The following is a 71,547-nucleotide window of genomic DNA, read 5'->3' as shown; positions in this document are numbered from 1 at the left end:
TTATCTCTCTCGAGACCAGTTATGTGTTCTCTCTCGAGACCAGTTCTCTCTCTCTCTAGAGACCAGTTATGTGTTCTCTCTCTCGAGACCAGTTCTCTCTCTAGAGACTGCAGTTAGTTATGTGTTATCTCTCTCTAGACCAGTTATGTGTCTCTCTCGAGACTAGAGACCAGTTATGTGTTCTCTCTAGAGACCAGTTATGTGTTATCTCTCTCTAGAGACCAGTTATGTGTTCTCTCTCTCGAGACCAGTTATGTGTTATCTCTCTCTCTAGAGACCAGTTATGTGTTCTCTCTCTCTCGAGACCAGTTATGTGTTCTCTCTCTCGAGACCAGTTCTCTCTCTCTCGAGACCAGTTCTCTCTCTCTAGAGACCAGTTATGTGTTCTCTCTCTCGAGACCAGTTCTCTCTCTCTCAAGACCAGTTCTCTCTCTAGAGACCAGTTATGTGTTATCTCTCTCTCTAGAGACCAGTTATGTGTTCTCTCTCTCTAGAGACCAGTTCTCTCTCTCTAGAGACCAGTTATGTGTTATCTCTCTAGAGACCAGTTATGTGTTATCTCTCTCTTATCTATCTCTCTAGAGACCAGTTATGTGTTATCTCTCTAGAGACCAGTTCTCTCTCTAGAGACCAGTTATGTTATCTCTCTCTCGAGACCAGTTAGTTCTCTCTCTCTCGAGACCAGTTCTGTTATCTCTCGAGACCAGTTCTCTATCTCTAGAGACCAGTTATCTCTCTCTCTCTCTCTAGAGACCAGTTATCTCTCTCTCTCTCTCTCTCTAGAGACCAGTTATGTGTTATCTCTCTCTCTAGAGACCAGTTATGTGTTATCTCTCTCTCTAGAGACCAGTTATGTGTTATCTCTCTCTCTAGAGACCAGTTATGTGTTCTCTCTCTAGAGACCAGTTATGTGTTCTCTCTCTAGAGACCAGTTATGTGTTATCTCTCTCTCTAGAGACCAGTTCTCTCTCTCTCGAGACCAGTTATGTTATCTCTCTAGAGACCAGTTATGTGTTATCTCTCTCTCTAGAGACCAGTTATGTGTTATCTCTCTAGAGACCAGTTATGTGTTATCTCTCTAGAGACCAGTTATGTGTTATCTCTCTCTCTCTAGAGACCAGTTATGTGTTATCTCTCTCTCTAGAGACCAGTTCTCTCTCTCTCGAGACCAGTTATGTTATCTCTCTAGAGACCAGTTATGTTATCTCTCTAGAGACCAGTTATGTGTTATCTCTCTAGAGACCAGTTATGTGTTCTCTCTCTAGAGACCAGTTATGTGTTCTCTCTCTAGAGACCAGTTATGTGTTCTCTCTCTAGAGACCAGTTATGTGTTCTCTCTCTAGAGACCAGTTATGTGTTCTCTCTCTAGAGACCAGTTATGTGTTCTCTCTCTAGAGACCAGTTATGTGTTCTCTCTCTAGAGACCAGTTATGTGTTATCTCTCTCTCTAGAGACCAGTTATGTGTTATCTCTCTCTCTAGAGACCAGTTATGTGTTATCTCTCTCTCTAGAGACCAGTTATGTGTTATCTCTCTCTCTAGAGACCAGTTATCTCTCTCTCTCTAGAGACCAGTTATGTGTTCTCTCTCTAGAGACCAGTTATGTGTTCTCTCTCTAGAGACCAGTTATGTGTTATCTCTCTAGAGACCAGTTATGTGTTATCTCTCTCTCTAGAGACCAGTTATGTGTTATCTCTCTCTCTAGAGACCAGTTATGTGTTATCTCTCTCTCTAGAGACCAGTTATGTGTTATCTCTCTCTAGAGACCAGTTATCTCTCTCTCTCTAGAGACCAGTTATGTGTTATCTCTCTCTAGAGACCAGTTATGTGTTATCTCTCTCTCTAGAGACCAGTTATCTCTCTCTCTCTAGAGACCAGTTATGTGTTCTCTCTCTAGAGACCAGTTATGTGTTATCTCTCTCTCTAGAGACCAGTTATGTGTTCTCTCTCTCTAGAGACCAGTTATGTGTTATCTCTCTCTAGAGACCAGTTCTCTCTCTCTCGAGACCAGTTATGTTATCTCTCTAGAGACCAGTTATGTGTTATCTCTCTAGAGACCAGTTATGTTATCTCTCTAGAGACCAGTTATGTGTTATCTCTCTCTCTAGAGACCAGTTATGTGTTATCTCTCTCTCTAGAGACCAGTTATGTGTTATCTCTCTCTCTAGAGACCAGTTATGTTTATCTCTCTCTAGAGACCAGTTATGTGTTATCTCTCTAGAGACCAGTTATGTTATCTCTCTAGAGACCAGTTATGTGCAGCGCCAACTGAATACGTTACAAATGGTTAAGAAAATGCCGAGGTCAAGCAGGTGGACTGTGTTGAACCAGACTCTGAGACCAGAAAAGCGTGGCTGCACGTTGTAATGGTTAGCAACTTTGAAACTCTCTGTCGAAGAAGACTACACAGGAACATCCAGTCTGCAGATGTTTTTAAGTACTTTGGTCTCGACAGAGAACCATGGGGTGGAACTTTGAAAATTCAAACGAACAGAACGACTGTTCCAGTCATACCTAACAGACACTCCGAGACCAACCTACAACAACTACAAAGGACACGGTGATCTCTGGTGGACAACCAGAGACTTTCTGTCGAATTACTCTCCGTAGATGGATCGAGTGTTTTCAACAGAGAGACAGCAAAGACATGTAAAATGTACATTGCATTGTACATCTCTTGTTCGAGGCATGGTTCAGATCAGGCAATGCTTCTTGTGGAAGCAGACTCAAGTTTTTAGTGTTTTTTTTTTAATAGGGAAAAGCACCTCTAACCAACATCTCCAATCTCGTCTCATTGATTGGACTCCAGGTTAGCGGTCTCCTGACTCCAATTAGGTTTTGGAGAAGTCAACCTAGAATGCAATAATTAGTGTTATAAGTTCAAGGACACTGTCTATTGTCTATTGTTGTGATTTAGATGGAGATCGGATCAAATTTTACCAATTTATGCTGAAATCCAGGTAATTCCAAAGGGTTCACAATTTTTATTGACACTGTATATAACTGCCTTAATGTTGCTGGACCTCAGCAAGGGTAGCTGCTGCCTTGGCAGGAACTAAGGGGATCCATAATAAACCCCGGGAAGAGTAGCTGCTGCCTTGACAGGAACTAATGGGGATCCATAATAAACCCCAGGAAGAGTAGCTGCTGCCTTGGCAGGAACTAATGGGGATTGGTAATAAATGCAAATACAATACACACGGTTGTCCATATGTTACAGCTCTTGTTTTTATATCATACCTTATCGGCTCATCACGTGATCCTGACATAGGCACAACTAAAAACCTTTCTCCATTGGTTATGACCACTGTATAGATCATTGGTTGTGATGTGTGAATTTCACCGGAACATGGCTGACCGCCCATGTGGTTGTATTGTCTAAGCTCATAGGCACTGAGGCTTGTGTCTATCGGTGGCATGTTATAAAGCCTATCCACCACAATGATGTAGGCTTCAGGTTAGTCATTAAGGTTGTACAAGTTGTGGAAGTGACTGTCATCTATGGAACGTGCAACATTTTCCCATAATTATTTTCAAAATTCTTCAAGCTCTGTCAAATGTTGATCATCACTAGACAACTATTTTCAAGTCTTGCCACAGATTTTCAAGTAGATTTAAGTCAAAACTGTAACTCGGGCCACTCAAGAACATTCACTGTCTTCTTGGTAAGCCACTTCAGTGTAGATTTGGCCTGGTGTTTTAGGTTATTGTCCTGCTGGAAGGTCAATGTCTCCCAGTGTTTGGTGGAAAGCAGACTGAACCAGGTTTATTCTAGTATGTTTCTCCATTATGTTTCTTTTTATCCTGGAATACCCATAGGGAATACCCATAGGGTGGAAGGTAACCTGGCAGGTAGAAGAGTTATGCCAGTGTCCGAAAAAGTTGCTGAATTGAATCCCTGAGCCAACAAGGTAAAAATGTGTTATTCTGCCCTTGAGCAAGGCATTTAACCCCCAACAACAACTGCTTTCTGGGTGCCGATGTTGATTTAAGACCACTCTGAATAGTATTTATTAAGGATCCCCATTCCTCTTCCTGGAGTCCAGCAACATTAAGGCAGTTGATTCAGATGAGTTGTGTTAAATGTGGAAGACACATTTAAGTTGAATGCATTCAGTTCAGAGGAGGAAGGTGAGGACCATCCTCCTCTGTGAATTTTTCCTTCCATAGACTTACACAGTAATTATGACAACTTCCAGAGGACGTCCTCCAACCTATCAGAGCTCTTGCCGTATGAACTGACATGTTGTCCACCCAATCAAAGGATCAGAGAATGGTCGCGTCTAACCCTGATCTCTCTCTCCCTCTCTCTCTCTGCTGTTGATTAGTCGCGTCTAACCCGGATTTCTCTCTCTCTCTGCTGTTGATTGGTCGCGTCTAACCCTGATCTCTCTCTCTCTCTCTGCTGTTGATTGGTCGCGTCTAACCCTGATCTCTCTCTCTCTCTCTCTGCTGTTGATTAGTCTCTAACCCTGATCTGCTGTTGATTGGTCGCGTCTAACCCTGATCTCTCTCTCTCTCTCTGCTGTTGATTAGTCGCGTCTAACCCGGATTTCTCTCTCTCTCTGCTGTTGATTGGTCGTGTCTAACCCTGATCTCTCTCTCTCTCTCTGCTGTTGATTAGTCGCGTCTAACCCTGATCTCTCTCTCTCTCTCTCTGCTGTTGATTAGTCGTGTCTAACCCTGATCTCTCTCTCTCTTTGCTGTTGATTAGTCGTGTCTAACCCTGATCTCTCTCTCTCTCTGCTGTTGATTAGTCGCGTCTAACCCTGATCTCTCTCTCTCTCTCTCTCTCTCTCTCTCTCTGTCTCTGCTGTTGATTAGTCGTGTCTAACCCTGATCTCTCTCTCTCTTTGCTGTTGATTGGTCGCGTCTAACCCTGATCTCTCTCTCTGTCTCTGCTGTTGATTAGTCACGTCTAACCCTGATCTCTCTCTCTCTCTGCTGTTGATTAGTCACGTCTAACCCTGATCTCTCTCTCTCTCTCTGCTGTTGATTAGTCGTGTCTAACCCTGATCTCTCTCTCTCTTTGCTGTTGATTGGTCGCGTCTAACCCTGATCTCTCTCTCTCTGCTGTTGATTAGTCGCGTCTAACCCTGATCTCTCTCTCTCTCTCTCTGCTGTTGATTAGTCGTGTCTAACCCTGATCTCTCTCTCTCTTTGCTGTTGATTGGTCGCGTCTAACCCTGATCTCTCTCTCTTTGCTGTTGATTGGTCGCGTCTAACCCTGATCTCTCTCTCTCTGCTGTTGATTAGTCGCGTCTAACCCTGATCTCTCTCTCTCTCTCTCTTTGCTGTTGATTGGTCGCGTCTTACCCTGATCAGAGAATGAATCTAGTACTGAAAGTGTAAGTTACAGCTAGCTAGCACTGCAAGTGCATAACATGTGGTGAGTAGTTGACTCAGAGAAAGACAACAGTTTAACAAATTAATGTCTTCAAAAATGAAGGAGAAGCAAGAGCGAGAGAAAGCTAACTGGCTAGCTATTTCATTGTGTATTTGTTTTTCACTTGCAGCTAGCTAGTTTAGTCTCCTCAAACACCTGGCTCAAACAGAGAGGGATGCTATGTTAGCTAGCTGTCTATGGCTATCCAACAGAGGGATGCTATGTTAGCTAGCTGTCTATGGCTATCCAACAGAGAGGGATGCTATGTTAGCTAGCTGGCTATGGCTATGGCTATCCAACAGAGAGGGATGCTATGTTAGCTAGCTGGCTATGGCTATGACTATCCAACAGAGGGATGCTATGTTAGCTAGCTGTCTATGGCTATCCAACAGAGAGGGATGCTATGTTAGCTAGCTGGCTATGGCTATGGCTATCCAACAGAGAGGGATGCTATGTTAGCTAGCTGGCTATGGCTATCCAACAGAGAGGGATGCTATGTTAGCTAGCTGGCTATGGTTATGGCTATCCAACAGAGAGGGATGCTATGTTAGCTAGCTGTCTATGGCTATCCAACAGAGAGGGATGCTATGTTAGCTAGCTGGCTATGGCTATGGCTATCCAACAGAGAGGGATGCTATGTTAGCTAGCTGGCTATGGTTATGGCTATCCAACAGAGAGGGATGCTATGTTAGCTAGCTGGCTATGGTTATGGCTATCCAACAGAGAGGGATGCTATGTTAGCTAGCTGGCTATGGCTATGACTATCCAACAGAGAGGGATGCTATGTTAGCTAGCTGGCTATGGCTATCCAACAGAGAGGGATGCTATGTTAGCTAGCTGGCTATGGCTATCCAACAGAGAGGGATGTTATGTTAGCTAGCTGTCTAGGGCTGTCCAACACTGGAACTCAAGTCAAGGTAAGCTTTTTGTTTTATTAATTTATTGCCACCAAGGCCCACCGGTGTAACTGCTTGCCATACACCGTACTGCATGTTCTAGTAGCTATGTTGACTATGATGTTAGCTAATATGGTGACAATGATGTAGACTGTGTGTAACGGTTAGCAGTTATGGTATGAACGTTTGGCTTGGGACCTTCTTTTTCGGGGGGTGAAATTGGTCCACGGGCCTACAAAAGCCAGTTGCCCATCCCTGAGCTAGAAGCTCAAGAGTGTCCAAGGTGGTATTGAATGTGTCACTGTCTGTCACCTTGATTACTCTAATCTTTCTCTTGTCCTTTTGTGCACCTACGTTGTAATCTTTCATTCATAGTCTAGGTACCTCGTGATGGTAGAGGGAAAATTTCAGTACCATGTAGTAACCTAAACCTATCGCTATTACATTGAGCTGGGTGAATATGAATGACAGTAACCTAAACCTATCACTGTTACATTGAACTGGGTGAATATGAATGCCAGTAACCTAAACCTATCACTGTTACATTGAACTGGGTGAATGGAATATGAATGACAGTAACCTAAACCCATCACTGTTACATTGAACTGGGTGAATATGAATGACAGTAACCTAAACCTATCGATGTTACATTGAACTGGGTGAATGGAATATGAATGCCAGTCATCCAACATGCTGTAATAGAAATAAGGCCAAGTTCATAAAATAACATCTTAAATGGCACCGACCCAAACTGATTCTGTTGTACAACTTTTTTTCTTCTTTAACCCGTATACCAATAGGTTAGGAAAACCTCCCTGGTATTTGTGGTTGAATCTGTGTATGAAATTCACTGCTCAACTGAGGGGCCTTACAGATAATTGTATGTGTGGGTACAGAGAGTCATTCAAAAATCATGTTAAACACTATTATTGCACACAGTCCATGCAACTTATAATGTAACGTGTTAAAACTTCTTATGGCTGCAGGGGCAGTATTGAGTAGCTTGGATGAAAGGTGCCTAGAGTAAACGGCCTGCTCCTCAGTTCCAGTTGCTAATATATGCATATTATTATATGCATTATTAGTATTGGATAGAAAACACACTGAAGTTTCTAAAACTGTTTGAATGATGTCTGTGAGTATAACAGAACTCATATGGCAGGCAAAAACCTGAGAAGAAATCCAAACAGGAAGTGGGAAATCTGAGGTTGGTCGATTTTCAACCCAGCCCCTATTCAATACACAGTGGGATATGGATGAAGTTGCACTTCCTAGGGCTTCCACTAGATGTCAACCATCTTTAGAAACTTGAATGAGGCTTCTACTGTGTTGTGGGGCCAGGTGTCTGGTCATGGGCTGGTCATGCACAATTCACATGATAGCGACCTGCGTTCCATTGCTTCTCTTCTCAAAGGAATTCTCTGGTTGGAACGTTATTGAAGATTTATGATAAAAACATCCTAAAGATTGATTCTATACTTAGTTTGAAATGTTTCTAAAACCTGTAATATTACTTTTTGAAGTTTTTGTCCGACGCTATGCTGGACCTGCACGAGCGTTTGGATTTGTGTACCTAAGCCCTGACAAAAGTAGCTACTTGGACATAAATAATGGACATTATCAAACAAATCAAGCATTTACTGTGGAACTAGGATTCCTGGGAGTGCATTCTGATGAAGATCATCAAAGGTAAGGGAATATTTATAATGTTATTTCTGATTTCTGTTGACTCCAACGTGGTTGATAATTTTTTTCTTCTTCTGAGCGCTGTCTCAGATTATTGCATGGTTTGCTTTTTTTGTAAAGAAAAAAAAACATCTGACACAGCAGTTGCATTAAGGAGAGGTATATCTATAATTCCATGTGTATAACTTGTATTTTCATCTACATTTATGATGAGTATTTCTGTTGAATTGATGTGGCTATGCAAAATCACTGGATGATTTTGGAACTAGTGAACGTAATGCGCCAATGTAAACTCGGATATAAATATGAGTTTGATATAAATATGAACTTTATCAAACAAAACATGTATTGTGTAACATGAAGTCCTATGAGTGTCATCTGATGAAGATCATCAAAGGTTAGTGATACATTTTATCTCTTTCTGCTTTTTGTGACTCCTCTCTTTGGCAGGAAATATGGCAGTGTTTTTCTGTGAGTTGGTGGTGACCTAACATAATCGTTTGTGGTGCTTTCGCTGTAAAGCCTATTTGAAATCAGACACTGTGGTGGGATTAACAACAAGATTACCTTTAAAACGGTATAAGATACATGTATATTTGAGGAATTTTAACTATGAGATTTCTGTTGTTTTGAATTTGGCGCCCTGCACTTTCAATGGATGTTGTCATATCGATCCTGTTCACGGGATTGCAGCCATAAGAAGTTTTAAGCACATTTTGTTTTCTCCTGAAATGATTTAGACTTGCTCTAACAAAGGGGTTGAATACTTATTGACTGAAGACATTTCAGCTTTTCATTTACATTTTTGTTTTTGTTGTTGAATTTTTCAAAAAACAATTAACTTGTGGGAAAAGTCAAGGGGTGTGAATACTTTCTGAAGATCAGTTCTCTAATGTTACATTATCTAGTGTTGTAGGGGATTCTGGACAGAGCTTCTATGTTGAAGTATGTAGCCTCATGAACATGACACCTGTGTCTGGGTGCCTGCCTGCAATAGTCTAAGGTTGCAGCTGGCAGCGGTCACTTGATCCCTGCAGAAGGTGAGGAGTCAGACCACATACCCCGATCCCTGCAGAAGGTGAGGAGTCAGACCACGTACCCCGATCCCTGCAGAAGGTGAGGAGTCAGACCACGTACCCCGATCCCTGCAGAAGGTGAGTAGTCAGACCACGTACCCCGATCCCTGCAGAAGGTGAGGAGTCAGACCACATACCCCGATCCCTGCAGAAGGTGAGGAGTCAGACCACATACCCCGATCCCTGCAGAAGGTGAGGAGTCAGACCACATACCCCGATCCCTGCAGAAGGTGAGGAGTCAGACCACGTACCCTGATCCCTGCAGAAGGTGAGGAGTCAGACCACGTACCCTGATCCCTGCAGAAGGTGAGTAGTCAGACCACGTACCCTGATCCCTGCAGAAGGTGAGGAGTCAGACCACATACCCTGATCCCTGCAGAAGGTGAGGAGTCAGACCACATACCCTGATCCCTGCAGAAGGTGAGGAGTCAGACCACGTACCCCGATCCCTGCAGAAGGTGAGTAGTCAGACCACGTACCCTGATCCCTGCAGAAGGTGAGTAGTCAGACCACGTACCCTGATCCCTGCAGAAGGTGAGGAGTCAGACCACATACCCTGATCCCTGCAGAAGGTGAGGAGTCAGACCACATACCCTGATCCCTGCAGAAGGTGAGGAGTCAGACCACGTACCCCGATCCCTGCAGAAGGTGAGTAGTCAGACCACATACCCTGATCCCTGCAGAAGGTGAGGAGTCAGACCACGTACCCTGATCCCTGCAGAAGGTGAGGAGTCAGACCACATACCCCGATCCCTGCAGAAGGTGAGGAATCAGACCACATACCCTGATCCCTGCAGAAGGTGAGGAGTCAGACCACATACCCTGATCCCTGCAGAAGGTGAGGAGTCAGACCACACCCTGATCCCTGCAGAAGGTGAGGAGTCAGACCACATACCCTGATCCCTGCAGAAGGTGAGGAGTCAGACCACATACCCTGATCCCTGCAGAAGGTGAGGAGTCAGACCACATACTAACATACTAGAGAGAAGCACCAGTTAACTCTGACTGCAGTGAAAGTACTAAAGAGGAAATGTATTGTTACCTAAAGTATATTACAGAAATAACATGTGTTTTTCTCCACTGTGGTGTATATTATCAACCCAGTCTCAAACATCAGATCATATTTTGGTAAAATCACTTTAATATTATTCATAAAGAAATAAGACATAGTTTTGTTATAAAACACAAGTCACAAATTAATAAATATGGACAATGTCATTTACACAAGTAATTCAGGATATAAAATAAGTTAGAAAGAAATACATTATTTTAAAAAGTGAGTTTTTTTTTCTCTTTGGTGCAAGCAATAGTTTTATACTCTATGCCTCTATATGCATAGTGCTGCATCCATTGAGATTTGAAACACATAGAAACCCACAGAGAAGCATGCCACAGGCTCACCTAGTCACATGACTTCCTGGTTCCCATGGTAACCACGGTCAAGGCTACAGGCTACTGTCTGTACAATAGGGTCAAGAGCAAAAGGTGGCATTAGTGAATTGGCATTGTAGTGCTAACCAGTGTCTTTGGCAATAGCTATCCTTCTTGGAAGATCTGACTTAGTAGCTGTCCGCAGCAAACAAGATTAGGGACTGTACACAGATCGAGAGGGTTGAGAAAACGCTGTTGTAGAGTAGAGCAGTCTCACTAGCAGTAAGATAGGCCTAGATATATAAATATATGGATATGCGTACACACTGATGGTTCTCTCTTGGTTTATAAAGCCATTGGCAGTGTAGCCTACTGTTGAATCACCAGCAGACCAGAACACTGCATGGTCAATGTCTAAACCTGACACAGAGCACAGGACTGGCCTCAGCATCTCTGACTGATGCTTCTGGTAGGCAGGCTGCAGTGGTTATAATAGACATGCCCTCTAGGTCATGGGATGGTTGAGGGAGGGACAGATATGTGGTGGACCGATCGTTCCCCAATCACCACTACTAGAAGAACAACACAGTCCAGTGATTTTGCTGGTTTGTAATGTAATATTGGTAGGGAAAAAAACACATGAATTAGGCTCACTGCCTGAATACTGCATGTCTGTCAAGTCTTCTGTCAAGTCTTCTGTCAAGTCTTATAATCCACATTTGCTGCTGCAGGATTCATTTATTTTCTGTAGCAAACTGGCTCAAATGAAGCTCCTCCATCTGTCAATGTTGTGGACCATATTCTGCCAGTAAACAGAACCCATGTGGTTCTGCCAGGGGAGTAAACAGAACCCATGTGGTTCTGCCAGGGGAGTAAACAGAACCCATGTGGTTCTGCCAGGGGAGTAAACAGAACCCATGTGGTTCTGCCAGGGGAGTAAACAGAACCCATGTGGTTCTGCCAGGGGAGTAAACAGAACCCATGTGGTTCTGCCAGGGGAGTAAACAGAACCCATGTGGTTCTGCCAGGGGAGTAAACAGAACCCATGTGGTTCTGCCAGGGGAGTAAACAGAACCCATGTGGTTCTGCCAGGGGAGTAAACAGAACCCATGTGGTTCTGCCAGGGGAGTAAACAGAACCCATCATGACAGAAACTGTGGTGCACCTTCATGACAGAAACTGTGGTGCACCTTCATGACAGAAACTGTGGTGCACATTGCTAGAAACTGTGGTGCACATTGCTAGAAACTGTGGTGCACATGTAACAGTATAATTTTAAACTGTCCCCTCGCCCATACCCGGGCGCGAACCAGGGACCTTCTGCACACATCAACAACAGTCACCCACGAAGCATCGTTACCCATCGCTCCACAAAAGCCGCGGCCCTTGCAGAGCAAGGGGAAACACTACTTCAAGGTCTCAGAGCAAGTGACGTAACCGATTGAAACGCTATTTAGCGCACACCGCTAACTAAGCTAGCCGGTCACATCCGTTACACACATTGCTAGAAACTGTGGTGCACATTGCTAGAAACTGTGGTGCACATTGCTAGAAACTGTGGTGCACATTGCTAGAAACTGTGGTGCACATTGCTAGAAACTGTGGTGCACATTGCTAGAAACTGTGGTGCACATTGCGAGAAACTGTGGTGCACATTGCGAGAAACTGTGGTGCACATTGCTAGAAACTGTGGTGCACCTTCATGACAGAAACTGTGGTGCACATTGCTAGAAACTGTGGTGCACATTGCTAGAAACTGTGGTGCACATTGCTAGAAACTGTGGTGCACATTGCTAGAAACTGTGGTGCACATTGCGAGAAACTGTGGTGCACATTGCGAGAAACTGTGGTGCACATTGCGAGAAACTGTGGTGCACATTGCGAGAAACTGTGGTGCACATTGTTAAACTGTGGTGCACATTGTTAAACTGTGGTGCACATTGTTAAACTGTGGTGCACATTGTTAAACTGTGGTGCACATTGTTAAACTGTGGTGCACCTTCATGACAGAAACTGTGGTGCACCTTCATGACAGAAACTGTGGTGCACATTGCTAGAAACTGTGGTGCACATTCATGTTAGAGACGGATCCGTTATTATATAAATTCAAGCAATTTATGGCCATATCATCCAGCTCTGTTACAGGTCTTCAATCAGTGTTATGTGGACTTAGTTTGGGTAGGGGAGCGTTGGTCTGAAATGGCACCCTATTCCCTTGTCTTGACCAGAGCCTACCCTATTCCCTATGTAGTAAACTAGTTCTGACCAGACCCTACCCTATTCCCTATGTAGTAAACTAGTTCTGACCAGAGCCTACCCTATTCCCTATGTAGTAAACTAGTTCTGACCAGAGCCTACCCTATTCCCTATGTAGTAAACTAGTTCTGACCAGAGCCTACCCTATTCCCTATGTAGTAAACTAGTTCTGACCAGAGCCTACCCTATTCCCTATGTAGTAAACTAGTTCTGACCAGACCCTACCCTATTCCCTATGTAGTAAACTAGTTCTGACCAGACCCTACCCTATTCCCTATGTAGTAAACTAGTTCTGACCAGACCCTACCCTATTCCCTATGTAGTAAACTAGTTCTGACCAGACCCTACCCTATTCCCTATGTAGTAAACTAGTTCTGACCAGACCCTACCCTATTCCCTATGTAGTAAACTAGTTCTGACCAGAGCCTACCCTATTCCCTATGTAGTAAACTAGTTCTGACCAGAGCCTACCCTATTCCCTATGTAGTAAACTAGTTCTGACCAGAGCCTACCCTATTCCAGAGCCTACCCTATTCCCTATGTAGTAAACTAGTTCTGACCAGAGCCTACCCTATTCCCTATGTAGTAAACTAGTTCTGACCAGAGCCTACCCTATTCCCTATGTAGTAAACTAGTTCTGACCAGAGCCTACCCTATTCCCTATGTAGTAAACTAGTTCTGACCAGAGCCTACCCTATTCCCTATGTAGTAAACTAGTTCTGACCAGAGCCTACCCTATTCCCTATGTAGTAAACTAGTTCTGACCAGAGCCTACCCTATTCCCTATGTAGTAAACTAGTTCTGACCAGTAGTCGTGAACTGTATAGGAATAGGGTGTCATTTCAGATTTACCCTTGGAGTGTGGAGACTCTGTCCTCCGATCTCCCTCCCTCCCTCCCTGGGGCCAATGTGACACCTCTGCCTGCCAGCTAAGATCTCAGGTTTTGATTTAGAACGCCACAGATGCTAGCATCAAGACCATGTCTGAGGCCTGTGTTGACGCCCTGTGACTGTGTGAGAGAAGAGACCAACGTCTGTCTGTTCAGATGGTTTCCGATCCCAGCTGTGGTGTCCAATTTATAACTGCTGTGAAGGAGTAACATGACAGGTAGCTAGCTATATTAGGTTAGGAGCCGGCTAGGCTAGGAGTCCATGACAGGTAGCTAGTTAGATTAGGTTAGGAGCCGGCTAGGCTAGGAGTCCATGACAGGTAGCTAGTTAGATTAGGTTAGGAGCCGGCTAGGCTAGGAGTCCATGACAGGTAGCTAGCTAGATTAGGAGCCGGCTAGGCTAGGAGTCCATGACAGGTAGCTAGCTACTAGATTAGGCTAGGAGCCGGCTAGGCTAGGAGTCCAAGGAGTTTTGGGGATGTTGTGGGTCACTCATCAGAGAGATCATATACAGTTTGTGGACCAGCTCAAATGTGACAACGGACTGGAGGAGTGGAGGACATTGCATCTGTAATGGGGGACAGAGAGGCAGCTGTAGAAGTCAGTCCCACTGTTCACCCTACTGTTGAACTCCAGACGACCAGATGATGTTGATAAGATGTTGTGGGTCACTCAGGGGGGGTTGGGTCTGTTGGAGACACAGACCAGAGGCAGGGAGCCGTGGTCGAACAGTTTGTATGGCAGCGTCCCCTTGGAGGTCCACACGTCCGTCTTGGGGTCGTAACACTCGAAGCAGTCCGAGTCCTCGATGGTGTCGTGCCCGTTCAGGAAGCGCCCCCCCGTCACGTACAGCTTGTTGTTGATGACCGTGGCGCTGTGGTGCATTCGCCTCTCCTTCAGGTTCTCACACTTTACAAACTTGTTGGCTTTGGTGTCGTAGGCGATCATCCGTCGAGTGTACCCTACAAATGAAACATTTCAAATACACATGACTATTAAGGGAGCCGGCGTCCCAAATTGCAGCCTATTCCCTATGTAGTGCACTCCTTTTTGACCAGAGCCCAGAGGGAATAGGGTGCCATTGGGGACAAAGCCTACCCACAGATTGTTCAGAATCACAACATCAGAGTAAATCAAGTTGAAAGGAGATGACTCCATTTAAGATGAAAAAAAGACATGCTATCAAGTCATGTGGACTGTAACAGCTGTGGGTATTCTACATGATAAACGGTAAACCAGATAAACATGTTGAAAGCGGCAGCCTGTTCACCTCCAATGATGTAGATCTTATCTTCGATGACAGCAGCAGGTGCACAGACGTTCTTCACTGTCCTGGTTTCCAATCTGGACCACAGGTTCCTGGAGATGTGGTACACCTGAGAGACAGAGATACCAGAGAGAGTTTTAGTCAATCAGCCAGCCAATCAGTCAGCCAGCCAGCCAGCCAGCCAGCCAGCGAGTGAGTGATAAGGGCTGCTAGAACATGTGTGGTGAGGCAAAGTGCTGTTTTTTTTTAGACCAATTTGCCTCACGATTTGTCTCTTTGCGTATCTTGACCAATCAGATTCATGGAAATCGCAGGTCTTGTGGGGCGGGCACAAAGCTCAAGGGTCACTGCTATTGGGATGTCCCTGTTCTAAAACTCTAACATTAACCTAATCCCTACCCTGTCCCTTAACCCTTACCTAACCTAGCCTTAACCCTTACCCTACCTAACCTAGCCTTAACCACATTTACATTACATTTAAGTCATTTAGCAGACGCTCTTATCCAGAGCGACTTACAAATTGGTGCATTCACCTTATGACATCCAGTGGAACAGTCACTTTACAATAGTGCATCTAAATCGTAAAGGGGGGGGTGAGAGGGATTACTTATCCTATCCTAGGTATTCCTTAAAGAGGTGGGTTTTCAGGTGTCTCCGGAAGGTGGTGATTGACTCCGCTGTCCTGGCGTCGTGAGGGAGTTTGTTCCACCATTGGGGGGCCAGAGCAGCGAACAGTTTTGACTGGGCTGAGCGGGAGCTGTACTTCCTCAGTGGTAGGGAGGCGAGCAGGCCAGAGGTGGATGAACGCAGTGCCCTTGTTTGGGTGTAGGGCCTGATCAGAGCCTGGAGGTACTGAGGTGCCGTTCCCCTCACAGCTCCGTAGGCAAGCACCATGGTCTTGTAGCGGATGCGAGCTTCAACTGGAAGCCAGTGGAGAGAACGGAGGAGCGGGGTGACGTGAGAGAACTTGGGAAGGTTGAACACCAGACGGGCTGCGGCGTTCTGGATGAGTTGAAGGGGTTTAATGGCACAGGCAGGGAGCCCAGCCAACAGCGAGTTGCAATAATCCAGACGGGAGATGACAAGTGCCTGGATTAGGACCTGCGCCGCTTCCTGTGTGAGGCAGGGTCGTACTCTGCGGATGTTGTAGAGCATGAACCTACAGGAACGGGCCACCGCCTTGATGTTGGTTGAGAACGACAGGGTGTTGTCCAGGATCACGCCAAGGTTCTTAGCGCTCTGGGAGGAGGACCTTTACCTTACCTAACCTAGCCTTAACCCTTACCTTACCTAACCTAGCCTTAACCCTTACCTAACCTAGCCTTAACCCTTACCTTACCTAACCTAGCCTTAACCCTTACCTTACCTAACCTAGCCTTAACCCTTACATTAACCATTTTACAATGGGATAGGTTGTTCCCAAGGAAACTGGGACAGCACAGACAAAAGCTTAAGGCGTGCTCTTCCAGTATTGATTTAGCAAGCATGATAACACATCACTCCTGACAGACACAACCAGAAATGTACATAAATGTAGCAGCCTATAGACCAGTGGTCGCCGACTGGTCGATCTAAAAGACATTCCTAGGCTATCACCAAATATTACTGTAGAAAAGCCAACGAACCATAAAGGCTTACAGTCCTTTTATTTAAATCGTGTTGAGCTGTTGCCGGTGGGTGCACTTGTTTCAAAAGTCCTGCGCGCTGCCGATCAGATGGCTCAAATCACCGTGGGAACAGAGCTTCCATGACCCTGGCCACAGCCACGTTTAATAGGCTACTAGCCTACGTCAGATTTAACCTGTTAGTCCTATAGGGGCAGTATTTCATTTTTGGATAAAAACACGTGCCCGTTTTAAGTGCAATATTTTGTCACAAAAGATGCTCGACTATGCTTGGAATTGATAGTTTTGGAAAGAAGACACTCTGACGTTTCCATAACTGCAAAGATTTTCACTGTGAGTGCCATAGAACAAAATCTACAGGCAAAACCAAGATGTTTGAGTGACCAGGAAATCAACAGGATTTCTGGAGGCACGTTTTCCATGATCTCCTTATATGGCTGTGAATGCGACAGGAATGAACGGACACTTCCTATCGTTTCCCCCAGGTGTCTGTAGCATTGTGACGTATTTGTAGGCATATCATTGGAAGATTGACCATAAGAGCCTACAATTACCAAGTGTCCCGCACGGTGTCTGCGTGGAAATTGGTGCGCAAAAGTCAGGTACCAGTATTTTTCCATCCGAATCAGAGAAGAATGCACGCTTCCAGGGAAGGCATTTCAATGAAGAGATATATGACAAAACACCTTGAGGATTGATTCAAACAACGTTTTCCATGTTTCAGTCGATATTATGGAGTTAATTTGGAAAAAAGTTTGACGTTTAGGTGACTGAATTTTCGGTTAGTTTCGGTAGCCAAATGCATAGTAACAAAACGGAACGTTGTGTCCTACACAAGCATCTTTCAGGAAAAACTGGACATCTGCTATGTAACTGAGAGTCTCCTCATTGAAACATCTGAAGTTCTTCAAAGGTAAATTATTTTATTTGATCCCTTTGCTGGTTTTTGTGAATGTTGCGTGCTAAATGCTAACGCTAAATGCTAAGCTAGCTATCACCACTCTTACACAAATTATTGATTTTCTCTGGTTCTAAAGCATATTTTGAAAATCTGAGACGACAGGATTGTTAAGAAAAGGATAAGCTTGAGGACAGGCATATTTATTTCATTTAATTTGCAATTTTCAGAAATCGCTAATTTTGCGTTATGGTAATGAGCTTGAGGCTGTAGTCACGATCCCGGATCCGGGATGGGGCGGACTAAGAGGTTAATAACTTTTAAAACCATGACATCGGAGAGACTGTCAACAAATACAGTTTTTATGTCACGTTTAAGTTTATTCAACAAAACGCACTTCTCCGTACATCCGTTCGTGGCTGCGGCTGCAATGAATGAGTAGCCAAGTATCGACAGCCCTGCCTTTATTATTATTAGCAGCTCGTCGTTTCCATTTTAATATGAATGAATATTTCACTTTCTCTGGTCATAGGAACAACATGAATTTGCGCATACAGTGCGACTCGAGTTTCGCCATCAGGTGGAAGACTGTGTCCCCTCTCTCTGGTCAGTCTCACCGGAGGAAAGGACGGAGAGAGCAGGAGAGAGCAGGGACGGTGAGAGGCGGATGGGAAACATCGTTTTGAACGGTCATCCAAGTCGGAAACTCGGGCATCTTTCTAGAGCTCCCATTTTTCGACCTGAAGATCAACGACGTCGTGATTTGACCTCGATGCAGGTACCATCATCAGTCCAGTTAAATCAAATATATAATTATTTCAATTCATGCTCCACAAACCAACTGATCTATTTTGTTATCAAAGCTCGAGTTTTGAAATATAATATGGTCTGATTAACAATATTGGCAATCATATAGCCAATATGCTGTGATAATGGACTAGGTTTACTGCCCAAACCTCATTCCTACAAAACTGTTTGTGTGGGTTAATGTTAAAAAAAAAAAAATAATAATCTGAGCAGTAGATCTCGGTTTGCTTTTTGACTGGGAAAGTGATCTTGACTCAAAAGGTTGGTGACCACTGATATGGACCTAAAACATTAGCTGTATCGCATGGCAAATCCAATACGTGGCCAACGTTAGCTCGGTGGCTAACGTTAGCTAGGGGTTCAAGTTAGCGGAAGGGTTAGCTAACATGCAAAGTAGCTAAAAAAGTAGTAAGTAGTTGCAAAGTTGTTAATTAGCTAATGTACTCCTTGATGAGATTCGAACACGCAACCTTTGGGTTAGAGTAATATGCCCACCCATTCACCCCGACCATCCACCCTTATTTTGCCTTATTATGTAAAGTTCTGTCTTGTGTAACCATACCAAACGTAACATATCATACTAATTTTAGTATCCTGGATTTACTTTACTATGTTACGTTGAGTTCATGAGACCAGGCTTTAGTGTAGCTTACCATGCGTCCTGCCCCTCTGGCCAGTGTAAAGGAAGTGGTAAAGTTGTATATTTATAGCTCATTTGTTTGTGAGAAAAATATGAACGGGATCAAATTGGATTAATATTCAAACTTGGGCTGACGAGATTACCTACACAATAATTAACACAATAGCTGACAGTCTGTTAGGTAATGTGTCAATAATTAACACAATAGCTGACAGTCTGTTAGGTAATGTGTAATGAGGCCTACAGTTGCATAGGGCAGGACTACAGGATGAAAAGCTGCATAAAACAAGCTCTGTGAGATTTATTGTCCAATCACGTTGCTTTCTCTGTGTATAGGAAACGCCCCTAGTTCTTCTTTAAAACTCAACTCATATGAACAAGAACAGAGTAGCTACAGTTTGACAGAGTTTTTCATCCGCCCCAAGGCCAGGAGTTTTTCATCCGCCCCAAGGCCAGGAGTTTTTCATCCGCCCCAAGGCCAGGAGTTTTTTCCGTCCCAATCACCAGGAGTTTTTCATCCGCCCCAAGGCCAGGAGTTTTTCATCCGCCCCAAGGCCAGGAGTTTTTCATCCGCCCCAAGGCCAGGAGTTTTTCATCCGCCCCAAGGCCAGGAGTTTTTCATCCGCCCCAAGGCCAGGAGTTTTTCATCTGCCCCAAGGCCAGGAGTTTTTCAAAACCATGTGACAGGGTTTTCATCCGCCCCAAGGCCAGGAGTTTTTCATCCGCCCCAAGGCCAGGAGTTTTTCATCCGCCCCAAGGCCAGGAGTTTTTCATCCGCCCCAAGGCCAGGAGTTTTTCAAAACCATGTGACAGGGTTTTCATCCGCCCCAAGGCCAGGAGTTTTTCATCCGCCCCAAGGCCAGGAGTTTTTCATCCGCCCCAAGGCCAGGAGTTTTTCATCCGCCCCAAGGCCAGGAGTTTTTCATCCGCCCCAAGGCCAGGAGTTTTTCATCCGCCCCAAGGCCAGGAGTTTTTCAAAACCATGTGACAGGGTTTTCATCCGCCCCAAGGCCAGGAGTTTTTCAAAACCATGTGACAGGGTTTTCATCCGCCCCAAGGCCAGGAGTTTTTCAAAACCATGTGACAGGGTTTTCATCCGCCCCAAGGCCAGGAGTTTTTCAAAACCATGTGACAGGGTTTTCATCCGCCCCAAGGCCAGGAGTTTTTCAAAACCATGTGACAGGGTTTTCATCCGCCCCAAGGCCAGGAGAAAACCATGTGACAGGGTTTTCATCCGCCCCAAGGCCAGGAGTTTTTCAAAACCATGTGACAGGGTTTTCATCCGCCCCAAGGCCAGGAGTTTTTCAAAACCATGTGACAGGGTTTTCATCCGCCCCAAGGCCAGGAGTTTTTCAAAACCATGTGACAGGGTTTTCATCCGCCCCAAGGCCAGGAGTTTTTCAAAACCATGTGACAGGGTTTTCATCCGCCCCAAGGCCAGGAGTTTTTCAAAACCATGTGACAGGGTTTTCATCCGCCCCAAGGCCAGGAGTTTTTCAAAACCATGTGACAGGGTTTTCATCCGCCCCAAGGCCAGGAGTTTTTCAAAACCATGTGACAGGGTTTTCATCCGCCCCAAGGCCAGGAGTTTTTCAAAACCATGTGACAGGGTTTTCATCCGTCCCAAGGCCAGGAGTTTTTCAAAACCATGTGACAGGGTTTTCATCCGTCCCAAGGCCAGGAGTTTTTCAAAACCATGTGACAGGGTTTTCATCCGCCCCAAGGCCAGGAGTTTTTCAAAACCATGTGACAGGGTTTTCATCCGCCCCAAGGCCAGGAGTTTTTCAAAACCATGTGACAGGGTTTTCATCCGCCCCAAGGCCAGGAGTTTTTCAAAACCATGTGACAGGGTTTTCATCCGCCCCAAGGCCAGGAGTTTTTCAAAACCATGTGACAGGGTTTTCATCCGCCCCAAGGCCAGGAGTTTTTCAAAACCATGTGACAGGGTTTTCATCCGCCCCAAGGCCAGGAGTTTTTCAAAACCATGTGACAGGGTTTTCATCCGCCCCAAGGCCAGGAGTTTTTCAAAACCATGTGACAGGGTTTTCATCCGCCCCCAAGGCCAGGAGTTTTTCAAAACCATGTGACAGGGTTTTCATCCGCCCCAAGGCCAGGAGTTTTTCAAAACCATGTGACAGGGTTTTCATCCGCCCCAAGGCCAGGAGTTTTTCAAAACCATGTGACAGGGTTTTCATCCGTCCCAAGGCCAGGAGTTTTTCAAAACCATGTGACAGGGTTTTCATCCGCCCCAAGGCCAGGAGTTTTTCAAAACCATGTGACAGGGTTTTCATCCGCCCCAAGGCCAGTTTTCAAAACCATGTGACCCCAAGGCCAGGAGTTTTTCAAAACCATGTGACAGGGTTTTCATCCGCCCCAAGGCCAGGAGTTTTTCAAAACCATGTGACAGGGTTTTCATCCGCCCCAAGGCCAGGAGTTTTTCAAAACCATGTGACAGGGTTTTCATCCGCCCCAAGGCCAGGAGTTTTTCAAAACCATGTGACAGGGTTTTCATCCGCCCCAAGGCCAGGAGTTTTTCAAAACCATGTGACAGGGTTTTCATCCGCCCCAAGGCCAGGAGTTTTTCAAAACCATGTGACAGGGTTTTCATCCGCCCCAAGGCCAGGAGTTTTCAAAACCATGTGACAGGGTTTTCATCCGCCCCAAGGCCAGGAGTTTTTCAAAACCATGTGACAGGGTTTTCATCCGCCCCAAGGCCAGGAGTTTTTCAAAACCATGTGACAGGGTTTTCATCCGTCCCAAGGCCAGGAGTTTTTCAAAACCATGTGACAGGGTTTTCATCCGCCCCAAGGCCAGGAGTTTTTCAAAACCATGTGACAGGGTTTTCATCCGCCCATGTGACAAGGCCAGGAGTTTTTCAAAACCATGTGACAGGGTTTTCATCCGCCCCAAGGCCAGGAGTTTTTCAAAACCATGTGACAGGGTTTTCATCCGCCCCAAGGCCAGGAGTTTTTCAAAACCATGTGACAGGGTTTTCATCCGCCCCCAAGGCCAGGAGTTTTTCAAAACCATGTGACAGGGTTTTCATCCGCCCCAAGGCCAGGAGTTTTTCAAAACCATGTGACAGGGTTTTCATCCGCCCCAAGGCCAGGAGTTTTTCAAAACCATGTGACAGGGTTTTCATCCGCCCCAAGGCCAGGAGTTTTTCAAAACCATGTGACAGGGTTTTCATCCGCCCCAAGGCCAGGAGTTTTTCAAAACCATGTGACAGGGTTTTCATCCGCCCCAAGGCCAGGAGTTTTTCAAAACCATGTGACAGGGTTTTCATCCGCCCCAAGGCCAGGAGTTTTTCAAAACCATGTGACAGGGTTTTCATCCGCCCCAAGGCCAGGAGTTTTTCAAAACCATGTGACAGGGTTTTCATCCGCCCCAAGGCCAGGAGTTTTTCAAAACCATGTGACAGGGTTTTCATCCGCCCCAAGGCCAGGAGTTTTTCAAAACCATGTGACAGGGTTTTCATCCGTCCCAAGGCCAGGAGTTTTTCAAAACCACGTGACAGGGTTTTCATCCGTCCCAAGGCCAGGAGTTTTTCAAAACCACGTGACAGGGTTTTCATCCGCCCCAAGGCCAGGAGTTTTTCAAAACCACGTGACAGGGTTTTCATCCGCCCCAAGGCCAGGAGTTTTTCAAAACCACGTGACAGGGTTTTCATCCGCCCCAAGGCCAGGAGTTTTTCAAAACCACGTGACAGGGTTTTCATCCGCCCCAAGGCCAGGAGTTTTTCAAAACCACGTGACAGGGTTTTCATCCGCCCCAAGGCCAGGAGTTTTTCAAAACCACGTGACAGGGTTTTCATCCGCCCCAAGGCCAGGAGTTTTTCAAAACCATGTGACAGGGTTTTCATCCGCCCCAAGGCCAGGAGTTTTTCAAAACCATGTGACAGGGTTTTCATCCGCCCCAAGGCCAGGAGTTTTTCAAAACCATGTGACAGGGTTTTCATCCGCCCCAAGGCCAGGAGTTTTTCAAAACCATGTGACAGGGTTTTCATCCGCCCCAAGGCCAGGAGTTTTTCAAAACCATGTGACAGGGTTTTCATCCGCCCCAAGGCCAGGAGTTTTTCAAAACCATGTGACAGGGTTTTCATCCGCCCCAAGGCCAGGAGTTTTTCAAAACCATGTGACCCGATTTAGAAAAATGATTCTACCTTTTTTACAAACGGATTAGTCTCGTCATGCCGTATACGGTCCAGAGTTTTACCTGGTTAGGTTGCCAAATCAGGAAAAACTACGGGCCCCATTTATTTTTATTTTTATTCGCCTCACCACTCTCTCCACCTCTGGTCAATGATATCAAAGATGAATATCCATCAACCATCTGTTAGGCTATTAGCATAATACACGCTAAAGTTTAAACTGGTTCTGTTCTGGATGGATTAGTTGATTGATTGATGGGTGGATTGATTGATGGGTGGATTGATTGATGGGTTGATTGATTGATGGGTTGATTGATTGATTGGAGGGTTGATTGATTGATTGGAGGGTTGATTGATTGATTGGAGGGTTGATTGATTGATTGGAGGGTTGATTGATTGATTGATTGATTGATTGATTGGTGGGTTAGTTGGTGGGTTGGTTGGTGGGTTGATTGATTGATTGATTGATTGGTGGGTGGATTGATTGATTGATTGATTGGTGGGTGGATTGATTGATTGATTGGTGGGTGGATTGATTGATTGATTGGTGGGTGGATTGATTGATTGGTGGGTGGATTGATTGATTGATGGGTGGGTGGATTGATTGATTGGTGGGTGGATTGATTGATTGATTGGTGGATTGATTGATTGATTGATTGGTGGATTGATTGATTGATTGATTGATTGGTGGGTGGATTGATTGATTGGTGGGTGTGGATTGATTGGTGGGTGGGTGGATTGGTGGGTGGGTGGATTGATTGGTGGGTGGGTGGATTGATTGGTGGGTGGATTGATTGGTGGGTGGATTGATTGGTGGGTGGATTGATTGGTGGGTGGATTGATTGGAGGGTTGATGGGTGGATTGATTGGAGGGTTGATGGGTGGATTGATTGGAGGGTTGATGGGTGGATTGATTGGAGGGTTGATGGGTGGATTGATTGGAGGGTTGGTTGATTGGTTGGTTGACTGGAGGGTTGATTGATTGACTGATGGTTACCTGTATCTCCCTGACAGGGTTCTGCATGGCGTCCTCCCCTCCGAACACATAGACCCTCTGGTCGTTGGCGGCGACGGCGGGGTGCAGCACGGCGCTGGGGAGAGGAGCCATGGCCTCCCATTGGTTAAACATACTGTTGTACCTCTCCACGGAGTTGGAGATCTGTTTGTCAACTCCGATCCCCCCCAGGACAAAGATGAAGTGGAGATAGGAGACACTCTGATGGGCGTAGCGCGGCTCCAACATGGGCTCAGCCGTCCTCCACTGGTCACAGAGACGTGGGTTTCATTAAGGCAGCATTACATGGTATCAATGGCATGTTGAAATGTACCATTTTCATAAATACACAATACAAAATAATTATCCATCAGCACAATAAAATCTCATTTAAAAAGACCTATTTTCTGGACAAACCGTCAGTGCTGTGGGTATGCTAGCCCCTCCATACCTGGTTGGTCTTGAGGGAGAGGGTGTAGACGGTGGCAGACACAGAGCTGTCTCCTGAGGCCATGCTGAGGCTGAGCCCCCCCACCACATACAGGATGCTGTGGATACAGACGTAGGAGGCCTTGTAGAGTCGCAGGGGCAGCTTGGCCAGCCACTGCCAGCGCTGAGTCCTCTCGTCATAGAGCAGGGCTTCCCGGGATGTCTGCTCGTTATTCTTGCGCCCGCCGACCACAACGAGCGTCTCTCGGCAGGTGTAGCGGCGCGGTGTGGTCCAGAGGGGCTTCAGCTCACGACCGCACTTGGCACTGACCGATAGCATGAGGCGACGGACGGACTCAATGATCTCAGTGCAGAGCGTGGAGGACTGCACTAGCGGGTCGTTGGCGATGAACTGGAACAGATAGGTGGGGTGGATGTAGCGCAGACGCACCTTCTTGAAGAGGTCGTGGATGGCGCCGCGCCGGGAGAACGGGTCGTGGTGGATCCACGCCAGGAGGGTCTCAAACACCTGCGAAATTTGACTTTTAGTACCTCCCCATGTTAGAAACAATATTATTTTGATCTAATCCTATTTTTTCACATCTCTTCTTTACTCATATCACCTGCTCTTCCTCTGCACACAGTCGGTCGTCCTCCAGGTAACACATAAGCTCCGGTAAGGAGAGCTCACAGAAGTCTTCGGAGGCAGCTACGTCTGAGAAGCTCCTCACGGCCATCTCCTTAGCCTTCTCCTTCAGACTGTCGCAGTGGAGGATCTCTGACAACCTGATCATACTGAGACAGTTGTCTGGGCTCAGCTGCTCCTGAAATATATGATAATTTAACAAAGACCGTGTCTGTGCACATTATTATTATGTATTTAATTGAAACGTTTATTTAAGCAGGAAAGTCCCATTGAGACAAAAGTCTATTTTGCAAAGGGAGGCCTGATTCACAAACACAATCTGGAGTTAGTGGCACAATCACATCAATCAATGCTGCAGTTTCTAAATCAATCTAACAGTCCCAGAGTTAGCAACAAAGCTGATTTCCATCTGTAGTCACCTGAAGGAAGGTGGAGCAGGCCTCAAACAGCCGTCCATAGTGCAGCATAGAGGCAGCCTGCATTAGAGGCAGCACTATGTCCATGCTGATGGTGATGGCTCCTGTATACACATAGTCCACTATGCCACTGAGCACGTCAGGGGAGATACCCTTCAGATCCACACGCCCTTGTCTGCTCTCTACAAAGTTACTGCAGAACATAGCCCTGAGGAACAGACATGACAAGTTACTGCAGAACATGGCCCTGAGGAACAGACATGACAATAATAACAATAATAATGTATCATCTGTACATTAAAAAAAATAAAAAATACGAAACAAAAGACAACACACAGAGGCACACAAACATCAACAACACAAGTCCTGTCTAGACCCACCTGTTCTCACTACTGTCCTGTCTAGACCCATCTGTTCTCACTACTGTCCTGTCTAGACCCACCTGTTCTCACTACTGTCCTGTCTAGACCCACCTGTTCTCACTACTGTCCTGTCTAGACCCACCTGTTCTCACTACTGTCCTGTCTAGACCCACCTGTTCTCACTACTGTCCTGTCTAGACCCACCTGTTCTCACTACTGTCCTGTCTCACTACTGTCCTGTCTAGACCCACCTGTTCTCACTACTGTCCTGTCTAGACCCACCTGTTCTCACTACTGTCCTGTCTAGACCCACCTGTTCTCACTACTGTCCTGTCTAGACCCACCTGTTCTCACTACTGTCCTGTCTAGACCCACCTGTTCTCACTACTGTCCTGTCTAGACCCACCTGTTCTCACTACTGTCCTGTCTAGACCCATCTGTTCTCACTACTGTCCTGTCTAGACCCACCTGTTCTCACTACTGTCCTGTCTAGACCCACCTGTTCTCACTACTGTCCTGTCTAGACCCACCTGTTCTCACTACTGTCCTGTCTAGACCCATCTGTTCTCACTACTGTCCTGTCTAGACCCACCTGTTCTCACTACTGTCCTGTCTAGACCCACCTGTTCTCACGACTGTCCTGTCTCACTACTGTCCTGTCTAGACCCACCTGTTCTCACTACTGTCCTGTCTAGACCCACCTGTTCTCACTACTGTCCTGTCTAGACCCACCTGTTCTCACTAATGTCCTGGCTAGACCCACCTGTTTTCACTACTGTCCTGGCTAGACCCACCTGTTTTCACTACTGTCCTGGCTAGACCCACCTGTTCTCACTACTGTCCTGGCTAGACCCACCTGTTCTCACTACTGTCCTGGCTAGACCCACCTGTTCTCACTACTGTCCTGGCTAGACCCACCTGTTCTCACTACTGCCCTGTCTAGACCCACCTGTTCTCACTACTGTTCTGTCTAGACCCACCTGTTCTCACTACTGCCCTGTCTAGACCCACCTGTTCTCACTACTGTTCTGTCTAGACCCACCTGTTCTCACTACTGTCCTGTCTCACTACTGTCCTGTCTAGACCCACCTGTTCTCACTACTGTCCTGTCTCACTACTGTCCTGTCTAGACCCACCTGTTCTCACTACTGTCCTGTCTAGACCCACCTGTTCTCACTACTGTCCTGTCTAGACCCACCTGTTCTCACTACTGTCCTGTCTCACTACCCACCTGTTCTCACTACTGCCCTGGCTAGACCCACCTGTTCTCACTACTGTCCTGTCTAGACCCACCTGTTCTCACTACTGTCCTGTCTAGACCCACCTGTTCTCACTACTGTCCTGTCTAGACCCACCTGTTCTTACTACTGTCCTGTCTAGACCCACCTGTTCTCACTACTGTCCTGTCTAGACCCACCTGTTCTCACTACCCTCACTACTGTCCTGTCTCCCACCTGTTCTCACTACTGCCCTGGCTAGACCCACCTGTTCTCACTGTCCTGTCTAGACCCACCTGTTCTCACTACTGTCCTGTCTAGACCCACCTGTTCTCACTACTGTCCTGTCTAGACCCACCTGTTCTCACTACTGTCCTGTCTAGACCCACCTGTTCTCACTACTGTCCTGTCTAGACCCACCTGTTCTCACTACTGTCCTGTCTAGACCCACCTGTTCTCACTACTGTCCTGTCTCACTACTGTCCTGTCTAGACCCACCTGTTCTCACTACTGTCCTGTCTAGACCCACCTGTTCTCACTACTGTCCTGTCTAGACCCACCTGTTCTCACTACTGTCCTGTCTAGACCCACCTGTTCTCACTACTGTCCTGTCTAGACCCATCTGTTCTCACTACTGTCCTGTCTAGACCCACCTGTTCTCACTACTGTCCTGTCTAGACCCACCTGTTCTCACTACTGTCCTGTCTAGACCCACCTGTTCTCACTACTGTCCTGTCTCACTACTGTCCTGTCTAGACCCACCTGTTCTCACTACTGTCTAGACCCACCTGTTCTCACTACTGTCCTGTCTAGACCCACCTGTTCTCACTACTGTCCTGTCTAGACCCACCTGTTCTCACTACTGTCCTGTCTAGACCCATCTGTTCTCACTACTGTCCTGTCTCCCACCTGTTCTCACTACTGTCCTGTCTAGACCCACCTGTTCTCACTACTGTCCTGTCTAGACCCATCTGTTCTCACTACTGTCCTGTCTAGACCCACCTGTTCTCACTACTGTCCTGTCTAGACCCACCTGTTCTCCACTGTCCTGTCTCTACTGTCCTGTCTACCCACCTGTTCTCACTACTGTCCTGTCTAGACCCACCTGTTCTCACTACTACTGTCCTGTCTAGACCCACCTGTTCTCACTAATGTCTGGCTAGACCCACCTGTTTTCACTACTGTCCTGGCTAGACCCACCTGTTCTCACTACTGTCCTGGCTAGACCCACCTGTTCTCACTACTGTCCTGGCTAGACCCACCTGTTCTCACTACTGTCCTGGCTAGACCCACCTGTTCTCACTACTGCCCTGTCTAGACCCACCTGTTCTCACTACTGTTCTGTCTAGACCCACCTGTTCTCACTACTGCCCTGTCTAGACCCACCTGTTCTCACTACTGTTCTGTCTAGACCCACCTGTTCTCACTACTGTCCTGTCTCACTACTGTCCTGTCTAGACCCACCTGTTCTCACTACTGTCCTGTCTCACTACTGTCCTGTCTAGACCCACCTGTTCTCACTACTGTCCTGTCTAGACCCACCTGTTCTCACTACTGCCCTGGCTAGACCCACCTGTTCTCACTACTGTCCTGTCTAGACCCACCTGTTCTCACTACTGTCCTGTCTAGACCCACCTGTTCTCACTACTGTCCTGTCTAGACCCACCTGTTCTCACTACTGTCCTGTCTAGACCCACCTGTTCTCACTACTGTCCTGTCTAGACCCACCTGTTCTCACTACTGTCCTGTCTAGACCCACCTGTTCTCACTACTGTCCTGTCTAGACCCACCTGTTCTCACTACTGTCCTGTCTAGACCCACCTGTTCTCACTACTGTCCTGTCTAGACCCACCTGTTCTCACTACTGTCCTGTCTAGACCCACCTGTTCTGTTCTCACTACTGTCCTGACCCACCTCTCAGACCCACCTGTTCTCACTACTGTCCTGTCTGACCCATCTGTTCTCAGTCCTGTCTACCCACCTGTTCTCACTACTGTCCTGTCTAGACCCACCTGTTCTCACTACTGTCCTGTCTAGACCCATCTGTTCTCACTACTGTCCTGTCTAGACCCACCTGTTCTCACTACTGTCCTGTCTAGACCCACCTGTTCTCACTGTCCTGTCTCACTACTGTCCTGTCTAGACCCACCTGTTCTCACTACTGTCCTGTCTAGACCCACCTGTTCTCACTACTGTCCTGTCTAGACCCACCTGTTCTCACTGGCTAGACCCACCTGTTTTCACTACTGTCTAGACCCACCTGTTCTCACTACTGTCCTGGCTAGACCCACCTGTTCTCACTACTGTCCTGGCTAGACCCACCTGTTCTCACTACTGTCCTGTTGTTCTCACTACTGTCCTGGCTAGACCCACCTGTTCTCACTACTGCCCTGTCTAGACCCACCTGTTCTCACCTGTTCTCACTGTTCTCACTGCCCTGTCTAGACCCACCTGTTCTCACTACTGTTCTGTCTAGACTGTTCTCACTACTGCCTGTCTCACTACTGTCCTGTCTAGACCCACCTGTTCTCACTACTGTCCTCACTACTGTCCTGTCTAGACCCACCTGTTCTCACTACTGTCCTGTCTAGACCCACCTGTTCTCACTACTGTCCTGTCTAGACCCACCTGTTCTCACTACTGTCCTGTCTAGACCCACCTGTTCTCACTACTGCCCTGGCTAGACCCACCTGTTCTCACTACCTGTCTAGACCCACCTGTTCTCACTGTCCTGTCTAGACCCACCTGTTCTCACTACTGTCCTGTCTAGACCCACCTGTTCTCACTACTGTCCTGTCTAGACCCACCTGTTCTTACTACTGTCCTGTCTAGACCCACCTGTTCTCACTACTGTCCTGTCTAGACCCACATGTTCTCACTACTGTCCTGTCTCACTACTGTCCTGTCTAGACCCACCTGTTCTCACTACTGCCCTGGCTAGACCCACCTGTTCTCACTACTGTCCTGTCTAGACCCACCTGTTCTCACTACTGTCCTGTCTAGACCCACCTGTTCTCACTACTGTCCTGTCTAGACCCACCTGTTCTCACTACTGTCCTGTCTAGACCCACCTGTTCTCACTACTGTCCTGTCTAGACCCACCTGTTCTCACTACTGTCCTGTCTAGACCCACCTGTTCTCACTACTGTCCTGGCTAGACCCAACTGTTCTCACTACTGCCCTGGCTAGACCCACCTGTTCTCACTACTGCCCTGGCTAGACCCACCTGTTCTCACTACTGCCCTGGCTAGACCCACCTGTTCTCACTACTGTCCTGGCTAGACCCACCTGTTCTCACTACTGCCCTGGCTAGACCCACCTGTTCTCACTACTGCCCTGGCTAGACCCACCTGTTCTCACTACTGCCCTGTCTAGACCCACCTGTTCTCACTACTGCCCTGGCTAGACCCACCTGTTCTCACTACTGTCCTGAGTGTAAGCGGTGGCAGGTAGCCTAGTGGTTAGAGTGTAGGGGGGAGGCAGGTAGCCTAGTGGTTAGAATGTAGGGACGGCAGGTACCCTAGTGGTTCAATGTAGGGGCGGCAGGTACTTATTGCCTTCTTGGTTATATGCTGGGACATAAGGGAAAATGGTGTATTATACAGTATATGTAATGACGGAGGGTACCCTAGTGGTTAGAATGTAGGGACTGCAGGTACCCTAGTGGTTAGAGCATTGGGCCAGTAACTGAAGGGTTGCTTGATCGAATCCCAGAGCCGACAAGGTGAAAATCTGTCATCATTGTAAGTAAGAATTTCTTCTTAACTGACTTGCCTAGTTAAATTTTTAAAAGTTTATAAAGATAAAATAAATAAAATAAAGATTAATCAAGAATCTACACCTCTTCTATTACAAGCATTTCGTTACACTCGCAATAACATCTGGTGGTCCTTCTGTAGCTCAGTTGGTAGAGCATGGCGCTTGTAACGCCAGGGTAGTGGGTTCGATCCCCGGGACCACCCATACGTAGAATGTATGCACACATGACTGTAAGTCGCTTTGGATAAAAGCGTCTGCTAAATGGCATATATATTATTATATATATTATCTGCATGTGACCAATACAATTAGATTTGATTTGAACAGTAGGTGGCAGCATCGCCTCTCCAACCGAACTCCTCTAAATAGTCAACGTCTATTTGTTTTTAATGTAACAAAAAGCCCACATTGCACATTGGTTGACCATCTCTTTAGGTTGATGGAGCCCATATGCACAAACCATAGAGTTAGTTAGACTTCTTGATTCTGTTTTATTTAAGTTAACCTTGTCTGTTCCGTCTGTCACTGAAGAACCTGATCAAACCTTTGAATGGTAGGATCATGTGTACATGCATAGTTATTGTATACATCACATGTATAGAGCATGTGGACAGACGTTTTAACAGAGAACACACACAAAACAAAGCAGCGTACTTATTTCTTCACTTGTTTTAGGGCTTTTAAGGTCCAACTCGTCTCCTAATGTACCAAAAGCCGAGGGATTATGTATATAAATACACATAACAATACATTGGAGAAGGACTGCCACTTACTGTGCTTTAAAGACAGTATTTCACACCCCTTTGACATTTTCCAACATTAGTTGTACTACAGCCTGAATGTAAAATGGGTTAAATTGTCCCTGGCCTACACGCAATACCCCATAATGTTAAAGTGGAATTATGTTTAAAGAAATGTTTACAAATGAATTAAAAATGAAAAGCTGAAACGTCTTCAGTCAGTAAGTATTCAACCACTTTGTTAGGGCAAGTCTAAATATTTTCAGGAGTACAATTTTGCTTAACAAGTCCCATAATAAGATGGAATCACTCATAGTATTTAACATCTCTCATCTCTGTACCCCACACACATAATTATCTGGTTGGTTCCTCAATAGAGAATTACATTTCAACCACAAAGACCAGGGAGGTTTTCCAATGCCTCACAGAGAAGGGCACCTATTGGTAGATGAGTAAAAATAAAGTAAACATTGAATATCCCTTTGAGCATAGTGACGTTATTAATTACACTTTGGATGGTGTATCAATACACCCAGTCACTACAAAGATACAGGCGTCCTTCCTTAACTCAGTTGCCGGAGAAGAAGGAAACAGCTCAGGGGTTTCACCACAAGGTCAATGGTGACTTTAAAACAGTTACAGAGTTTAATGGATGTGATAGGAGAAAACTGAGGATGGATCAACAACAGTGTAGTTACTCCACAATACTAACCTAAATGACAGAGTGAAAATAAGGAAACCTGTACAGAATAAAAATATTCCAAAACATGAATACTGTTTGCAAATAATGTAGCTAAGAAATGTACTTTTCGTCGACCTGGCCAAGGCTTTCGACTCTGTCAATCACCACATCCTCTTCGGCAGACTCTACAGCCTTGGTTTCTCAAATGATTGCCTCGCCTGGTTCACCAACTACTTCTCTGATAGTGTTCAGTTCAGTTATTGCATTAACTCCCTTATCTCATTTGCACTCACTGTATATAGACTTTTTGTTTTCTTTTGTTCTACTGTATTATTGACTGTATGTTTTGTTTACTCCATGTGTAACTCTGTGTTGTTGTTTTTGTCACACTGCTTTGCTTTATCTTGGCCAGGTCGCAGTTGCAAATGAGAACTTGTTCTCAACTAGCCTACCTGGTTAAATAAAGGTGTTCTCAACTAGCCTACCTGGTTAAATAAAGGTGTTCTCAACTGGCCTACCTGGTTAAATAAAGGTGTTCTCAACTAGCCTACCTGGTTAAATAAAGGTGTTCTCAACTGCCCTACCTGGTTAAATAAAGGTGTTCTCAACTGGCCTACCTGGTTAAATAAAGGTGTTCTCAACTGGCCTACCTGGTTAAATAAAGGTGTTCTCAACTGGCCTACCTGGTTAAATAAAGGTGTTCTCAACTGGCCTACCTGGTTAAATAAAGGTGTTCTCAACTGGCCTACCTGGTTAAATATAGGTGTTCTCAACTGGCCTACTTGGTTAAATAAAGGTGTTCTCAACTGGCCTACCTGGTTACATAAAGGTGTTCTCAACTAGCCTACCTGGTTAAATAAATGCATGGTAAGTATTGTGGTTGTAATACCTTGTGATTTAATAATACTATACAGGGCATTCAGACCCTTTCCCTTTTATACATTTTGTTACGTTACAGCCGTATTCTAAAACTGATTAAAGTCTTGATTTTTATCTCATCATTATACACACAATACCCCATAATGACATCACAATACCCCATAACGACATCACAATACCCCATAATGACATCACAATACCCCATAACGACATCACAATACCCCATTATGACATCACAATACCCCATAATGACATCACAATACCCCTTAACGACATCACAATACCCCATAACGACATCACAATACCCCATAACGACATCACAATACCCCATAACGACATCATAATACCCCATAATGACATCACAACACCCCATAACGACATCACAATACCCCATAACGACATCACAATACCCCATAACGACATCACATCAATACAGAACGACATCACAATACCCCAGAACGACAAAGCGAAAAGATGTTTTTAGAAAAAAAACAGATACCTTATTTACATAAGTATTCAGACCCTTTGCTATGAGACTGTAAATTGAGCTCAGGTGCATCCTGTGTCCATTGATCATGCTTGAGATGTTTCTACAACTTGATTGAAGTCCACCTGTGGTAAATTCAATTGATTGGACATGATGTGGAAAGGCACACACCTGTCTATATAAGGTCCCACAGTTGACGGAACATGTCAGCAAAAACCAAGCCATGAGGTCGAAGGAATTGTCCGTAGAGCTCTGAGACAGAATAGTGTCGAGGCACAGATCTGTTGAAGGGTACCCCAAAATGTCTGCAACATTGAAGGTCCCCAAGAACACAGTGGCCTCCACCATTCTTAAATGGAAGAGGTTTGGAACCACCAAGACTCTTCCTGGAGCTGGCCGCCCGGCCAAACTGGGCAATCAGGGGAGAATGGCCTTGGTCAGGGAGGTGACCAAGAACCTGATAGTCACTTTGACAGAGCTACAGAGTTCCTTTGTGGAGATGGGAGAACCTTCCAGAAGGACAACCATCTCTGCAGCAGTCCACCAATCAGGCCTTTATGGTAGACATTCCTCAGCAAAAGGCACACGACAGCCCGCTTGGAAATTGCCAAAAGGCACCTAAAGACTCTCACAAGCCTGGCACCATCCCTCCGGCGAAGCATGGTGATGGCAGCATCATGCTGTGGGGATGTTTTTCAGTGGCAGGGTCTGGGAGACTAGTCAGGACCGAGGCAAAGATGAACAGAGCAAAGGACAGAGAGATTCTTGATGACAACCTGCTCCAGAACGCTCGGGACCTCAGACTGGGGCAAAGGTTCACCTTCCAAAAGGACAACGGCCCTAAGCACACAACACAGGAGTGGCTTTGGAACATTTCTCTGAATGTCTTTGAGTGGGCCAGCCAGAGCCCGGACTTGAACCCGATCAAACATCTCTTGAGAGACCTGAAAATAGCTGTGTAGTGACGCTCCTCATCCAATCTGACAGAGCTTGAGAGGATCTGCAAGAGAAGAATGGGAGAAACTACCCAAATACAGGTGTGCCAAGCTTGTAGCATCATACTTAAGATTCAAGGCTGTAATCACTATCAAAGGTGCTTCAACAAAGTACTGAGTAAAGGGTCTGAATACTTATTATTCTTTTATTAACCTTTATTTAACTAGGCAAGTCAGTTAAGAACAAATTCTTATTTACAATGAACAGTGGGTTAACTATCTAGGGGAACAGTGGGTTAACTATCTTGTTCAGGGGAACAGTGGGTTAACTATCTTCTTGTTCTATCTTGTTCAGGGGAACAGTGTCTTGTTAACTGTCTTGTTCAGGGGAACAGTGGGTTAACTATCTTGTTCAGGGGAACAGTGGGTTAACTGTCTTGTTCAGGGGAACAGTGGGTTAACTGTCTTGTTCAGGGGAACAGTGGGTTAACTGTCTTGTTCAGGGGAACAGTGGGTTAACTGTCTTGTTCAGGGGAACAGTGGGTTAACTGTCTTGTTCAGGGGAACAGTGGGTTAACTGCCTTGTTCAGGGGAACAGTGGGTTAACTACAGTGGGTTAACTGCTTGTTCAGAGGGAACAGTGGGTTAACTATCTTGTTCAGGGGAACAGTGGGTTAACTGCCTTGTTCAGGGGAACAGTGGGTTAACTGTCTTGTTCAGGGGAACAGTGGGTTAACTGCCTTGTTCAGGGGAACAGTGGGTTAACTATCTTGTTCAGGGGAACAGTGGGTTAACTACCTTGCTCAGAGGGACATTGCATGAGCTGCAGGATTTTAATCCATGACGGCGTAGTGTGATACTAATGGTTTTCTTTGAGACTGTGGTCCCAGCTCTCTTCAGGTCATTGACCAGGTCCTGCCGTGTAGTTCTGGGCTGATCCCTCACCTTCCTCATGATCATTGATGCCTCACGAGGTGAGATCTTGCATGGAGCCCCAGACCGAGGGTGATTGACCGCCATCTTGAACTTCTACATATTATCACTGTCTGGTTTCTACATGTAACTCAGTCTGGATTCTACATGTAACTCAGTCTGGATTCTACAGATAAACACAGTCTGGTTTCTACATGTAACTCAGTCTGGTTTCTACAGTGCCTTGCAAAAGTATTCACCCCCTTGGCATTTCTCCTATTTTGTTGCATTACAAACTGTAATTTAAATAGATTTGTATTTGCATTTCATGTAATGGACATGCACAAAAAAGTCCAAATTGATGAAGTGAAATGATTTTTTTTTACTTGTTTCAAAAAAGTTGAAATAATAAAAACTGAAAAGTGGTTCATATATATTCACCCCATTTACTATGAAGCTCCTAAATAAGATCTGGAGAACCAATTACCTTCAGAAGTTACATAATTAGTTAAATAAAGTCCACCTGTGTGCAATCTAAGTGTCACATGATCTGTCACATGATCTCAGTATATATACACCTGTTCTGAAAGGCCCCAGAGTCTGCAGCACCACTAAGCAAGGGGAACCACCAAGCAAGCGGCACCATGAAGTCCAAGGAGTTCTCCAAACAGGTCAGAGACAAAGTTGTGGAGAAGTACAGATCAGGGTTGGGTTATAGAAAAATATCAGAAACTTTGAACATCCCAGGGAGCACCATTAAATCCATGATAAAAAAATTGAAAGAATATGGCACCACAACATACCTGCCAAGAGAGGGCTGCCCACCAAAACTCACAAACCAGGCAAAGAGGGCATTAATCAGAGAGGCAACAAAGAGACCAAAGATAACCCTGAAGGAGCTGCAAAGCTCCACAGAGGAGATTGGAGTATCTGTCCATAGGACCACTTTAAGCCGTACACTCCACAGAGCTGGGCTTTACGGAAGAGTGGCCAGAAAAAAAGCCATTACATAAAGAAGAAAATAAGCAAACACGTTTGGTGTTCGCCAAAGGGCAAGTGGGAGACTCCCCAAACATATGGAAGAAGGTACTCTGATTGGATGAGACTAAAATTGAGCTTTTTGGCCATCAAGGAAAATTATGTCTGGCACAAACCCAACACCTCTCATCACCCCGAGAATACCATCCCCACATTGAAGCGTGGTGGCAGCATCATGTGGTGGGTATGTTTTTCATCGGCAGGGACTGGGAAACTGGTCAGAATTGAAGGAATGATGGATGGCGCTAAATACAGGGAATTTCTTGAGGGAAACCTGTTTCAGTCTTCAAGAGTTTTGATACTGGGACGGAGGTTCACCTTCCAGCAGGTCACTGACCCTAAGCATACTTGTCACGTTCTGACCTAAGTTCCTTTGTGATGTCTTTGTTTTAGTGTGGTCAGGGCGTGAGTTGGGTGGGCAGTCTGTTCTTTTTTTCTATGATCTGGTATTTCTGTGTTTGGCCTGGTATCAGAGGCAGTTGTCAATCGTTGTTCCTGATTGAGAACCATACTTAGGCAGCCTGTTTTCACCCTTGAGTGGTGGGTGATTGAGAACCATACTTAGGCAGCCTGTTTTCACCCTTGAGTTGTGGGTGATTGTTTCCTGTTTGGTTGTTTGAGTCACCGTTCAGGACTGTTTCGGTTTTCGTTTCCATTCACTTTGTTATTTTTGTGTTGAGTCGTGTTGCGTTATTATTAAAGTAGCATGGACACTTACCACACTGCGTATTGGTCCGATCCTTGCTACTCCTCCTCAGAGAAGGAAGAGGAAAGCCGTTACAATACTGCTGAAACAACACTCAAGTGGTTTAAGGGGAAACATTTACATGTCTTGGAATGGCCTAGTCAAAGCCCAGACTTCAATCCAATTGAGAATCTGTGGTATGACTTAAAGATTGCTGTACACCAGCGGAACCCATCCAACTTGAAGGAGCTGGAGCAGGATGCCTTGAAGAATGGTCATAAATCCCAGTGGCTAGATGTGCCAAGCTTATGGAGACATACCCCAAGAGACTTGCAGCTGTAATTACTGCAAAAGGTGCTCTATAAAGTATTGACTTTGGGGGTGAATAGTTATGAACGCTCAAGTTTTTATTTGATCTTTTATTATTTCTTGTATGTTTCACAATAAATACACATTTTGCATCTTCAAAGTGGTTGCCATGTTGTGTAAATCAAATGATACAACCCCCCCCCCCCAAATAAATGTTAATTCCAGGTTGTAAGGCAACAAAATAGGAAAAATGCCAAGGGGGTGAACACTTTCGCAAGCCACTGTACATATAACCACAGTCTGGTTTCTACAAACAGAGCAACTCACACCTCATGAGTCCTATCGGTACACGCATGCACCTCATGAACATTGTACTGTACATTGTACTGTACCCTCCTACAGTATACCCACTTTTCAAAACACCTGCTCCCAGCCTGGTGTATTAATGAAAATGTGGTAGTCTCTGTATCATGTTGTCTTGTTCTAGGTGAGGTTGTGTTGTGTTAGGTTCTGTAGTCATGTTGTGTTTGGTGAGGTTCTGTAGTTGTGTTGTGCTAGGTGAGGTTCTGTAGTCGTGTTGTGTTTGGTGAGGTTCTGTAGTCGTTATGTGCGGTTCTGTAGTTGTGTTATGTTAGGTGAGGTTCTGTAGTCGTCTTGTGCGGTTCTGTAGTTGTGTTATGTTAGGTGAGGTTCTGTAGTCGTCTTGTGTTTGGTGAGGTTCTGTATTTGTGTTGTGCTAGGTGAGGTTCTGTAGTTGTGCTAGGTAAGGTTCTGTATTCGGGTTGTGCTAGGTGAGGTTCTGTAGTTTGTGCTAGGTGAGGTTCTGTAGTTGTGCTAGGTGAGGTTCTGTAGTTCTGTATTAGGTGAGGTTCTGTAGTTGTATTTCTGTAGTTGTGAGGTTCTGGTGAGGTTCTGTTTGTGTTGTGCTTGAGGTGAGGTTCTTCTGTAGTTTTGCTAGGTAAGGTTCTGTAGGTTCTGGTTTGTGCTGTAGGTGAGGTTCTGTAGTTGTGCTAGGTGAGGTTCTGTAGTTGTGCTAGGTGAGGTTCTGTAGTTGTGCTAGGTGAGGTTCTGTAGTTGTGCTAGGTGAGGTTCTGTAGTTGTGCTAGGTGAGGTTCTGTAGTTGTGCTAGGTGAGGTTCTGTAGTTGTGCTAGGTGAGGTTCTGTAGTTGTGCTAGGTGAGGTTCTGTAGTTGTGCTAGGTGAGGTTCTGTATTCGGGTTGTCTTCTGCTCTCCGCATAATGAATGAATGAGTTTGTACTGTATTTTATCTGACCTGAAGTATCGGCTGGAGGACACCAGTACGTTCCTATGGCAGGGGATCTCTGTGTTGTCTGAACAGAGCAGCACGTCCGTTAGGATCCTCTCCTGTCTCAGCCTGTTCAGCTGGGACAGCAGGAGGGAAGACAGCTCTGGGTCTCTAAACGGGAACCCCTGGAGGGTCTTCAGGGACTCACAGAGAGCCATTCTGTTGGGGGGGGGAGAGGGAATAAGGGGAGGGAATAAGGGGAGAGGGGGAAATGGGGAGAGGGGGGAAATGGGTAGAGGGGGAGAGGGGGAAATGGGGAGTGGGGGGAGTGGGGGAGAGAGAGAATAACTATATTGACTGGTTGTATGAGCATTTTACCAGAGTTGGGGTCAATTTTTGTTCAATATAAGTCAGATCACACAATGAATAAATGTAAATAATGAATAGAAACATTAAGAGTTCCTTCTGTCTTCAGGAAGTCTTCAGACCCCTGGATCCAATCCACAGTTTGTTGTGTTACAGCCTGAATTCAAAATAGATTCAATTGATGTTTTCTCTCACCCATCTACGTACAAACATAAACACCCCATAATGATAAAGTGAATACGTTTTTAGAAAATGTTGGCAAATTGATTGAAAATGAAATACAGAAATATATTATTATCTTATTTACATAAGTATTCACCCCCCCAGTCTATACTTTGTAGAATCACCTTTGACAGCGATTACAGCTGTGAGTCTTTCAGGGTAAGTCTAAGAGTGATTATAGCTGTGAGTCTTTCTGGGTGAGTCTCTAAGAGTGATTACAGCTGTGAGTCTTTCAGGGTAAGTCTAAGAGTGATTATAGCTGTGAGTCTTTCAGGGTAAGTCTAAGAGTGATTATTACATTTACATTTAAGTCATTTAGCAGACGCTCTTATCCAGAGCGACTTACAAATTGGTGCATTCACCTTATGACATCCAGTGGAACAGCCACTTTATAATAGTGCATCTAAATATTTTAAGGGGGGGGGGGGTGAGAAAGATTACTTTATCCTATCCTAAGTATTCCTTAAAGAGGTGGGGTTTCAGGTGTCTCCGGAAGGTGGTGATTGACTCCGCTGTCCTGGCGTCGTGAGGGAGTTTGTTCCACCATTGGGGAGCCAGAGCAGCGAACAGTTTTGACTGGGCTGAGCGGGAACTGTACTTCCTCAGTGGTAGGGAGGCGAGCAGGCCAGAGGTGGATGAACGCAGTGCCCTTATTTGGGTGTAGGGCCTGATCAGAGCCTGGAGGTACTGAGGTGCCGTTCCCCTCACAGCTCCGTAGGCAAGCACCATGGTCTTGTAGCGGATGCGAGCTTCAACTGGAAGCCAGTGGAGAGAGCGGAGGAGCGGGGTGACGTGAGAGAACTTGGGAAGGTTGAACACTAGACGGGCTGCAGCGTTCTGGATGAGTTGTAGGGGTTTAATGGCACAGGCAGGGAGCCCAGCCAACAGCGAGTTGCAGTAATCCAGACGGGAGATGATAAGTGCCTGGATTAGGACCTGCGCCGCTTCCTGTGTGAGGCAGGGTCGTACTCTGCGGATGTTGTAGAGCATGAACCTACAGGAACGGGCCACCGCCTTGATGTTAGTTGAGAATGACAGGGTGTTGTCCAGGATCACGCCAAGGTTCTTAGCGCTCTGGGAGGAGGACACAATGGAGTTGTCAACCGTGATGGCGAGATCATGGAACGGGCAGTCCTTCCCCGGGAGGAAGAGCAGCTCCGTCTTGCCGAAGTTCAGCTTGAGGTGGTGATCCGTCATCCACACTGATATGTCTGCCAGACATGCAGAGATGCGATTCGCCACCTGGTCATCAGAAGGGGGAAAGGAGAAGATTAATTGTGTGTCGTCAGCATAGCAATGATAGGAGAGACCATGTGAGGTTATGACAGAGCCAGGTGACTTGGTGTATAGCGAGAATAGGAGAGGGCCTAGAACAGAGCCCTGGGGGACACCAGTGGTGAGAGCGCGTGGTGAGGAGACAGATTCTCGCCACGCCACCTGGTAGGAGCGACCTGTCAGGTAGGACGCAATCCAAGCGCAATCCAAGCGCCGGAGATGCCCAACTCGGAGAGGGTGGAGAGGAGGATCTGATGGTTCACAGTATCGAAGGCAGCCGATAGGTCTAGAAGGATGAAAGCAGAGGAGAGAGAGTTAGCTTTAGCGGTGCGGAGGGCCTCCGTGATACAGAGAAGAGCAGTCTCAGTTGAATGACTAGTCTTGAAACCTGACTGATTTGGATCAAGAAGGTCATTCTGAGAGAGATAGCGGGAGAGCTGACCAAGGACGGCACGTTCAAGAGTTTTGGAGAGAAAAGAAAGAAGGGATACTGGTCTGTAGTTGTTGACATCGGAGGGATCGAGTGTATGTTTTTTCAGAAGGGGTGCAACTCTCGCTCTCTTGAAGACGGAAGGGACGTAGCCAGCGGTCAGGGATAAGTTGATGAGCGAGGTGAGGTAAGGGAGAAGGTCTCCGGAAATGGTCTGGAGAAGAGAGGAGGGGATAGGGTCGAGCGGGCAGGTTGTTGGGCGGCCGGCCGTCACAAGACGTGAGATTTCATCTGGAGAGAGAGGGGAGAAAGAGGTCAGAGCACAGGGTAGGGCAGTGTGAGCAGAACCAGCGGTGTCGTTTGACTTAGCAAACGAGGATCGGATGTCGTCGACCTTCTTTTCAAAATGGTTGACGAAGTCATCTGCAGAGAGGGAGGAGAGGGGGGGAGGAGGATTCAGGAGGGAGGAGAAGGTGGCAAAGAGCTTCCTAGGGTTAGAGGCAGATGCTTGGAATTTAGAGTGGTAGAAAGTGGCTTTAGCAGCAGAGACAGAGGAGGAAAATGTAGAGAGGAGGGAGCGAAAGGATGCCAGGTCCGCAGGGAGGCGAGTTTTCCTCCATTTTCCGCTCGGCTGCCCGGAGCTCTGTTCTGTGAGCTCGCAATGAGTCGTCGAGCCACGGAGCGGGAGGGGAGGACCGAGCCGGCCTGGAAGATAGGGGACATAGAGAGTCAAAGGATGCAGAAAGGGAGGAGAGGAGGGTTGAGGAGGCAGAATCAGGAGATAGGTTGGAGAAGGTTTGAGCAGAGGGAAGAGATGATAGGATGGAGGAGGAGAGAGTAGCGGGAGAGAGAGAGCGAAGGTTGGGACGGCGCGATACCATCCGAGTAGGGGCAGTGTGGGAAGTGTTGGATGAGAGCGAGAGGGAAAAGGATACAAGGTAGTGGTCGGAGACTTGGAGGGGAGTTGCAATGAGGTTAGTGGAAGAACAGCATCTAGTAAAGATGAGGTCGAGCATATTGCCTGCCTTGTGAGTAGGGGGGGAAGGTGAGAGGGTGAGGTCAAAAGAGGAGAGGAGTGGAAAGAAGGAGGCAGAGAGGAATGAGTCAAAGGTAGACGTGGGGAGGTTAAAGTCGCCCAGAACTGTGAGAGGTGAGCCGTCCTCAGGAAAGGACCTTATCAATTCATCAAGCTCATTGATGAACTCTCCGAGGGGTTGGAGGGCGATAAATGATAAGGATGTTAAGCTTGAAAGGGCTGGTAACTGTGATAGCATGAAATTCAAAGGAGGCGATAGACAGATGGTTAAGGGGAGAAAGAGAGAATGACCACTTGGGAGAGATGAGGATCCCGATGCCACCACCCCGCTGACCAGAAGCTCTCTGGGTGTGCGAGAACACGTGGGCGGACGAAGAGAGAGCAGTAGGAGTAGCAATGTTATCTGTGGTGATCCATGTTTCTGTCAGTGCCAAGAAGTCGAGGGACTGGAGGGAGGCATAGGCTGAGATAAACTCTGCCTTGTTGGCCGCAGATTGGCAGTTCCAGAGGCTACCGGAGACCTGGAACTCCACGTGGGTCGAGCTATGTAGCTAGCTACGATCAAACAAATCAAACCGTTGTGCTGTAAAGAAATGAAATGAAAAATGTGATACTACCTGTGGAGCGAAGCGGAATGCGACCGGGTTGTTGAGTGCGGAAGTTCTATTCAGTAGACGTTGGCTAGCTGTTGGCTAGCTAGCAGAGTCTCCTACGTTAAGGACGACAAATAGCTGGCTAGCTAACCTCGGTAAATTAAGATAATCACTCTAAGACTACACGCTCTAAACTACACAATTATCTTGGATACGAAGACAGCAAAGACAACTATGTAGCTAGCTAACACTACACTAATCAAGTCGTTCAGTTGAGTGTAATAGTTTCTACAGTGCTGCTATTCGGTAGACGGTGGACGTTTGCTAGCTGGCTAGCTGCTGGGCAGATGGCAGTGTAGACTACGTTAGGACGACAAATACGAAGTTGCAATAGAAGTGCTGACTGTTTCACTTTGTTGTCCTCTTTCTTTTCCTTTTTCTTCTGTCCTTCTTTTGTCCTTATTTTGTCTTCCTTTCTTCTGTTAACTAGATATTTTTTGTTTTATATTATAGCTGTGAGTGTTTCACGGTAAGTCTCCTAAGAGTGATTACAACTGTGAGTCTTTCTGGGTAAATCTAAGAGTGATTACAGCTGTGAGTCTTTCAGGGTAAATAATAATAATAATAATGCCATTTAGCAGACGCTTTTATCCAAAGCGACTTACAGTCATGTGTGCATACATTCTAAGAGTGATTAGAGCTGTGAGTCTTTCAGGGTAAGTCTCCTAAGAGTGATTACAGCTGTGAGTCTTTCAGGGTAAGTCTCCTAAGAGTGATTACAACTGTGAGTCTTTCAGGGTAAGTCTCCTAAGAGTGATTACAACTGTGAGTCTTTCAGGGTGAGTCTCTAAGAGATTTGCACACCCAGATTGTACTATATTTGTACAATATTCAAGCTCTATCAAGTTGGTTGTTGACCATTGCTCGACATTCGACAGTTTTGCCACAGATTTTCAAGCAGATTTAAGTCAACTGTAACATTCACTGTCTTCTTGGTAAGCAACTCCAGTGTTTGTTTGTCCTTGTGTTTTAGGTTATTGTCCTGCTGAAAGGTGAATTCATCTCCCAGTGTCTGGTGGAAAGCAACTGAACCAGGTTATTGTCCTGCTGAAAGGTGACTTCATCTCCCAGTGTCTGGTGGAAAGCAGACTGAACCAGGTTATTGTCCTGCTGAAAGGTGAATTCATCTCCCAGTGTCTGGTGGAAAGCAAACTGTCCTGCTGAAAGGTGATCATCTCCCAGTGTGTTCCAGGTTATTGTCCTGCTGAAAGGATGTGTGCAAACTGAACCAGGTTATTGTCCTGCTGAAAGGTGAATTCATCTCCCAGTGTCTGGTGGAAAGCAAACTGAATCAGGTGTTCCTCTAGGATGTTGCCTGTGCTTATCTCTATTATTATCCTAAACAACTCCCTAGTCCTTGTCGATGACAAGAATATCCATAACATGAAGCAGCCACCATGCTTGAAAATATGAAGTGGTAATCGGTGATGTGTTGGATTTTCCCCAAACACAATGCTTTGTATTCAGGACATAAAGTACATATTTTTCCTATATAATTTGCAGTATGACTTTAGTGCCTTGTTGCAAACCAGATGCATGTTTTGGAGTATTTTTATTCTGTACAGGTTTCCTTATTTTCACTCTGTCATTTAGGTTAATATTGTCTAGTAACTACACTGTTGTTGATCCATCCTCAGTTTTCTACTATCACAGCTATTAAACTCTGTCATTTAGGTTAGTATTGTGGAGTAACTACTATGTTGTTGATCCATCCTCAGTTTTCTACTATCACAGCCATTAAACTCTGTCATTTAGGTTAGTATTGTGGAGTAACTATAATGTTGTTGATCCATCCTCAGTTTTCTACTATCACAGCCATTAAACTCTGTAACTGTTTTAAAGTCACCATTGGCCTTATGGTGAAACCCCTGAGCAGTTTCCTTCCTCTCTGAGTTAAGGAAGGACACCTGTATCTTTGTCGTGACTGGGTGTATTGATACACCATCCAAAGTGTAATGAATAACTTCACTATGCTCAAAGGGATATTCAATGTCTGTTTTTAATTGCATTTTTGCCCAGACTAAATACGTTTTGATGCAAGGCATTGGAAAACCTCCCTGGTCATTTTAGTTGAATCTGTGTTTGAAATACACTTCTAGACTGAGGGATCTTACAGACCCTGCCTGATACAGGGCATTCGGAAAGTATTCAGACCCCTTGACTTTTTACACATTTTGTTACGTTACATAATGACAATGTCGAAAACAGATTTTTATTCATGTTAGCAAATTTGCAAAAGATGTAAAACAGAAAAACCTTATTTAAATGAGTATTCAGACCCTTTGCTATGAGACTGTAAATTGAGCTCAGCTGCATCCTGTTTCCATTGATCATCTTTGAGATGTTTCTACAACTTGATTGGAGTCCACCAGTAGTAAATTCAATTGATTGGACATGATTTGGAAAGGCACATGTCTATATAAGGTCCCACAGTTGACAGTGCATGTCAGAGAAAAAACCAAGCCATGAGGTCGAAGGAAATGTCCGTAGAGCTCAGAGACAGGACTGTGTCGAGGTACAGATCTGGGGGAGGGAACCAAAACACTTACGCAGCATTAAAGGTGTCCAAGAACACAGTGGCCTCCATCATTCTGCAGCATTAAAGGTCTCCAAGAACACAGTGGCCTCCATCATTCTGCAGCATTAAAGGTCTCCAAGAACACAGTGGCCTCCATCATTCTGCAGCATTGAAGGTTCCAAGAACACAGTGGCCTCCATCATTCTGCAGCATTAAAGGTCCCCAAGAACACAGTGGCCTCCATCATTCTTAAATGGAAGAAGTTTGGAACCACCTAGACCCTTCCTAGAGCTGGCCGCCCGGCCAAACTGAGCAATCGGGGGAGAATGGCCTTGGTCAGGGAGGTGACCAAGAAGGGAGGTGACCCACAGAGTTTCTCTGTGGAGATGGAAGAACCTTCCAGAAGGACAACCATCTCTACAGCACTCCACCAATCAGGCCTTTATGGTAGTGCGGCCAGACGGAAGCCACTCCCCACTAAAAGGCACATGACAGCTCGTTTAGAGTTTGCCAAAAGGCAACTAAAGACTCTCAGACCATGAGAAACAAGTCTCTAGTCTGATGAAACCAAGATTGAACTCTTTATCCTCAATGCCAAGCGTCACGTCAGGAGGAACCCTGGAACCATCCTTGTGGTGAAGCATGGTGGTGGCAACATCATGATGATGGTATGCTTTCATCCACAGGTACTGGGAGACTAGTCAGGATCGAGGGAAAGATGAACGGAGCAAAATACAGAGAGATCGTTGATGAAAATCGGCTCCGGAGTACTCAGGACCTCAGACTGGGCGATGGTTCACCTTCCAACAGGAGAAGAAGCCTAAGCACACAGCCAAGACAATGTAGGAGTGGCTTTAGGACAAGTCTCTGAATGTCCTCTGACCAGGGTACCTCTAACCAGGGTCCTAACTCACTACCTCTAACCAGGGTCCTAACTCACTACCTCTAACCAGGGTCCTAACTCACTACTACTGACCAGGGTCCTAACTCACTACTACTGACCAGGTCCTAACTCACTACTACTGACCAGGGTCCTAACTCACTACTACTGACCAGGGTCCTAACTCACTACTACTGACCAGGGTCCTAACTCACTACTTCTGACCAGGGTCCTAGCTCACTACTTCTGACCAGGGTCCTAACTCACTACTACTGACCAGGGTCCTAACTCACTACTACTGACCAGGGTCCTAGCTCACTACTTCTGACCAGGGTCCTAGCTCACTACTTCTGACCAGGGTCCTAACTCACTACTACTGACCAGGGTCCTAACTCACTACTACTGACCAGGGTCCTAAGGGTCCTAACTCACTACTTCTGACCAGGGTCCCAACTCACTACTACTGACCAGGGTCCTAACTCACTACTACTGACCAGGGTCCTAGCTCACTAGTTGGTAGAGCCAGGCGTCCTAACTCACTACTACTGACCAGGGTCCTGGGTCCTAACTCACTACTTCTGACCAGGGTCCCAACTCACTACTACTGACCAGGGTCCTAACTCACACTGACTGTAGGTCCTAACTCACTACTACTGACCAGGGTCCTAGCTACTTACTTCTGATTAGGGTCCTTAACTCACTACTACTGACCAGGGTCCTAACTCACTACTTCTGACCAGGGTCCTAAGGGTCCTAACTCACTACTTCTGACCAGGGTCCCAACTCACTACTTCTGACCAGGGTCCTAACTCACTACTACTGACCAGGGTCCTAACTCACTACTTCTGACCAGGGTCCTAACTCACTACTTCTGACCAGGGTCCTAACTCAACTACTGACCAGGGTCCTACTCACTACTGACCAGGGTCCTAACTCACTACTACTGACCAGGGTCCTAACTCACTACTTCTGACCAGGGTCCTAACTCACTACTACTGACCAGGGTCCTAACTCACTAACCAGGGTCCTAACTCACTACTACTGACCAGGGTCCTAACTCACTACTGTTCCAGGGCTAACTCACTACTACTGACCAGGGTCCTAACTCACTAATTAAACCAGGGTCAACCACTACAACTGACCAGGGTCCTAGCTCACTACTTCTGACCAGGGTCCTAACTCACTACTACTGACCAGGGTCCTAACTCACTACTACTGACCAGGGTCCTAAGGGTCCTAACTCACTACTTCTCCATGTTGCTAACTGACTCCTGACCAGGGTCCTAACTCACTACTACTGACCAGGGTCAACTCAGCTTTCACTCCATGGTGCTAGCTGACTACCACTGACCAGGGTCCTACACACTGAGTCCCAGGGTCTAACTCACTACTTCTGACCAGGGTCAGCTTTCTCCATACTGCTGCTGACTCCTGCTAGGGTCCTAACTCACTGAGTCCCAGGCCTGAGGCCAGGAAGGCAGGCAGCTTTCTCCATGTTGCTGCTGACTCCCTGCCAGGGTCCTACACTGAGTCCCAGGCTGAGGCCAGACCAGGGTCAGGCAGCTTTCTCCATTTGCTGCTGACTGTTCCATTGGCTCAACAGAGCATTCTTAAAAAACATTCCCATGATTAAACCAACAACCACCACAACTGTCCATGTTGCTGCTGACTCCCTGCTAGGAGACACACTGAGTCCCAGGCTGAGGCCAGGAAGGCAGGCAGCTTTCTCCATGTTGCTGCTGACTCCCTGCTAGGAGACACACTGAGTCCCAGGCTGAGGCCAGGAAGGCAGGCAGCTTTCTCCATGTTGCTGCTGACTCCCTGCTTGGAGACACACTGAGTCCCAGGCTGAGGCCAGGAAGGCAGGCAGCTTTCTCCATGTTGCTGCTGACTCCCTGCTAGGAGACACACTGAGTCCCAGGCTGAGGCCAGGAAGGCAGGCAGCTTTCTCCATGTTGCTGCTGACTCCCTGCTAGGAGACACACTGAGTCCCAGGCTGAGGCCAGGAAGGCAGGCAGCTTTCTCCATGTTGCTGCTGACTCCCTGCTAGGAGACACACTGAGTCCCAGGCTGAGGCCAGGAAGGCAGGCAGCTTTCTCCATGTTGCTGCTGACTCCCTGCTAGGAGACACACTGAGTCCCAGGCTGAGGCCAGGAAGGCAGGCAGCTTTCTCCATGTTGCTGCTGACTCCCTGCTAGGAGACACACTGAGTCCCAGGCTGAGGCCAGGAAGGCAGGCAGCTTTCTCCATGTTGCTGCTGACTCCCTGCTTGGAGACACACTGAGTCCCAGGCTGAGGCCAGGAAGGCAGGCAGCTTTCTCCATGTTGCTGCTGACTCCCTGCTAGGAGACACACTGAGTCCCAGGCTGAGGCCAGGAAGGCAGGCAGCTTTCTCCATGTTGCTGCTGACTCCCTGCTAGGAGACACACTGAGTCCCAGGCTGAGGCCAGGAAGGCAGGCAGCTTTCTCCATGTTGCTGCTGACTCCTGCTAGGAGACACACTGAGTCCCAGGCTGAGGCCAGGAAGGCAGGCAGCTTTCTCCATGTTGCTGCTGACTCCTGCTAGGAGACACACTGAGTCCCAGGCTGAGGCCAGGAAGGCAGGCAGCTTTCTCCATGTTGCTGCTGACTCCTGCTAGGAGACACACTGAGTCCCAGGCTGAGGCCAGGAAGGCAGGCAGCTTTCTCCATGTTGCTGCTGACTCCCTGCTAGGAGACACACTGAGTCCCAGGCTGAGGCCAGGAAGGCAGGCAGCTTTCTCCATGTTGCTGCTGACTCCTGCTTGGAGACACACTGAGTCCCAGGCTGAGGCCAGGAAGGCAGGCAGCTTTCTCCATGTTGCTGCTGACTCCCTGCTAGGAGACACACTGAGTCCCAGGCTGAGGCCAGGAAGGCAGGCAGCTTTCTCCATGTTGCTGCTGACTCCCTGCTAGGAGACACACTGAGTCCCAGGCTGAGGCCAGGAAGGCAGGCAGCTTTCTATTTCCATTCTGCCTCCTAAATCATCCAAATGGATCCATGTAGCAATTGGCCACATCTAACTTCATCAGAGCATGAACCAGTTGTTTCTCTCCCCCACCCCTCTCTCTCTCTAACTCCCCCACCCCTCTCTCTCTCTAACTCCCCCACCCCTCTCTCTCTCTAACTCCCCCACCCCTCTCTCTCTAACTCCCCCCCTCCCCTCTCTCTCTCTAACTCCCCCACCCCTCTCTCTCTAACTCCCCCACCCCTCTCTCTCTAACTCCCCCACCCCTCTCTCTCTAACTCCCCCACCCCTCTCTCTCTAACTCCCCCACCCCTCTCTCTCTCCTCCCCCACCCCCTCTCTCTCCCCCCCATCCCTCCCCACCTCTCTCTCCTCCCCCACCCCTCTCTCTATAACTCTCCCACCCCTCTCTCTCTCTAACTCCCCCACCCCTCTCTCTCTAACTCCCCCACCCTCTCTCTCTCTAACTCCCCCACCTCTCTCTCTCTCTCCCCATCCCTCTCTCTCTCTCCCCCATCCCTCCCTCTCTCTCTCCCCATCCCTCTCTCTCTCTCCCCCATCCCTCTCTCTCTCTCCCCCCCCTCCCTCTCTCTCTCCCCCCACCCCTCTCTCTCTCTATCCCCCACCCTCTCTCTCTCTCTCTATCCCCCACCCCTCTCTCTCTCTCTCTCTCTATCCCCCACCTCTCTCTCTCTCTATCCCCCCCCCCTCCCTCTCTCTCTCCCCCCCTCCCTCTCTCTCTGTATCCCCCACCTCTCTCTCTCTCTCTCTCTCTCCCCACCCCTCTCTCTCTCTCCCCCCCATCCCTCTCTCTCTCCCCCACCCCTCTCTCTCTCTCTCTCCCCCCACCCCTCTCTCTCTCTCCCCCCCACCCCTCTCTCTCTCTCTCCCCCCCCCCCCTCTCTCTCTCCCCCCCACCCCTCTCTCTCTCTCTCCCCCCACCCCTCTCTCTCTCTCCTCCCACCCCACCCCTCTCTCTCTCCCCCAACCCACCCCTCTCTCTCTCCCCCAACCCACCCCTCTCTCTCTCCCCACCTCTCTCTCCCCACCCCTTCTCTCTCTCCCCCACCCCTCTCTCTCTCTCCCCCATCCCTCTCTCTCTCCCCATCCCTCTCTCTCTCCCACCCCTCCCTCTCTCTCTCTCTCCCCCACCCTCTCTCTCTCTCTCCCCCACCCCTCTCTCTCTCTCTCCCCCCACCCCTCTCTCTCTCTCTCTCTCCCCCCCCCCACCCCTCTCTCTCTCTCTCTCTCCCCCACCCCCCCTCTCTCTCCCCCCCACCCCTCTCTCTCTCTCTCCCACCCCACCCCTCTCTCTCTCCCCCAACCCACCCCTCTCTCTCCCCCACCTCTCTCTCCCCACCCCTTCTCTCTCTATCCCCCACCCCTCTCTCTCTCTCCCCCACCCTCTCTCTCTCTCTATCCCCCACCCCTCTCTCTCTCTATCCCCCACCCCTCTCTCTCTCTATCCCCCACCCCCACCCCTTCTCTCTCTCCCCCATCCCCTCTCTCTCACACCCACCCCCTCCCCCCCCACCCCTCTCTCTCTCCCCCAACCCACCCCTCTCTCTCTCTCCCCAACCCACCCCTCTCTCTCTCCCCTCTCTCTCTGTGTCCCCCTTCTCTCTCTCTCCCCACCCCCTTCTCTCTCTCTCCCCACCCCCATGTTCTCTCTCTCTCCCCACCCCCTTCTCTCTCTCTCCCCCACCCCTTCTCTCTCTATCCCCCACCCCTGTCTCTCTCTACCCCCACCCTCTCTCTCCTCTCTCTCTCCCCATCCCTCTCTCTCTCTCTCTCCTCTCTCTCTCTCCCCATCCCCTCTCGAACGATAGGAGAATCAACAGAAATCTCTCCCCATCCCCTCTCTCTAGGAGAATCAACAGAAATCCCCACGATCCTCCTCTCTCTCTCCCTCTAGACTCTCTCTGTGTCCCCCACTACCTCCCTCAGGGAGAATGCCCTTGACGATCAACAGAAATACTATAGACGAACGTGGTGAATGAAATAGACGAACGATAGCATTTCCTAGGAATCAACAGCTAGTGTCAGCACTAAGTCAGCTCATCACCAGAGACAGCTATTCATGTCAACAGATTTGTCCGGGATCACTGGGCCACCCTGTCTGGTATATTTGGAAACTTTAATCATTCATTATGTATTATTAAATAGTTGCCATGGCTCACGAAATACCCTATAGACGAACGATGGAGAATCGTCTGTCACAACACAGTATTCCCCAGACTTTGTGAAGCCTAAATTGACGATTGTAACAGAAACACCTTTTATGGATCGCTCACAAATGTTAATATTGGAAGTTGAGTGGGTTGTACTGTAGCTACGTAAATAGTATTTACTATGGAAAGTTGGATGCCATAGTTGTGTTTTTTAAATTTAATCCCAATGAACGGCAGGTCCTGGGCGTTAGTAAAGGATATGTGAAATCAACAGAAATACCCTATAGACGAACGATAGGAGAATCAACAGAAATACCCTATAGACGAACGATAGGAGAATCAACAGAAATACCCTATAGACGAACGAAGGAGAATCAACAGAAATACCCTATAGACGAACGATAGGAGAATCAACAGAAATACCCTATAGACGAACGATAGGAGAATCAACAGAAATACCCTAGGAGAATCAACAGAAATACCCTATAGACGAACGATAGGAGAATCAACAGAAATACCCTATAGACGAGGAGAATCAACAGAAATACCCTATAGACAACAGAAATACCCTAAGACGATAGGAATCAACAGAAATACCCTAAGACAACGATAGGAGAATACCCCTATAGACGAACGATAGGAGAGAATCAACAGAAATACCCTATAGACGAACGATAGGAGAATCAACAGAAATACCAACAGAAATACCCTATAGACGAACGATAGGAGAATCAACAGAAATACCCTATAGACGAACGATAGGAGAATCAACAGAAATACCCTATAGACGAACGATAGGAGAATCAACAGAAATACCCTATAGACGAACGATAGGAGAATCAACAGAAATACCCTATAGACGAACGATAGGAGAATCAACAGAAATACCCTATAGATGAACGATAGGAGAATCAACAGAAATACCCTATAGACGAACGATAGGAGAATCAACAGAAATACCCTATAGATGAACGATAGGAGAATCAACAGAAATACCCTATAGATGAACGATAGGAGAATCAACAGAAATACCCTACAGGGTTGACCCTGACCCCCAATACCTTAGACACAGAGTTGACCCTGACCCCCAATTCCTTAGACACAGGGTTGACCCTGACCCCCAATACCTTAGACACAGGGTTGACCCTGACCCCCAATTCCTTAGACACAGGGTTGACCCTGACCCCCAATACCTTAGACACAGGGTTGACCCTGACCCCCAATTCCTTAGACACAGGGTTGACCCTGACCCCCAATACCTTAGACACAGGGTTGACCCTGACCCCCAATACCTTAGATACAGGGTTGACCCTGACCCCCAATTCCTTAGACACAGGGTTGACCCTGACCCCAATACCTTAGACACAGGGTTGACCCTGACCCCAATACCTTAGACACAGGGTTGACCCTGACCCCAATACCTTAGACACAGGGTTGACCCCAATGACACCCCCCCCAATACCTTAGACACAGGGTTGTTGACCCCCTGACCCCCAATACCTTAGACACAGGGTTGACCCTGACCCCCAATACCTTAGACACAGGGTTGACCCTGACCCCCAATACCTTAGACACAGGGTTGACCCTGACCCCAATACCTTAGACACCCTGACCCCCAATACCTTAGGGGTTGACCCTGACCCCCAATACCTTAGACACAGGGTTGACCCTGACCCCCAATACCTTAGACACAGGGTTGACCCTGACCCCCAATACCTTAGACACAGGGTTGACCCTGACTCCCATGATGCACGGCACGACCAGGCTATATGTCCCGACACAAACAGACTTATAACTACAGCCAGCTGTATATACTACTGTTCAAACGTTTGGGGTCACTTAGAAATGTCCTTGTTTTTGAAAATAGTACCCGCAAAACACCCGTCTCAACGTCAACAGTGAAGAGGCGACACCAGGATTGTCACACCCTGACCATAAAGAGACACTATTTCTCTATGGTATAGTAGATCAGGGCGTGAATAGGGGGTGATCTAGTATTTCTATGTCTATGTTGTGTTCTAGTTTCTTTTACTATGTTCGTGTTTTGTATGATTCCCAATTAGAGGCAGCTGGTAATGGTCGTCTCTAATTGGGGATCATATTTAAGTCGTTATTTTCACACCTGTGTCTGTGGGATCTTGTTTATATTTAGTTGCCTGTGAGCACTTCATTGAGTTCACGTTTCGTTCGATCTTCATTGTTTTTGTGCGTTTCATTAAATAAATATGTGGAAACCCTATCACGCTGCACCTTGGTCCAATGATTCTTAAAACGAATGTGACAGGGATGCTGGTCTTCTAGGCAGAGTTCCTCAGTCCAGTGTCTGTGTTCTTTTGCCCATCTTAATATTTTATTTTTATTGGCCAGTCTTATATGGCTTTTTCTTTGCAACTCTGCCTAGAAGACCAGCATCCTGGAGACACCTCTTTACTGTTAAGGCTGAGACTGGACAGAGGAACTCTGCCTAGAAGGCCAGCATCCTGGAGTCACCTCTTTACTGTTAAAGCTGAGACTGGACAGAGGAACTCTGCCTAGAAGACCAGCATCCTGGAGTCACCTCTTTACTGTTAAAGCTGAGACTGGTGTTTTGCGGGTTCTATTTAATGAAGCTGCCAGTTGAGGACTTGTGAGCCGTCTGTTTCTCAAACTAGACACTCTAATGTACTTGTCCTCTTGCTCAGTTGTGCACCGGGGCCTCCCACTACTCTTTCTATTCTGGTTAGAGCCAGTTTGTGCTGTTCTGTGAAGGGAGTAGTACACAGCGTTGTATGAGATCTTCAGTTTCTTGGCAATTTCTCGCATGGAATAGCCTTCATTTCTCATAACAAGAATAGACTGACGAGTTTCAGAAGAAAGTTCTTTGTTTTTGGCCATTTTGAGCCTGTAATCGAACCCACAAATGCTGATGCTCCAGATTCTCAACTAGTCTAAAGAAGGACAGTTTTATTGTTTCTTTAATCAGAACAACAGTTTTCAGCTGTGCTAACATAATTGCAAAAGGGCTTTATAATGTCTACACTGTGTTTCTGATAAATGGTATATTTCATTGGTCATTACATTGATGTTATTTTAATGGACAATAAATGTGATTTTCTTTCAACAACAATGACATTTCTAAGTGACCCCAAACTTTGAACGGTACTGTAACTATAGTCAGATCAGATCTATAACTATAGTCAGATCAGATCTATAACTAAAGTCAGATCAGATCTATAGTCAGATCAGATCTATAGTCAGATCAGATCTATAGTCAGATCAGATCTATAACTACAGTCAGATCAGATCTATAGTCAGATCAGATCTATAATCTATAGTCAGATCAGATCTATAGTCAGATCAGATCTATAGTCAGATCAGATCTATAGTCAGATCAGATGTATAACTACAGTCAGATCAGATCTATAACTACAGTCAGATCAGATGTATAACTACAGTCAGATCAGATCTATAACTATAGTCAGATCTATAACTATAGTCAGATCAGATCTATAACTATAGTCAGATCAGATCTATAACTATAGTCAGATCAGATCTATAACTATAGTCAGATCAGATCTATAACTACAGTCAGATCAGATCTATAACTACAGTCAGATCAGATCTATAACTATAGTCAGATCTATAACTACAGTCAAGATCAGATCTATAACTACAGTCAGATCTATAACTACAGTCAGATCAGATCTATAACTACAGTCAGATCAGATCTATAACTATAGTCAGATCTATAACTACAGTCAGATCAGATGTATAACTACAGTCAGATCAGATCTATAACTACAGTCAGATCAGATCTATAACTACAGTCAGATCTATAACTATAGTCAAATCAGATCTATAACTACAGTCAAATCTATAACTACAGTCAGATCAGATCTATAACTACAGTCAGATGAGATCTATAACTACAGTCAGATCAGATGTATAACTACAGTCAGATCAGATCTATAACTACAGTCAGATCAGATCTATAACTACAGTCAGATCAGATCTATAACTACAGTCAGATCAGATATAACTACAGTCAGATCAGATCTATAACTACAGTCAGATCAGATCTATAACTACAGTCAGATCTATAACTACAGTCAGATCAGATCTATAACTATAGTCAGATCAGATCTATAACTACAGTCAGTCAGATCTATAACTACAGTCAGATCTATAACCAGATATCAATAACTTTTGCCACATTATGAGTTCCTTGAAGATGATGTATCTATAGTAATCTCACTAGCCTCATTGTGGAGGGGGGACTCCATCTTACCTCTCCTCAGATGATGTATCTATAGTAATCTCACTAGCCTCATTGTGGAGGGGGGACTCCATCTTACCTCTCCTCAGTCTGGATCTTCAATCCACAGCCTCCAGGCAGAGAGTCTGTATCTTGGGGAATCAGAAAAAGCTCAGTCACAAAAAAGCTTAAACAATATACTCCTCACAGTCACAAATGTAACTTCAGCAAACGCGTTAAAGTTTCAGAGTGCGCATGGAGAAGAGGTTCTGTGAGGTTTCGGATCTGTGCCTGCCTACGTTAGTTGGCTTGCCATGAGGCCACTGTGTACATTCCTGCTGCTAATAATATCTGAGCGGGCCGCGGTCCTCCCCGTCCTCTCATGTGACAGACAGTCCGCCGTGCGTCCTAGCGGTGTGTTTACTATGGCAGCAAACTGGCTCCTCTCTCAGCCCAGAGACAAGAGACCTGGGGGTGGGGTGGGTGGGGGGCTCCTCTCCCAGCCCAGAGACTAGAGACCTGGGGGTTGGTGGTGGGGGGGGGCTCCTCTCCCAGCCCAGAGACTGAGACCTGGGGGTTGGTGGTGGGCTCCTCTCTCAGCCCGGAGACTGGAGACCTGGGGGTTGGTGGTCGGGGCTCTTCTCTCAGCCCGGAGACTGGAGACCTGGGGGTTGGTGGTCGGGGGCTCTTCTCCCAGCCCAGAGACTAGAGACCTGGGGGGTTGGTGGTGGGTGGGGGGGTGGCTCCTCTCCCAGCCCAGAGACTAGAGACCTGGGGGTTGGTGGGGGGTCGCTCTCTCAGCCCAGAGACTACTAGAGACCTGGGGGTTGGCAGTGGGTGGGTGGGGGGTGGGGCTCCTCTCCCAGCCCAGAGACAAGAGACCTGGGGGTTGGTAGTGGGTGGGAGGGGGGGGGGCCTCTCCCAGCCCAGAGACAAGAGACCTGGGGGTTGGTGGTGGGTGGGGGCTCCTCTCCCAGCCCAGAGACAAGAGACCTGGGGGTAGGTGGTGGGTGGGAGGGGGGCTCCTCTCCCAGCCCAGAGACTAGAGACCTGGGGGTAGGTGGTGGGTGGGAGGGGGGCTCCTCTCCCAGCCCAGAGACTAGAGACCTCGGGGTTGGTGGTGGGGGTCGCTCTCTCAGCCCAGAGACTACTAGAGACCTGGGGGTTTGGTGGTGGGGGTTGGTGGATGGGCTCCTCTCTCAGCCCAGAGACAAGAGACCTGGGGGTTGGTGGGGGGGCTCCTCTCTCAGCCCAGAGACTGGAGACCTGGGGGTTGGTGGTCGGGGCTCTTCTCCCAGCCCGGAGACTAGAGACCTGGGGGTTGGTGGTGGGTGGGGGGGCTCCTCTCCCAGCCCAGAGACTAGAGACCTGGGGGGTTGGTGGTGGGTGGGGGGGGTGGCTCCTCTCCCAGCCCAGAGACTAGAGACCTGGGGGGTTGGTGGGGGGTCACTCTCTCAGCCCAGAGACTACTAGAGACCTGGGGGGTTGGCAGTGGGTGGGTGGGGGGTGGGGCTCCTCTCCCAGCCCAGAGACAAGAGACCTGGGGGTTGGTAGTGGGTGGGAGGGGGGCTCCTCTCCCAGCCCAGAGACAAGAGACCTGGGGGTTGGTGGTGGGTGGGAGGGGGGCTCCTCTCCCAGCCCAGAGACTAGAGACCTCGGGGTTGGTGGTGGGGGTCGCTCTCTCAGCCCAGAGACTAGAGACCTCGGGGTTGGTGGTGGGGGTCGCTCTCTCAGCCCAGAGACTAGAGACCTCGGGGTTGGTGGTGGGTGGGAGGGGGGGCTCCTCTCCCAGCCCAGAGACTAGAGACCTCAGGGGTTGGTGGTGGGTGGGAGGGGGGGGGGGGGTCCTCTCCCACCACCAACCCCGGAGGTCTCTAGTCTCTAGTCTCCAGACTAGAGACCTGGGGGTTGGTGGTGGGTGGGTGGGGGGCTCCTATCTCAGCCCAGAGACTAGAGACCTCGGGGTTGGTGGTGGGTGGGGGGGGGCTCCTATCTCAGCCCAGAGACTAGAGACCTGGGGTGGTGCTCCTCTCTCAGCCCAGAGACTAGAGACCTGGGGTGGTGCTCCTCTCTCAGCCCAGAGACTAGAGACCTGGGGTGGTGCTCCTCTTTCAGCCCAGAGACTAGAGACCTGGGGTGGTGCTCCTCTCTCAGCCCAGAGACTAGAGACCTGGGGGGGTTTGGTGGGGGGCTCCTCTCTCAGCCCACAGAATACAGACCTGGGGGGGTTGGTGGTTAGGTAACAGGGCAGGCAGGGCGCTGCGGTGGGCTGGCTGACTGGTGTAACCCAGGAAGCTGGTAAATATAGACCAGCGCTGATGGCTGGGGACCTAAGGCTGAGCAGGGCAAACAGCTGAAACTCCAAGGCCTGGTTACCTTGTTCATTTTGGCACCCTCTTTTTGGGGGGGTTTAATATAATAATAATATATGCCATTTAGCAGACGCTTTTATCCAAAGCGACTTACAGTCATGTGTGCATACATTCTACGTATGGGTGGTCCCGGGGATCGAACCCACTACCCTGGCGTTACAAGCGCCATGCTCTACCAACTGAGCTACAGAAGGACCAGGCTCTATTCAGTCAGAATGATCATATGCGTTTTGGTTGTGTTGGGGGGTGGAACTTGAATCTAGGCCTTAGTTTTGTCGACTAAAATTTTAAGTTTTTGTCACATTTTTGTAATTTGAATAATGATTTAGTCTAATTAATTATTAATTAATTATAATAATAATTAATAATTATTGTAATAATGACAGAAACAATGGGACACATTAGTCAACTAAATGCCCTTTGAAATGAGTCACAACACATTTCTATTGTCTCCTATAGTAATAAATCATTGACATCCATGTGCACTAACATACATACAGTTGAGGTCGGAGGTTTACATACACCTCAGCCAAATACATTTAAACTCCATTTTTCACAATTCCTGACATTTATTTAATCCTAGTAGAAATTCCCTGTTTTAGGTCCGTTAGGATCACCACTTTATTTTAAGAATGTGAAATGTCAGAATAATAGCAGAGAGAATGATTTATTTCAGATTTGATTCCCAGTGGGTCAGAAGTTTACATACACTCAATGAGTATTTGGTAGCATTGCCTTTAAATTGTTGAACTTGGGACAAACGTTTCGGGAAGCCTTCCACAAGCTTCTCACAATACGTTGGATATCTGACTGGGTAGATAATCCCTCTTGTTACTAGCCTATATCTGACTGGGTAGATAATCCCTCTTGTTACTATATGACCTATATCTGACTGGGTAGATAATCCCTCTTGTTACTAGCCTATATCTGACTGGGTAGATAATCCCTATATCTGACTGGGTAGATAATCCCTCTTGTTACTAGCCTATATCTGACTGGGTAGATAATCCCTCTTGTTACTATATGGACTATATCTGACTGGGTAGATAATCCCTCTTGTTACTATATTGACTATATCTGACTGGGTAGATAATCCCTCTTGTTACTAGCCTATATCTGACTGGGTAGATAATCCCTCTTGTTACTAGCCTATATCTGACTGGGTAGATAATCCCTCTTGTTACTATATGGCCTATATCTGACTGGGTAGATAATCCCTCTTGTTACTAGCCTATATCTGACTGGGTAGATAATCCCTCTTGTTACTAGCCTATATCTGACTGGGTAGATAATCCCTCTTGTTACTATATTGACTATATCTGACTGGGTAGATAATCCCTCTTGTTACTATATGGCCTATATCTACCCAGATTATCTACCCAGTCATATAGCTACATTCAGTAAACTATTGGTAATGTTACCGTGGCTACATTCAGTAAACTACTGGTAATGTTACCATGGCTACATTCCGTAGACTACTGGTAATGTTACCATGGCTACATTCAGTAAACTACTGGTAATGTTACCATGGCTACATTCAGTAGACTACTGGTAATGTTACCATGGCTACATTCAGTAAACTACTGGTAATGTTACCATGGCTACATTCAGTAAACTACTGGTAATGTTACCATGGCTACATTCAGTAAACTACTGGTAATGTTACCATGGCTACATTCAGTAAACTACTGGTAATGTTACCATGGCTACATTCAGTAAACTACTGGTAATGTTACCATGGCTACATTCAGTAGACTACTGGTAATGTTATCATGGCTACATTCAGTAAACTACTGGTAATGTTATCATGGCTACATTCAGTAAACTACTGGTAATGTTACCATGGCTACATTCAGTAAACTACTGGTAATGTTACCATGGCTACATTCAGTAAACTACAGGTAATGTTACCGTGGCTACATTCAGTAAACTTCCGGATAATGTTACCGTGGCTACATTCATTAAACTACTGGTATTGTTACCATGGCTACATTCAGTAAACTACTGGTATTGTTACCATGGCTACATTCAGTAGACTACTGGTAATGTTACCATGGCTACATTCAGTAAACTACTGGTAATGTTACCATGGCTACATTCAGTAAACTACTGGTAATGTTACCATGGCTACATTCAGTAGACTACTGGTAATGTTACCATAAAATAACATAAAATAAAATACCCAAATCTAACTGCCTTTAGCCCAGGACCTAAAATAACATACCCAAATCTAACTGCCTTTAGCTCAGGACCTAAAATAACATACCAAAATCTAACTGCCTGTAGCTCAGGACCTAAAATAACATACCCAATTCTAACTGCCTGTAGCTCAGGACCTAAAATAACATACCCAATTCTAACTGCCTGTAGCTCAGGACCTAAAATAACATACCCAAATCTAACTGCCTGTAGCTCAGGACCTGAAGCAAGGATATGCATATTCTTAGAACCATTTGAAAGGAAACACTTTGAAGTTGGTGATAATGTGAAAGGAATGTAGGAGAATATAACACAATAGATCTGGTAAAAGATAATACAAAGAAAAAACAAGTTATTTTGTATTTCCTTTGTACCATCAGCGTTGAAATGCAAGAGAAAGGCCATAGTGTATTATTCCAGCCCAGGTGCAATTTAGATTTTGACCACTAGATGGCAGCAGTGTGTGTGTGTGTGTGTGTGAAGTTTTCGATTGATCCAATGAACCGTTGTATTTATGTCAAATGTTGTATCAAGACTTCCCAAATGTGCCTAATTGGTTTATTAACAACTTTTCATGTTCAAAACGATGCACTCTCTTCAAACAATAGCATGGTATTCTTTCACCAAAGAAGTTGCAAAGGGGATCTAACAAGAAGGCTGGTGAGGACTGGTTAGCTACGGTGAAGCAAGTCACCTTTATAATGTGAGGTGGAGCCGGAGCGCAGCCTGTCTGCTAACACTCATCTGCATATAAACAGCTGGTGTAGGCTCGGCTGTAGGTGCCGGGTGTGGTGCGTCCTTCCCACCGCTGAACAGCGCATCTCTGCTGCTTATATTAATTGTCACTGAAAAGGTCACAATCTCTCCAAAAACTCTTGTCCAGTCCACTTAGTTGTCAGATTTTAGTCACCAAGATAATTTTGTCTCGTTTTAGTTAACTGAAATGAAAAATAATTTTTGTTTCGTTATAGATCTGACTCTTGGGTCTATTAAGTCAGTCTCTCCACTGAAAAATAAGTGTTTGATTAATATCTTTGTCACTATTTTTGTTTACGAAATGAATACTGTTTCCTTGGGGTGAAGGAGAGGAGGTGGGGGAGAAGAGTAGCTGCTGCCTTGGCAGGAACTAATGGGGATCCATAATAAACCCCGGGAAGAGTAGCTGCTGCCTTGACAGGAACTAATGGGGATCCATAATAAACCCCGGGAAGAGTAGCTGCTGCCTTGATAGGAACTAATGGGGATCCATAATAAACCCCAGGAAGAGTAGCTGCTGCCTTGGCAGGAACTAATGGGGATCCATGATAAACCCCAGGAAGAGTAGCTGCTGCCTTGACAGGAACTAATGGGGATCCATAATAAACCCCGGGAAGAGTAGCTGCTGCCTTGACAGGAACTAATGGGGATCCATAATAAACCCCGGGAAGAGTAGCTGCTGCCTTGACAGGAACTAATGGGGATCCATAATAAACCCCGGGAAGAGTAGCTGCTGCCTTGACAGGAACTAATGGGGATCCATAATAAACCCCGGGAAGAGTAGCTGCTGCCTTGACAGGAACTAATGGGGATCCATAATAAACCCCGGGAAGAGTAGCTGCTGCCTTGACAGGAACTAATGGGGATCCATAATAAACTCCGGGAAGAGTAGCTGCTGCCTTGGCAGGAACTAATGGGGATCCATAATAAACCCCAGGAAGAGTAGCTGCTGCCTTGACAGGAACTAATGGGGATCCATAATAAACCCCAGGAAGAGTAGCTGCTGCCTTGGCAGGAACTAATGGGGATCCGTAATAAATACAAATATGTGACCGACAGGATTTAAAACCTTGGCCATCCAGTTTCCTGCACACCATCAGACTGCTTTAGCCTACCGAGCCAAAGGCATTAGCTCTAGGAGCTAACCGCAGTCATCTGGTGTCAGTGAAGTTTATAATAATAGCATTTTCATAATAGCATTGTTCACTGATTCGTCCTCAGATAGCACTCCACTCCTTCATCCAATCGTGAAAGAGAAAGACTAGCAAATGTTTCAATACAGATTCGTTATCAAGGCAAAACGAGTGAAAATGTTCTCCTGCAAAAAAAGCTGCTCGAGCATGAAAAGACATCCTGACGAGAATACGTTGGTGAATAAATAATCCGCCTCTACCATCCGTGCTACTGGCGAACGTACAATCAATGTAGAAGAAACTGGCCAAGCTCAGTTTGAGACTATCCTATCAACGGGACCTGAAGAACTGTAATATCCTATGTTTCTCGAAGTCGTGGCTGAAATAGGACAATAATAATACACATTTAGGCAGTTTTTCAATGCATCGTCAAGACCATACGGCAGTGTCGGCCAAGGTTAGGGGAGGAGGTCTCTCTTAGCGTACCTCATGATAAGCTGTAGACCATGCTATTTACCGAGAGAGTTTACATCTATATTTTTCGTAGCTGTCTATTTATCATCAAAAACCGATGCTGGCACCTCATTCAACGAGCTGTATAAGGCCATAAGCAAACAAGAGAATGCTCATCCAAAGGTGGCGCACTGGTGGCTGGTGATTTGCAGGGAAACTGAAGTATGTTTAACCTCATTTCTACCAGTATGTTACCTGTGCAACTAGAGGAGACAAAACCTTTATTCCACACACAGAAACACATACAATCTCTATTGCACTCCACACTGCCCTCTCCCACCTGGAAAAGTGAAACACCTATGTGAGAATGTTATTCATTGACTACAGCTCAGCGTTCTACACCATAGTGCTCTCCAAGCTCATCACTAAGCTAAGGACCCTGGGACTGAACACCTCCATCAGCAACTGGATCTTCCTGACGGACTGCTCCCAGGTGGTAAGGGTAGGTAACAACACATCCGCCATGCTGACCTTAAACACGGGGGCCCCTCAGAGGTGTTTTCTTAGTCCCCCGCTGTACTTCCTGTTCATCCACGACTGTGTGTACGCGCACAACTCCAACATCATCATTAAGTTTGCTGACAACACGACCAGGTCAGCAAAACAAAGGAGCTGATCGTGGACGACAGGAAACAGAGGGCCAAGCACGCTCCATTCACATCTACGAGGCTGTAGTGGAGTGGGTCGAGAGCTTCAAGTTCCTCGGTGCCCACATCACTAAGGATCGATCATGGTCTACACACACCAACACAGTCGTGAAGAGGGCACGACAACACTTCTTCCCCCTCAGGAGGCTTAAAAGAATTTGGCATGGGTCCTCAGATCCTGAAAAAGTTCTACAGCTGCACCATTGAGAGGACTGACGCTTCTCTTTGCTTATTTGAGCTTGCCATAATATGGACTTGGTCTTTTACCAAATAGGGCTATCTTCTATCTTCTTGTATACCACCCCTACCTTGTCACACCACAACTGATTGGCCCAAACGTATTAAGAAGGAAAGAAATTCCACAAATGAACTTTTAACAAGGTGCACCTGTTATTTGAAATGCATTCCAGGTGACTACCTCATGAAGCTAGTTGAGAGAATGCCAAGAGTGTACAAAGCTGTCATCAAGGCAAAGGGGGTTTACGTTGAAAATCTAAAATATAAAATATATTTAGATTTGTTTAACACTTTTTTGGTTACGCGTTACATCGTACCCCTGCACATGGACTCAGTACCCGTTACATCGTACCCCTGCACATGGACTCAGTACCCGTTACATCGTACCCCTGCACATGGACTCAGTACCCGTTACATCGTACCCCTGCACATGGACTCAGTACCCGTTACATCGTACCCCTGCACATGGACTCAGTACCCGTTACATCGTACCCCTGCACATGGACTCAGTACCCGTTACATCGTACCCCTGCACATGGACTCAGTACCCGTTACATCGTACCCCTGCACATGGACTCAGTACCCGTTACATCGTACCCCTGCACATGGACTCAGTACCCGTTACATCGTACCCCTGCACATGGACTCAGTACCCGTTACATCGTACCCCTGCACATGGACTCAGTACCCGTTACATCGTACCCCTGCACATGGACTCAGTACTCATTTAGTATTTTAAAAACAAAACAATTTCTGTGTCTCTGCATTGTTGAGAATGGCTCTTATTCTTTTCACTATTAGTCTACACCTGTTGTTTATGAAACGCGTGAAAAATTAAATAAGAATAACATTTGATTTGATGACACTTATTAAAAGCAGGATGCACAGTGGCAGACCAGATGTTGGTTTTGTTATTAGAATTATTATAATAATAATAATAATAATCATCTCCTCCTCACATCATCTATCTCCATCTCAACTCATCTATATAATCAGATTGCTGTCCTTTTCCCATAGCTGGATATGGGCCTGGTCTAAAGTTGTGCACTATGTAGGGAATAGGGTTCCATTTGGATCATGCCTTTCTCTCTAGGACAGCAGGGTGCAACTTGTTAGACCCATTCCCCTTCCCCCACCTCCCCTAAAACTCCTGAGGCATTGAGATGAGTTACTGTCATGTTTGCTTTACAGCATATGGGGAGGAAAACAGAGAGATTGAATAACAAGATTGAGATGTCAGCCACTAGGCAGCTAGTTGTCGTCAGAGCGAGGAGCCGATCACACAGCGCTATGTGACTCTGAGCTGTACCCCAACACTGTTTACACTGGTTGGTTACCAAGTGACTTGAGGTCTGCGTCACAAATGGCCAATAGGGTTTTGTTCTAAAGTAGTGCACTAATGGTCCATGTAAGCAATAGGCTGCCTTTGGGACGTAATCCAAGTGAGTTGAGGTGCAGATATTGATCTTTGAGCTCTCCAAGAACAGTGTCTAATCACACTGAAAGCTCGTGGCAAGGTTGACTCACAGTCCAGGCATTTCAGACAGTTGATTTATCTCATTCATTTTTACAGTATGAAAACTGGGATATATGTTGTGAAATGCAAATAGCATTGTCATGTCATTTCACCAACTTGGCTTTTGGAAAGTATTCAGACCCCTTGACTTTTTCAACATTTTGTTATGTTACAGCCTTATTCTAAAATTAATTAAATAAAAATCCTTATCAATCTACACACAATACCCCATAATGACAAAGAAAAACTGTTTAAAAAAAAGATATGTTTGCAAGTGTATAAAAACCCCAAAACAGAAATACCTAATTTACATAAATATTCAGACCCTTTGCCATGACACTTGAAATTGAGCTCAGGTGCATCATGTTTCCATTGATCATCCTTGAGATGTTTCTACAACTTGATTGGAGTCCACCTGTGGTAAAACCAAAAAATGTCTGCAGCATTGGAGGTCCCCAAGAACACAGTGGCCTCCATCATTCTGCAGCATTGGAGGTTCCCAAGAACACAGTGGCCTCCATCATTCTTAGATGGAATAAGTTAGTGTTGTTTTGTAGTGGCTTTGCTGGCATGCATCTAAAACCATTTTTTTTTAGTTCGCTCCACCAAGATGCAGATGTAAATGTAAAATCGACACTGGTTATTATTTATTTATATCTAATACGTTATATATATATAAATCTCAATTAGACCTTGTCAGACCAGTTTCATGTGGACAGGTGTGATAGTTTGACAGTTGTAGCCACTAGCAAGACAGTTTATATGACCACTATGCTAGACCAGGTCTCTCTTGGAAAAGAGATATTATCTCAATGAGAAAAAACCTGTATAAATAAAGGGAAAATAAATAATAAAATAAATGCTCTATGTAAGAAATAATACAGGCCACGTATTTTACAAGGTCAGTACACATTGCTGGAATGGAGCCAACCATTTGAGTTGCTTCCTTACTTCCGTAACAAGAAAATGTAGTAAGTTTGGCTGGATAATCATTCTGTCATGTGATCACATCAACCGTCATGTGATCACATCAACCGCCGTGTTTCCGTTGGTTACGCCTCGGACGGAAGTGACGAACGATCGTTCCAAAATACAACAAGGAAGTGGACATTTATTAAAAAAAATAGCTATTTTCAGATCTGAAACATTCGGATTATTAAGTTACTGTATACATTTATTTAAAAAATATATTTTTTATGTTTCGGTATTTTCTATAAGTAATCTTGGACTTGGCAAAAACCCGCTGCTGTTCGTTTCGTGGATCCCGATTCAAACTAGTTAGCGATGAACACGGACGTCGAATTTCACATTAGGCAGAATTATCCGTGGAACAAGCTACCAGCAAGTGTCAAACAGGTATTTGATCTAGCTCAGGGTTTCCCATACGTCCCCCCCAACAATACACAGTTGATTCAAATAACCAACTCATCATTCAAGCTTTGGTTATTTGTATCAGCTGTGTAGTGTTAGGGCAAAAAAAAACTAAACGTTTGGGAACCCCTGATCTAGCCAGCTAAAAAGCTATTCACAGCCAGCTAGTTAAGTTAACTGACAAGATGTAAACTTTCTCCCGTGGGTTCATTAGCAACTGATTTTGTCGTTCACCTGAAAGCATCGTCAGAGCACCGCTCCGTTACCTAACTAGCTGACTGCCTAACTTGGTAAAGCAGCTAATTCTTAATCACATGATTTTGACAGCTGGTGTAATGTCATGATTATAGCTGAACAGCTATCAGCTAGCGGCCGAATGAAAATGAGCTGCATTGTGTTATCTATTATCAACCATGTCAAGCAACTAGGGTTACTCGAAATGTTTTTGATCAGCAAAGAAATGTAGTTATAATACCGCAATTATCTATTCATAACTACCACATACCGTTAATAAATCCCACCTCATCATAAGTGTTGAGCTACTATGCCAAGATGTCAGAGACATATTTTTTTTTAGAGCAGCGGTATGAATGAGATTGGATGCATTGTGTTTATTATACAAGCTCTATAATGCAATATTCAATCACCTCTACATGACCTTTCTGTAGGCTTTAATACATACTGTGTATGTTATTGTACAGAGGGTAGCGCTTACAGACTGCCATCCAGGACCTCTATACCAGGCAGTGTCAGAGAAAGGTCCTAAACATGATCAGGCTCCAACCAACCAAGTCAGTCTGTTCTCTCTGCTACCGCACGGCAAGCAGTACCGGAGTCAGTCTGTTCTCTCTGCTACCGCACGGCAAGCAGTACCGGAGTCAGTCTGTTCTCTCTGCTACCGCACGGCAAGCAGTACCGGAGTCAGTCTGTTCTCTCTGCTACCGCACGGCAAGCAGTACCGGAGTCAGTCTGTTCTCTCTGCTACCGCACGGCAAGCAGTACCGGAGTCAGTCTGTTCTCTCTGCTACCGCACGGCAAGCAGTACGGGAGTCAGTCTGTTCTCTCTGCTACCGCACAGCAAGCAGTACCGGAGTCAGTCTGTTCTCTCTGCTACCGCACGGCAAGCAGTACTGGAGTCAGTCTGTTCTCTCTGCTACCGCACGGCAAGCAGTACCGGAGTCAGTCTGTTCTCTCTGCTACCGCACGGCAAGCAGTACCGGAGTCAGTCTGTTCTCTCTGCTACCGCACGGTAAGCAGTACCGGAGTCAGTTTGTTCTCTCTGCCACCGCACGGCAAGCAGTACCGGAGTCAGTCTGTTCTCTCTGCTACCGCACGGCAAGTAGTACCGGAGTCAGTCTGTTCTCTCTGCTACCGCACGGCAAGCAGTACCGGAATCAGTCTGTTCTCTCTGCTACCGCACGGCAAGCAGTACCGGAGTCAGTCTGTTCTCTCTGCTACCGCACGGCAAGCAGTACCGGAGTCAGTCTGTTCTCTCTGCTACCGCACGGCAAGCAGTACCGGAGTCAGTCTGTTCTCTCTGCTACCGCACCGCAAGCAGTACCGGAGTCAGTCTGTTCTCTCTGCTACCGCACGGCAAGCAGTACCGGAGTCAGTCTGTTCTCTCTGCTACCGCACGGCAAGCAGTACCGGAGTCAGTCTGTTCTCTCTGCTACCGCACGGCAAGCAGTACCGGAGCGATCTAAGTCTGGGACCAAAAGGCTCCTGAACAGCTTCTACCCCAAAGCCATAAGACTGATGAACAGTTAATTAAACGGCTACCTGGACGTTCTGCTTTTCACCCCCTACCTACATGTACATAGTATTTCAATCACCTAACCAAACCTGCATATGCAAATGACCTCAATCAATCACCCCAACGACCTCGTCCCCCAGTACACTGACTCGGTACCGGTACTCCTTGTATATAGCCTGTATTTAGCCTTATTATTATTTTGTGTTACTATTATCTTTTTATCTATTTGTTAATTGTCTTTTTAACTGAATTGTTGGGAATGGGCTCCTAAGTAAGCCTTTCACGGTATGGTCTACAGTTGTTGTATTCGGGGCATGTGACAAATTAACATTTGATTTAATTTGTATATTAATGCATTTAAATGTCCTGTTTTCATTTACAGAGTGTTGGGAACTCGCAGCGTGAATATGAGAAACATGTGCAGTTGTACAGTATCCGCAACCAGCTAAGGTTCCGCAATAACCTAGGTGAGTCAGCATGGGAGGAGTCAGCATGGGAGGAGTCAGCATGGGAGGAGTCAGCATGGGAGGAGTGGAATGCATGGAAGTCTCAGGCTTGTCAGAATAACTATGTTGTAGACTACAATATCCACCCCTCATTTCAGGGCAAGCACAGAAAGTGTTCACACCCCTTGACTTTTTCCAGATTTTATTGTGTTACAAAGTGGGATTAAAATGGATAAAAAATTTTTTTGTAAATTTACAAAAAATACTAGGGATACATGATATATCGGTGAACATATCAGAATCGGCCGATATTAGCTAAAAATGCCAACATTGGTATCGGCCGGTGTCTAGTTTAACGCCTGATGTGCAAAACCGATTTCAAAGCTGCCGTGCATACCTATATAACGTAGATACATTACGTAATCACGCCACGTAAAATGTTGCGCTACACATGCAACACAGCATTCCTAACCTGGTCCACAATGTCTGCTGTGTGGATCGAGCAGTCAACAAGTCGAGCAGTCATTGGAAAGAGTAAGAACATTTCAGCGAGACAACACAAAGGCGAAATCCATTACCTGCAAGATAATGGAATTCATTGCCCTTGACAATCAACCGTTGGCTTTCGCCGACTGGTCGAGCACCCAGTACACACTACCAAGTGCCCTATTTTTCAGTTGTTGCCCTACCGGAGTTACACAGTAATAGCGGCACTGCGATTAGCTTCACAACATGCATACTATGGAACGCCGTTTGGGTCGTTGCGTGTCAGAAAAGATACAGTAGCACTGTCAAGCTGTACAAAAAAGTCTGCAAACAAGCAAACACCGGCCACGACTGATGTTTACAATACCGCGTTGGTAGTAAAACCTCATTTGTTTGACTGCAACTTCTGGGGTAGCTAGCTAGCTTTAGCTTGGTACCTAGCTAACTCCAATACAACCAGCCTAAAAACAATGACCAGTAGACACTGCAGTCATTTTCATTATTCTTATCAATGATTTAGGAATCCTTGAGAGTAAGTATTAGCTAGGTTGCCACTTGTTGTTCACATATTGAAATTGAACTTCAGTTCATGAAAATAAATAAATAATAAATAGCTAGCCAGCTACTTAAACCAAAGCTAATGTTATTAGCAGCCAGCTACTTAAACCAAAGCTAATGTTATTAGCAGCCAGCTACTTAAACCAAAGCTAATGTTATTAGCAGCCAGTTACTTAAACCAAAGCTAATGTTATAAGCAGCCAGCTACTTAAACCAAAGTTAATGTTATAAGCAGCCAGCTACTTAAACCAAAGCTAATGTTATTAGCAGCCATCTACTTAAACCAAAGCTAATGTTATAAGCAGCCAGCTACTTAAACCAAAGCTAATGTTATTAGCAGCCATCTACTTAAACCAAAGCTAATGTTATAAGCAGCCAGCTACTTAAACCAAAGCTAATGTTATTAGCAGCCAGTTACTTAAACCAAAGCTAATGTTATAAGCAGCCAGCTTGCTTCATCTGGCTCGTGAGGCTCAACTGGACCGAGTTATATGTTGTGAAGCTTGCCACAATAAGGATTAGGCACGCACAATAGTGGAATTTGCGTTTTGCCTTCAAAATAAAAGTATGTCATTGACAGTGATGCTAATGAATACACACTATTGTGGCTAATCAATCAATCAAACAATCAATCAAATGTATTTATATAGCCCTTCTTACATCAGCTGGTGTCACAAAGTGCTGTACAGAAACCCAGCATAAAACCCAAAACAGCAAGCAATGCAGGTGTAGAAAAACTCCATAGAAAGGCCAAAACATAGCCTGGTTCCTCTCCAGGTTTCTTCCTATGAGGGGTGGCCAGTCATCTTCTGGCTGTTCCGGGTGGAGATTATAACAGAACATGGCCAAGATGTTCATTGGTTGTCGAGGTTGCAACAGGTCAGCACCTCAGGTGTAAATGTCAGTTGGCTTTTCATAGCTGATCATTCAGAGTATCTCTACCGCTCCTGCTGTCTCTAGAGAGTTGAAAACAGCAGGTCTGGAACAGGTAGCATGTCCGGTGAACAGGTCAGGGTTCCATGGCCACAGGCAGAACAGTTGAAACTGGAGCAGCAGCACGGCCAGGTGGACTGGGGGCAGCAAGGAGTCATCATGCCAGGTAGGCCTGAGGCATGGTCCTAGGGCTCAAGTCCTCCGAGAGGGAGAAAGAGCGAATTAGAGAGAGCGTACTTAAATTCGCACAGGACACCGGATAAGACAAGATAAATACTCCAGTAATAACAGACTGACCCTAGCCCCCCAACACACAAACTATTGCAGCATAAATACTGGAGGCTGAGACAGGAGGGGTCAGGGGACACTGTGGCCCCATCTGACGATACCCCCGGACAGGGCTAAACAGGCAGGATATAATCCCACCCACTTTGCCAAAGCACAGCCCCCACACCACTAGAGAGATATCTTCAACCACCAACAATCCTGAGACAGGGCCGAGTATAGCCCACAAAGATCTCGGCCACGCGAACCAGGGACCCTCTGCACACATCAACAACAGTCACCCACGAAGCATCGTTACCCATCGCTCCACAAAAGCCGTTGCCCTTGCAGAGCAAGGGGAACTACTACTTCAAGGTCTCAGAGCAAGTGACGTCACCGATTGAAACGCTATTTAGCGCCACCGCTAACTAAGCTAGCCGTTTCACATCCGTTACATCAGACCCACCGCTAACTAAGCTAGCCGTTTCACATCCGTTACATCAGAACCACCGCTAACTAAGCTAGCCGTTTCACATCCGTTACATGTGTTAACCATTTAACTGTACTAGAATCCTTAAAAGGCCGCTAAAATTGTAAATAACGGTTATCAGTTTCAGTTTTTTTTGTCAAGGAAAATATCGGATATCGGTATCGGCCAAAAATGTCATATCGGTGCATCACTACAAAATACTCTGTCAAAGTGGACACTTGTAAAACATTTATGAAAAATAAAACACGATAATATCTTGATTTAGATAAGTATTTAACCCCCTGACAAAATACATGTTAGAAGCACCTTTGGCAGCAAGTACAGCTGTGAGTGCCTCTGGGTAAGTGTCAAAGAACTGTCCACACCTGGATTGTGCAACATTTGCCCATTATAATTCTTCAAGCTTGTTGATCATTGCT

At 46.3% G+C, this 71,547-nt stretch overlaps 2 protein-coding genes across 2 annotated transcripts in view; one reads left to right on the top strand and one right to left on the bottom strand.

Annotated features, from left to right (window-relative positions):
- Positions 1-13,576: 13,576 nt before the first annotated feature.
- On the bottom strand, positions 13,577-55,762 carry klhl38a (kelch-like family member 38a). Its single transcript, XM_046360712.1, has 8 exons — positions 55,555-55,762; positions 38,711-38,902; positions 25,436-25,640; positions 24,994-25,194; positions 24,393-24,899; positions 23,945-24,208; positions 14,831-14,936; positions 13,577-14,522 (listed from the first exon to the last, which is right to left on the bottom strand). Exons 2-8 carry the CDS (start codon positions 38,899-38,901, stop codon positions 14,233-14,235), a joined length of 1,764 nt encoding a protein of 587 aa, XP_046216668.1. The 5' UTR covers position 38,902; positions 55,555-55,762; the 3' UTR covers positions 13,577-14,232.
- A 10,138-nt stretch (positions 55,763-65,900) lies between these two features.
- Positions 65,901-71,547, top strand: part of fam91a1 (family with sequence similarity 91 member A1) — a 96,688-nt gene continuing 91,041 nt past the window's right edge. The window contains 2 exon segments of the mRNA XM_046361336.1: positions 65,901-66,183; positions 68,334-68,418. Of these exon segments, the coding sequence (XP_046217292.1) occupies positions 66,112-66,183; positions 68,334-68,418 (157 nt within the window). The 5' untranslated portion in view covers positions 65,901-66,111.

This window comes from Oncorhynchus gorbuscha, linkage group LG09, assembly GCF_021184085.1.
Source record: "Oncorhynchus gorbuscha isolate QuinsamMale2020 ecotype Even-year linkage group LG09, OgorEven_v1.0, whole genome shotgun sequence".
Lineage (NCBI taxonomy): Eukaryota > Metazoa > Chordata > Actinopteri > Salmoniformes > Salmonidae > Oncorhynchus > Oncorhynchus gorbuscha.
The sequence above is the reverse complement of the archived record's forward strand: the minus strand, read 5'-3'. Positions and strand labels throughout refer to the sequence as shown.

Coding starts and splice junctions, on each gene's coding strand:
- klhl38a (XM_046360712.1), bottom strand. CDS start 38,901: ATGGCTCTCTGTGAGTCCCTGAAGACCCTCCAGGGGTTCCCGTTTAGA. Junction 24,209..24,392: donor TCTCCCTCAAGACCAACCAG/GTATGGAGGGGC, acceptor CTCTGTGACCAG/TGGAGGACGGCTGAGCCCAT. Junction 14,937..23,944: donor ACCCTGTCAGGGAGATACAG/GTAACCATCAGT, acceptor TCTGTCTCTCAG/GTGTACCACATCTCCAGGAA.